A 71,643-nucleotide genomic window follows, 5' to 3' on the forward strand; every position below is an offset into this window, starting at 1 on the left:
ACAAGGGAAGACTCTACATATGGACATCACCAGATGGTCAACACCAAAATCAGACTGATTATATTCTTTGAAGCCAAAGATGGAGAAGCTCTATACAGTCAGCAAAAACAAGACCAGGAGCTGACTGTGGCTCAGATCATGAACTCCTTATTGCCAAATTCAGACTTAAATTGAAGAAAATGGAGAAAACCACTAGACCATTCAGGTATGACCTAAATCAAATCCCTTATGATTATACAGTGGAAATGAGAAATAGATTTAAGGGACTAGATCTGATAGACAGAGTGCCTGATGAACTATGGATGGAGGTTCATGATATTGTACAGGAGACAGGGATCAAGACCATCCCCAAGAAAAAGAATTGCAAAAAAGCAAAATGGCTGTCTGAGGAGGTCTTACAAATAGCTGTGAAAAGAAGAGAAGCAAAAAGCAAAGGAGAAAAGGAAAGATAGTCCCATTTGAATGCAGAGGTCCAAAGAATAGCAAGGAGAGATAAGAAAGCCTTCCTCAGTGATCAATGCAAAGAAGTAGAGGAAAACAATAGAATGGGAAAGACTAGAGACCTCTTCAAGAAAATTAGAGATACTAAGGGAACATTTTATGCAAAGATGGGCTTGATAAAGGACAGAAATGCTATGGACCTAACAGAAGCAGAAGATATTAAGAAGAGGTGACAAGAATACACAGAAGAACTATACAAAAAAGATCTTCACAATCCAGATAATCATGATGGTGTGATCACTCACCTAGAGCCAGACATCCTGGAATCTGAAGTCAAGTGGGCCTTAGGAAGCATCACTATGAACAAAGCTAGTGGAGATGATGGAATTCCTGTTGAGCTCTATCAAATCCTAAAAGATGATGCTGTGAAAGTGCTGCACTCAATATGCCAGCAAATTTGGAAAACTCAGCAGTGGCCACAGGACTGGAAAAGGTCAGTTTTCATTTCAATCCCAAAGAAAGGCAATGCCAAAGAATGCTCAAACTACTGCACACTTGCACTCATCTCACACACTAGTAAAGTAATGCTCAAAATTCTCCAAGCCAGGCTTCATCAGTATGTGAACCATGAACTTCCAGATGTTCAAACCGGTTTTAGAAAAAGTAAAGGAACCAGAGATCAAATTGCCAACATCCGTTGGATCATTGAAAAAGCAAGAGAGTTCCAGAAAAACATCTATTTCTGCTTTATTGACTATGCCAAAGTCTTTGACTGTGTGAATCACAATAAACTGTGGAAAATTCTGAAAGAGATGGGAATACCAGACCACCTGACCTGCCTCTTGAGAAACCTGTATGCAGGTCAGGAAGCAACAGTTAGAACTGGACATGCAACAACAGACTGGTTCCAAATAGGAAAAGGAGTATGTAAAGGCTGTATATTGTCACCCTCCTTATTTAACTTCTATGCAGAGTACATCATGAGGAACACTGGGCCACATGAAGCACAAGCGGAATCCAGATGGCTGGGAGAAATATCAATACCCTCAGATATGCAGATGACACCACCCTTATGGCGGTGAAGAAGAACTAAAGAACCTCCTGATGAAAGTGAAAGAGGAGAGTGAAAAAGTTGGCTTAAACCTTAACATTCAGAAAATAAAGATCATAGCAGCCGGTTCCACCACTTCATGGCAAATAGATGGGGAAACAGTGGAAACAGTAACTGACCTTATTTTTCTGGTCTCCAAAATCACTGCAGATAGTGACTGCAACCATGAAGTTAAAAGACACTTTCTCCTTGGAAGAAAAGCTATGACCAACCTAGACAGCATATTATAAAGCAGAGGCATTACTTTGTCAACAAAGGTCCATCTAGTCAAAGATATGGTTTTTCCTGTAGTCATATATGGATGTGAGAGTTGGACTATAAAGAAAGCTGAGTGCTGAAGAATTGATGCTTTTGAACTGTGGTGTTGGAGAAGACTCCTGAGAGTCCCTTGGACTGCAAGGAGACCCAACCAGTCCATCCTAAAGGAGATCAGTCCTAGGTGTTCATTGGAAGGACTGATGTTGAAGCTGAAACTCCAATACTTTGGCCACCTGATGCGAAGAGCTGACTCATTGGAAAAGACCCTGATGCTGGGAAAGATTGAGGGAGGGAGGAGAAGGGGACAACAGAGGATAAGATGTTTGGATGCATCACCAACTCAATGGACATGAATTTGGGTAAACTCCAGGAACTGGTGATGGACAGGGAGGCCTGCGGTTCATGGGGTCACAAAGAGTCGGACACCACTGAACGACTGAACTGAACTGAACTGAGGCACTATCTGATATCAACATCATCACTATCACCACCATCATCATCATCATCACCATCACCACCCTCAACATCCAGACCATCATCACCACCATCATAATCATCACCATCACCACCACCATCACATTTATCACCACCATCATCACCACCATCATGACCGTCATCAACATCCACATCACTGTTATTAGTAGCCTCAAATCGTCATCACCACTGTTATTCCCAGAAGCAGCACCTTAAGACTGTAAGTCAGTCTCTGCCCATGCATTCTTCTGATTTCTGTCCTTAGGTGGAATGTCTTTGGACCAGAAAAATCTCAGGGAAGGACACAGTTCAGTGCCCTTCACTCCCTTCCTGCTATATGGGCAAGGACAGACTTTGGAGACTCCTGGGGCCAAGTTAACAGTGTGGACCTCCCAAGTTCCTTATAAAAATCCACACTATGGTCAAATAGATAACCTAGTAGACAAACAGGAACCCTTATTTTAAAACACACAGAAGCACGCAATGGTTCCTACAAATGGAATTTGGCCCAGGGCTCTCCCACCCTGCATATTTCAGTGTTAGCTCAGCCAGAGCCCTTAGCAGACCACATCCTCTCAGAAGCTGCATCTTTGACCAGAAGCTCAGTGCTATAACTGTGCTGCTCTGGAAATTGCCAGGGCAGCAGAAGTGCCCTGGAGATCTGGTAGTTCATCACAGATGACTTGAAAGGGGAGAGGATCACCCAGGGAAAGCGAAAGTGCTGTGAAAATTAGAAATTACTCCCCACGTTCTCTTGCTGCAGTGCCACAGACTTCAGCGGCCCTTATGAGAAAGTCCCCAGCTTACTGGCCCCTCCCTACCTGGCTCATTTTAAAACAAAGGTTGGAGAAGAGGAGTTCCTTCACCTTGTATTCAGGCCATCTGCACATCTGAAGGACCACCGAGGAGAATGTGACAGAGCAGGAGATGGACAATAGGAAGCTTGTCTGCTGGGGAGGAGAACATTCTAGACTAGCACCAATGGCAGCATCAGTGGGGAAGAGAGGAGGCATTTGGTTCTGAGTGTTACTCAGCTCACCCAGCTCCCAGGACCTGTATCTGAATCCTGGCTGGGGGCTGGGGAGAAGCGAGGGGGGTGGATTTGATAAGCAGTAAATACTGAGAGTTTTTTCCCCTAAAATCTGTGACGTATGGACTACACAGAGCAGCCTGGGGTGGTGAAGCTGCTCTTCTGTTCAGGCTCTTGTAGGGAATATTTCAAGGCGGGAGCTGCAGCAGATGATGGAGGAGAATGAGGGATAATCATGGCATGAGAGGAAAACAATGATGGGACCTCACACTTGCTGCCGGAACAGTCTTAGAGCATGTGAGGTGCTTTGGGAACATTCAAAACCATGTGGGAGGAATCTTCAAGGAACAGAGTTTCCTCTTAGAATGGACAAAGGAAATATAGGCGTTTGTCTCTAACTGTGATCTGACATGTAACCAGGTTGGTCCCGAGTCCTAGAGAAATACGACCATGCTCATCTCCACATGGGGCTTCCACATGGGTGACTCAGTGGTAAAGAAATCGCCTGCCAATGCAGAAGACACAAGTTTGATCGATCCCTGAGTCAAGAAGATCCTTTGGAGGAGGAAAAGGCAACCCATTCCAGTATTCTTTCCTGGGAAATCCCATGGACAGAAGAACCTGGCAGACTATAGTCCATGGGATTGCAGAGTCAGACACGACTTAGTGACTAAACAGCAACAATTCCACATTGTCCTGTTCTACAAATCCTGCTTCACTCTTTACTGCCTGCAGGCAGCTTGCAATTTACCCAAGTGAATGTCCCCACTCCTTCCTCTACAATAGAAACTATCTCCAGGGCAGTTGGGAGGGTTAAATGGATTAATACATGTAAAGTGCTTTAAGTGGGATTGGCTTCCGAGGTGGCACTAGTGGTTAAGAACCCCCTGCCAGTGCAGGTAAGACGTAAGACACGCCGGTTTGATCCCTGGATCAGAAAGATCTCCTGGAGAAGGAAACGGCAACCCACTCCAGTGTTCTTGCCTGGAGAATCCCATGGACAGAGGAGCCTGGCAGGCTACAGTCCATGGGGTCGCAAAGAGTTGGACATGACTGAAGTGACTTGGCACAGCACGGCACACAAGTAAGTGCTCTCTAAGAGCAGCATCCACCACTCCATCAACATCAAAGAGAAGAAGGCTGGCATGAAGGTCTTCTTGAGTCAGGGTTGGACTCCCAGCCCCACCCCCCTTATCAACAGTGAGATGTTGCAGACTTTAAATCCTCTGTGCCTCTTTAAGTGAAGTGAAGGTGAAAGTGTAAGTCACTCAGTCACGTCCAACTCTTTGAGACCCCATGGACTGTAGCCCACCAGACTCCTCTGTCCATAGCAAGTATATTGGAGGGGGTTGCCATTCCCTTCTCCAGGGGATCTTCCCAACCCAGGGATTGAACCCAGGTCTCCTGCATTGCAGGTAGATTCTTTATCATCTGAGCCATCACTAATACCCACCCATAAGGTTGTCCCAGTGTTTCAGGGGCCTGTGTCAATAACGGGGATCTAGCTCACAGGGAGCCCCAGGCACACGATTGCGGTGTCCGCATTCACAGCATTGGTTCAGCGTCTGGCAGTCCTGCAACTGTGTCCCAGCAGCTTTCCCCCGTGACCCGTACCCCAGTTCAGTGAGCTCACCCAGTTCAGTGCTCAGCTCACTACAGCGCCCCTCTGCATGGAACACTCCCCTTGCCTGTTTCTCCAGGGTAACTGGCTGTTCAGTGCAGGTGGGAGTTAGGGTCACTGATGCTCTGGCTGCGGGACCGCTGTCCCCAGACCAGGGTCCTTCAGACTCTGTGACATCCACACAGGCCCCCCCGAGTGTGATGAAATCACGTAGATCAGTCCTCCTGCCGATGAGCCCTGGTGAGGACTTTGGCTTCACTGGCAGTGAGAGGATGCAGCCGTCGATCGCCTCCTGGAGATGCAAAGTGTCTCTTTTTGTCAAGTGGGTTCTTTACTGCTCCTGGTCTGGGTCCTGCTGAGAGCCAACGTCTTCACAGCCTGTGAGCCCTCCAGCTGGCCGGGAGCCTGGGACGTTGCTTTGCTGATCTGTCCACCCCGAGTTTGGGGGAAATCTTCCCTGGTAGCTCAGATTGTAAAGAATCTGCCTGCAGTGCAGGAGACCCGGGTTCGATCCCTGGGTTGGGACGATCCCCTGGAGGAGGAAATGGCAACCCACTCTAGTATTCTTGCCTGGAGAATCCCAGGGATAGAGGAGCCTGGGGAGCTAAAGTCCACTGGATCGCAAAGAGCTGGGCATGACTGAGAGACTAACACTTACCCCTCAGGGTCAGGAAAGCACTTGCTCCCTAGCCTGGGAATGAATATAATGCTTTCCTTTCACTTTGAGGCAGAGCAAATAGATGGACTCTGGTACCCCCAGAATCATAACCCTGGAGGAGGGGACCCAGGTTCTGCTGTCTGTCTCTCACAGGCTGTGTGACCCTGGGCAGGTGACCTCACCTCTCTGGGCTTCGATTCCCTCTTCTGCACAAATGTGGGACTTAGGTCTGAGGACCTCTTCAGTCCATTCCTCCTGAGCTTCTGAACCGCTTGTTATTCTGGGGCCAAAACTGATCTCGTCTGTGTGTGCTGGGAAGGGAGGTGTCCCCATTTGGTCACCTTCCTGAATGCTCTGCTCGGGGGAGAGGGAGTCAGAGAGAAAGCCTCCCTAGGGTGCCACCACCAAGGCACATTTTTTTTTTTTTTTATTAATTCATTCGGCAGATACACATTTAGTGCTTAAAATATGCCAGTGCTGCCCTGGGCATTGAGGGACTTGTCATAAACAGAAGAAAGAAAATTCCTGTCCTGATGGGACTTCTGTTACTGGAGGCAGATAATGAACAGGAGACGGGAGGATGTGTGCGTGTCTGATGGTGACAAACCTCAGCTGGGGGGCACACAGGTGAAGGGGAGGGGATGACGATCTCACATGGAAGTGGGCAGGGGAGCCCCACTGACGCAGTCAGACTGATGGAACAGACACTCCAGAAAGAGGGGGTTCTGGGCTCTGTGGAGCCTGACCCCGACGTACCAGGTGAGGAGGGCACACTGATATTGTCCTGATTCCAGGTGGGTCACAGTAGGGAAGCTGCAGAGTGTGGGCATCTCTTTGGGACACCCAGGGCTGGGCCCCTTGCCCTCCAGCAGCAGAGAGGCCAGACCATCCTGGATGGTCTGCAGTGCTGGCAGAGTCCAGGGAGGGTAGTGCTGCCAACCCCGGTGGACCCATAGCAGCATCCTCAGTGCACTTGGCCAACTGGCCGGGTGATGCTCGGCTAATGAGCTGGAATTCAGGACTCCCTCCATCCCTGCCTCCAGCCTCCTCTCCTCTGGGTGCAACCGGAGGTGGTGGGGAAGGGCAGGGGGTGGGACCAGGGGGCCCAGCGCCCTGGTCGTCTTCATAGCAGCCCGGTGGATTCAGTTCCAGGAGAAGGGAGAAAGCAGAGGTGTGGAAGGACCTGGACCTCCTGCGAGGTGTCTGCTGTCCTTCCCAAGGTGCAGAGCAGAGAGAGAGAGAGAGGAGACTTCGTTTCAGCTGCAGAAGGTGTTCACCAACTCTCTGGAATTTTCCAGCCCAGCTCCTCTCCCCACCTGCCCCATCCAGGCCCACAGGCTGGTGGTGGGAAAGCCTAAGGGAGCTGGAGGGCAGGTCTGTTGGCCCCTCAGCACCTCCACCCCTCAGCGCCTCTGTCCAGGCGGCTCGGAATGGAGCCTGAGTTTTCCTAGAAGCAGCCTTGCTCTGGGTCCCCGGTTCCTCCTCTTTCTGCCCCTTCTGTGGAGCCTGCAGTCAACAGACCCCTGCCCGGCCACTTCACCTCGGGCCACCGCCTGGGGCCCCCTCAGCCCTTCTCCTCCCCCAGGCCTGGCCTCCTGCTGGACTCATTGCCCAACACCTTCCACGACCCAGCTCTCCTCTGCCAGGGGGGGCTGTGGAAGGAGGGGATGGGGAGAGACGTGAGTGTAAAAATCCACTCATACGTTAAACCAATGATACATGTGAAGGCCGTGTCGTTGCAGCTGCCAGAGCGGGCTATCCTGGCTCTCAGGCTGCTCGATTGGAGAGAGAAGCAGGGTGGGGTCTCCACAGACCCCCACCACTGCCTGGGGCCCAGAGTCTGCCAGCCCTCCCTAGGCCTTCCCGGACCACCCTCTCATCTTCAGGAAGGCCTCTCCCACCTAACTCCAAAAATTCTCTTGGGGGACACTGGATGCTTTAGCCTCCGTAAGGGCTTTAAAAATAGACTGTGGATCCCCTGCAAAAAAAAAAAAAAAAATCTGTGACTAAAAATAGCTCTCAGCATCTAAGGAAGGGAAAAAAAAAAGAAACTGCAGCAAAATTCAACTGGAGCAGCGACTTTCCTGCCTCTGACGTTCCGGGTCAGTTACAGCGCTGGGGACGGCGAAGCGGGAGGGGGCGGGGCGGGGTCCTTCAAGGACCGGCATCAGCCTCTCCCTCCGCGGAGAAGGGCCCTGGACCACGCATGCTCCCTGACTGTGGGTCGCCGGACCCCTGCCTGGTCCCAGCGGGCAGGCTGCACCGTAGCAGCAGCGGCTGGAGTCCGCCGTGGAGGTGGGCAGGTGCCAGAGGGGACAGGCCCTGCAGTGTCCCCGAAGATGCAAGTTCAGGGGCAGCTGGAGGGCAGCCTCGGATCCCATGCTGAGTCCCTGCCATCCTAAGAGCTGCAGGAGCAATGAGGCCGATGCTCCGTCTTGGAGAGCAACTGCCTCCGCAGTCAACAAGGGGAAGAAGCCCTTTGGGACAGTCACTAGGAAAGGCAGAATTTATATCCCAGACATCAGTGCAGGGGAAGGGGGACCCCATCTTTGGTTTAACACGATCTGGGCGGCTGGAAGTAGAGCTATCTAGGGAGTGAGCCGACAGCGCAGGGACGTGGCTCTGCTCACTAAGGATGCTCTGTGTGTGTGTGTGCGTGTGTGTGTGTGTGTGTGTGTGCGTGTGCGCGCGCGCGAGCTCAGTCACGTCCGACTCTTTGCGATCCCACGGACTGTAGCCCGAAATTTTCCAGGCAAGAATACTGGAGTGGGCTGCCATGCCCTCCTCCAGGGGCTCTTTCTCAACCCAGGGATCGAACCCGCGTCTCTTGCATCTCCTGCCTCGCAGGTGGGTTCTTTACCAGGTGAGCCACATCTCTTACCCAAAGACACTTTAAGAGGTGTATGTGGGGTGGGAGCTTGTAGTCTACACACACACACACACACACACACACACACACCTTTTTGTTTCTATCCACAAAAAAGGGGAGTCTGCTCATCTGCGCAGGCCTTAATGCTATCACAGGGAGCTGGAGAAAATTTCAGGCCCCAGCCAGAGAAGAGAGGCTTCTGGTCCCTCCATTCATTACATTCTGGTCCCTCTCCTCCTCCTGTCATTCCATCTTTGGTACAGGAGGAGCCATCTCCGTTTCATCTCAAGCCAGTCACTGAGACTGCACAGGGGATGAACGAGGATGCACTTGGGCGACAACAGGAGGAGAGACAAGCAACTTGAAAAGCCAACAGCCCCCGCTCCCCGCCACACCCTAGATGTGGATGGAGTAGGTTCACACGGAGATGGCAGCAGTCCTGCGGAGGCCGGCACACACAGAGGGCTGCCTGAAAGTCTCCGTTCCCATCTCCGCAGTACTTTTCCTCTTGTCAGCCCCTCAGGCCTGGAAAGAAATCACCCTGCCCCACCTGGTGGCCAGCAGGGGTCAGAAGCTCAGAGCACGGACCTGGGATGCTTCCTGGCAGCATGGTAATTAGCCAAGAGTTTTGGCCTTCCCTGCTGGCTCAGACAGTAAAGAATCTGCCTGCAATGCAGGAGACCCAGGTTGGATCCCTGGGTCAAGAAGATGCTCTGGAGGAGGGCATGGCAACCCACTCCAGTATTCTTGCCTAGAGAATCCCATGGACGGAAGCGCCTGGAGGGCTACAGTCCCTGGGGCCGCAAAGAGTCGAACACTGTGCGACGGGCACTTTCACGTCTGCTTAGTTAGCACCTGAGTGTTGTGAATAACAGTGGGGGGGGGGGGCCCTTCCGTTTCCTTGGAGACGCAGCTGTGCGAGCATCCATGGCAGTGACTGTTCCCTGTGAGTGCGACAATCCCTGGTGAGGATCTTCACAGGGCTCGTGGCCCTGGGTGTAGACGCATCATTGTGTCCTAGGTCAGTGCCGCCCCCCAGCCTGGTGTCCTGACCTGCAGCCTTGGTGTTGCCCAGAGCTTGATAGAAATGCAGGTTCCTGGGCCCCTTCTCAGACCTACTGTTTCAGTAACTCCAGGGGTTGAAGCCCAGGAATCTGCACTTTAACAAAGTCTCCAGATCTGAATCCACAGTGAAGGGTGAGAAGGCCTACCCTGGATCACACAGGCCCCTGGTATCCTGCCCCCATTAATATCCGGAGACTTTCTTGACTATTAAGGCAGTAGACAGGGACGTCCCTGGTGGTCCGGTGGTTGAGAATCCACCTTCCAATGCAGGAGGTGCAGGTTTGATCCCTAGTTGGGGAACTAAGATCCCCTATACCTCAGGGCAAGTAAGCTCTTGTATTGCAACTACTGAGCCTGTGCCCTGTAACAAAGACCCAATGCAGCCAAATAAATAGATTAAAATTTTTTAAAAAATTTCTAAAACACCAGACAAAAGGAAAACTGAAAAAGCACATTTTCCTGATTCCAATCAATCATGCATTGCCCAGAACAATGTATTAATTGGAAGGAATTTCTTCTCCTTGCCTCTAAGGAAACCTCTTCACTCCCTTGCATTGTCATCCACTTTTCCACCACAATCAAGTCTGGGATGGAGTCTTAGTCAGTGAGTTATCTTTAAGAGACAAAGCAGGGCCTGGAAATTCAGAGAAACGAGGACCCTGTCACCAAGCCATGAGGCAGCCTCACAGAACCCAGACGAGCTGGTCCCAGTCCCTCAGAAATCAGCAGGACCAGGGAAGAAACTAGACAGCAAGCAAGTGATAGTTGACACAGAAAATGGAAACCCCAGCCCCTGCTGTTCAGCTTTTCCAGCCTATTGCCGTGAAATGATCAATTACTGTTGACACCTAAGCACAGAGGGCTCAGAATCATTTTTGATGAGTTCACCGGTTCTAAGAGGTCAGTCTAATTTTATTTTTCGTGGGAGTTTTAAAAGAAGCTCACGTGGGGAAGGACAGTGACTCTTAACAGCCTTTAAGCCGCGGAAAGCAGAGAGTTGGTGACAAATGAGCCACAATGCAAGAGGACAAACTGGACAGACCGCTGTCCCTTGCAAGAGGGGCCTTATAAAGCATCGAAATACAAACCCAACAACCTAAACTTACACCTAACACAGCTAGAGAAAGAAATACAAACCCCTGTTTGACCGAGATGGAAACTGAGGCCCAGAGGTGAAGACCTGCCCTGGAGGATACAAGGTTATGCACAAGGTCACTTATCCGTCCTTCCGCTCCTAACCCTGATGGTAGGTAGGCGTTCTGGATAATTCAGCCTGACTCTTAGCCTGGTGGGATTCCAGAGAATCTCTGTGACCGAGTGGTATCTGAACTAGAAAATCACTTTTCCAAAAGACAACTGATCTCTTTGCCACGTCATCTCCTGGCCCCTGTGGATAATTTCCCATCACTGACAGCAACTCAGGCAGAAGTCCCCGGGATGTCAAGCCTCTGAATGCAGTTTTCAGGGCAGTTTCTGGCTGCTCTGTTGCCTCTTCCAGGAGGTAGGGGACCCCTCAAGTTGCCCACTGGACTTCCCAGGCCAGGGGTCCGGGAGCCTTTGGAACCTCGGCTCTCCCTGTATCTACCCTGGCTCTCTGAGAAGCACCTCCTGGGGCTCCTGCACGGATGGACAAAGGGGCGGTGGGGAGGGGGGTCATCCCTACTCCCTGGACATCCAGCTACATCAGGACAGCTGAGTAGAGACCCCAGCGGCCCCAGGAAAGCAGATGTGGCTTTCATCCACACCTCATCCCTGAACGGACTCAATCAGCAGGTGTGGCTAGACATGCAGGGACCCCTCGGAGTGACCGAGAGCCAGGAGGTGTCCGGCTCCCAGGGCAGCCCCAGGGTGTCCCATCCCACCGATGGGAGAAACAGAAGCAGTGGTGGCGCCCTCTAGTGGCGCTGTCTGCAATGGCAGGTGACTGGGGACCAGAAACGGAGCCGCAAGGACCCGCGGGGAAGGAATGGAGCTGATGAGAGCAGTCCAGATTCTCACAAGTCATCTCAAGTAGTAGGTTTTGGAGGAAGTTGTTTTCACCTCCAGAACAGGAGGCTGTGACTGCAGGCCTCAGAATCAGCAACAAGCCCAAGGGCCCTGAGCCCTAACCTCCCACCCAGGACATCTCTTCCAGCCACTCACTTCCCACTGTGGACAAACCCCTGTCACTTTTCTGGGGGTTGTCTTCCTCCACATGTTTGTGGGGGGCAGTGCGTGCAAGTCAACCAGCTGATCGCCCATCCCTGAGATGCTCTGAGACGCCCCGACTGTCTGATGAGCCCACGGTCTACCACTCACCTACGAGGAAGCACAGCATTGCTCATAACCTCCTACGCTTGGAGGGAGCCTGACAGTCAGCCAGCACTTCCAGGAAGAGCATGATGACAGTCTGATGCACCTCGGCCTCACCTCTCCCACCATCAGGCCAGCATCATAGTCTGAGGTTGAGCGGAGAGCTGGAGGAGGCCCTTCTGCCACCCGCAGGGACAAGGATTCTGGGCCAAGGGGCCAATCAGGGTTTGCATTTGGAAGCCTGAGGAAACAAGACCCAGGAATTCTCCTCCTTAAGAGATCAAACCAGTCAATCCAAAAGGAAATCAGACCTGGATATTCATTGGAAGGACTGATGCTGAAGCTGAAGCTCCAATACTTTGGCCACCTGATGCGAAGAACTGACTCATTGGAAAAGACCCTGTTGCTGGGAAAGATTGAAGGCAGGAGGAGAAGGGAATGACAGAGGATGAGATGGTTGGATGGCATCACCAACTCGATGGACATGAGTTTGAGCAATTTCTGGAAGTTGGTGACGGACAGGGAAGCCTGGCATGCTGCAGTCCAGGGGGTCACAGAGTCAGACACGACTGAGCGACTGAACTGAACTGAGCAGGAAAAGATGTCTGTGCGGCCAGCCCACAATGGTCATGTCAGTGACTACTGTCGCTAACAAGCACACGTGCTGATGGCAGCCGGGCTCTGCTTCTGCATTAAACTCATGTAATCAGAACAACCCTGTGTTGCGGGCGATCCATTAAGTCATTCCTGCCTGGATCCCAGAACAGACACAGCCCATAACCTGGTCGTTATAATGCCTGTGGGTATTTGTTGTCATTCTGTCACTAAGTAGTGTTCTAGTCTTTGTGACGCCATGGACCGCAGCACACCAGGCTTCCCTGTCCATCACCAACTCCCGGAGTCCACCCAAACCCATGTCCATTAAGTCAGTGATGCCATCCAACCATCTTATCCTCTGTTGTTCCCTTCTCCTCCTGCCCTCAATCTTTCTCAGCATCAGGGTCTTTTCCAATGAGTCGGCTCTTCACATCAGATGGCCATAGTATTACAGCTTCAGCATCAGTCCTTCCAATGAATATTCAGAGATGATTTCCTTGCAGTCCAAAGGACTCTCAAGAGTCTTCTCCAGCGCCACAATTTGAAAGCATCGATTCTTTGGTGCTCAGCCTTCTTTACAGTCCAGCTCTCACATCCGTACATGACTATTGGAAAATCCATAGCTTTGACTATATGGACTTTGCAGGTATAGATGCTTAATAAGAATTGAATCCATATGATCTCCCTAAGCAAGACGAGAAGGTTTTCGTCTGCCATCAGGGATCTGGAAATCAACTCGCTCTCAGTTATCCAGGGGTATATCCTGGGGTCCCAGGTCTCCGGACTCTCAGCCCACGGCACCTGCTACTCTGCTGTTGGAGAGGCTGATCTGAGCTAGAGGGTGGCCCTGAGACCACCCCCCAACCTTGGATGACCCACTGGGCTCCCCGGACACCAGCCAGCACAGCTGAGCTCGGGAAGCAGCGTTCCTCCTGACACCAGCCCTCAGCACCTGCGAGTGGCCTCGTAAATCAGATTCCTGCTATCTCACCTGGGAACAAAGACGAGAGTTTGATGTATGATGCTGGGCACCCAAAGCTGGTGCTCTGTGACAACCTGAAGGGATGGGGTGGGGAGGGAAGTGGGAGGGATTCAGGATGGAGGGGACACATGTATGCCTGTGGCCAGTTCACGTTGATGTATGTCAAAAAACCATCACAACGTGGTAATTATCCTCCAATTAAAATAAATAAATTTTTTAAAAAATGAAGACAAGAGCCACCCCTGGAAATGGTGCATACCAAATGCAGACCAATGGCAGAGAGCAGGGCAGTCTGAGGATGGCCTGCAACAACAGGCTTCCTGCTGTCCATTTGTCCACTCTGGACAAGACTTCCATGGCCCTTCCAGGAGCCAGGAGGGAGGTGTTCTCAGCCTCCCGCTGCTGTTTCTTCTTCTCTCAGATCGATTTCGGGTTCTCCTACTGGAGCGCTCCAACCATCCCACCATTTCCTTCCCCAAGATCTAAGCCTCAGGCAATTCTGGTCTCCCGTGTACCCACTCCAGCTTGGCTGCCCTGCGAGGCGACAATACCTTGACTGCCAAGGCCAAGGCCAGCCAGGTCCCCTACCTCCCCAGGAGGGAGAGACTAGAATGAATCACAGAAACGCAGACGCAGTCTGACCTGGACATGGGGTCAGGGAGACAGACGGCGGGGGCAGAAGCAGCTGACCCTCATCTGTCCACCAGAGAGGGCAGTGGGGCTGGGGGCAGAGTCAGGCTATGATGGGGGCGGAGTCTGGAGGGTAAGGTCACCCCTCATCCTGGCTTCTGGGAGGGGGTTGCGGGGTCTCCAGCACAGCCACGGAATCCGCCAGCACTGTCCAGCCTCTGGTGTTCCGTCTCTCCCCCACAGGCTGGAAGCCATCCTTGCCTTCACTCTTTCTCTTAACCCCACACCCAATCCCTCCTGTTGGTTCTTTTCTCAAAGTTACGCAGAATCTGTGCTTCTCATCACTCCCCCAACTGCGGACAGCAGGGTTCAACCACCAGCCGCTCTCACCTAGGTTATCCCACCAGCTTCCCAACTGGAAAGTCTGTTCAATTTTAAGTCCTATCACATCCCTTCTCCACTCAGAACCCTGGAGGAATGGCTTCCCCTCCAATTCCAAGTGCAGGCAGAGTCCTTTCAGTGCCTCCAAGGCCCTGCCTGGCTGGACCACCCTCGGCACTCAGCTCACCTTGTCCTTGTGCCCTGCGGGCTCACTGGCTTCCAACCATGCTGGCCCCCTTGTGCTCCTAGAACACGCCAGCAAGGCTCCCACCCCGGGCCTTTTCATCCAGAACACCTCCCTCATTCCTTGACCCCTTCTGCTCTCCACTCGAACATCCCCTTCCAGGTCAGCCTTCTCCTGTCCCCCTGCGATAATCTGGTCTCCACTCCCCCACTCTGGCTTCCTAGGTGGCTCAGTGATAAAGAATCTGCCTGCCAATGCAGGAGACACAGATTCGATCTCCGGGTCGGGAAGATCCTCGGAGAAGGGAATGGCAAAGCACTCCAGTATTCGTGCCTGGGAAATCCCATGGACAGAGGAGCCTGGTGGGTTACAGTCCATGGAGTTGCAAAGAGTCAGATACGACTTAGCAACTAAACAAGTGTTAACTGTGTATATTAACCAGAGCCTACATTCATTCATTCACGACCTTACTCGTTCACCGGATACTTTGTGAGTGACAAGTCCACATCTGGGGCTTTTACTAGACATTAGGTGGGCATGTGGCTGAGAAGATGGTCCCTGTTGCCAAGGCACCTGCAGTTTGGTGACCCAGCACTCAGATCTGGAAGGGTCCAGCATTAAAGCAGACAGTAACTCTGGCAACACCTGATTAGAAAAGTAAGCGCAAGGCAAGAAAATAAACCTCATGTGTTTCGTCACCAAGAGGACAGACACTTGGATGAGTGGGCACTTGTGGGAATGCGCCCCCTAGAGCACCCTGGACGGATGCTGCCGGGACGGAGGGAGGTAAGGAGGAGGGACATCCCAGAAGTGGAGCTGCTCTCCTTCCCCAGGGGACAGGCCAGGAGTGGAGTGGGTCACACACCAGAAAGAAGCCCCCACTGTCCTGGGAGACCCATGCATGGCTTCATCATCTGGCCTTGGCATCTGCCCGCAGGCAGACCACTCCTTGACCACCGGTGACACATCTGGTGGAGAATGTCCCTGTCCGGGGGGGTCACCGTGGAGGGGACTCAACCACTTTTTCTGATGCCATCTGTGGGTGGGCCCTGGGATGCTGGCCAAGTGTCCAGGCATCTCGGGTACCTACCTGCCTTTGTCATGACTACTTGACACATCTGCTCAACTTAGCTGTTGGTGTTTGCACACAGTGAAACGTACAGCCTCCGAGACTCTGAGTGTATTTATTGTGAGTCCTCCATGGCCACCCTGTCCTGGGCGGTCCTGCAGCACAGCCATGCGCTTGCCGGCATCACTCGACCCCTGACCCCTCCACACCTGGTTTCTTCTGTCTGCACCCTCAGTTCTTCTGTCTCTCCTCCCTGCCCCAGCCTCAACCCAGTATCCCAAGTCCCATCTTTAAATGCCTGTGGGTCCCATCCCAGTTTTCTCCAGCTTGGTCATGGCTCATGGGAGGCCACTGGAGGATCGTCAGGCCCGTCCACCCAAGGAGGGGGGGTGTCTCGTCTTCTGGAGAAGTTGAGGGTCCCGGTCCTCTTTGTCCAGACGCTATCAGAAATACAGGTGTAGGTCTCCTGGTTTGGAACTCTGGGCCAGCCTCTTCCTTTCTTCCCTGCTGGGGACAAATCAGAAGAAAAGGAGGTAAGTTGGTGATGGGAGGTTGGGCTGCGTAAGGAGCGGCCCCAGGAGACCTGGGACGGAGCTCCAGCCTCTTCCTTGGTTCCTCTGCATGCTGGTCCCCCACCTGCCCTGTCCCTGGGCTCTCTGGTTCATCCAAACCACACCTCCCACCCCACAGGCCCCACAGAGTCCCCAAAGCCCATCAGTAGCTGCTGAGCGCTGAAGGGCTCCGGCAGAAGCTGCCTTTATACACGGCCACAAGTACTCCACTTGTAATGGCCCCTCAGTCTCCAAAATCAAGTCCGAGCAATTCATTCAACTCCCAGGCCCAGGAAGACAAAGCTCCGTACAATTTATCAGCTGAGCGCCCTTCTTTTGGACGCTGACACCGTTCTCCTGGGTCCCACGGCTCGTCTTAACCCTCAGCATCCATCAGACACACCCTCCTTCCATGAAAGCGTTTTTGCCTCAGCCTGGCTACCCACCCCCGGCCCCCCAGAACCTCCTGCCTCTCGGCCCAACCTCCCTCCATCCCCTCCCATCCCTCCTGGGCCAGCCAAGCCCCAGAGCTTCCCAGAGCCTCCCTGGCCACATCAACACGATGGATCTCTCTCTCCTCTGATTCCTGAAGCCTTTGCAGTCTGTCGCATGTGATACCACACGTCACTGTCTTCTACTGGAAAGCATGTGAGACTGGGAGCCCAGTGTTCCATGTTCAAGGTTTGTACCTACTGTTCCCTGGGTTGAAAAAGCCACCGGGATGTGCCGGCAGGTCCCCGTAACTCCCACAAAGCCCTTCAAGAACAGGCCAGGGTTGCCTTAGACAAATTCCTCCAGGTATGCTGCCCACTCCCACAAAACCAAGCCCCTACCCCTCTGCCACTCAGTCAGAAGAGGGGAAGTTTATCTGATTTGAAGACGCATTTGCACCCCTATGTTTATAGCAGCACTATTCACATATCCAAGACATGGAAGCAACCTGTGTCCATTGACAGATGAATGGATAAAGATGTGGTACATACATACAATGGAATACTACTCAACCATACAGAAGAATGCAATAATACCTCTTGCATCAAGATGGATGGACCTAGAGATGATCATACTCAGTGAAGAAAGTCAGCCAGAGAAAGACAAATATCATATGATATTACTTAAATATGGAATCTAAAAAAAAATGATGCTGGCAATGCAGGGAATAATATTTGATAGTGATCATGGTATGAACCCTGAAGACTGATTTAACCAAAAAGTACACTGGAAGCAGGGAAAGTGGGAATATGGTTTCCAATCAAGACATGAGGTGCCGTCCCATCACTCAGGGTAGAAGCTGAGGTCATTCCAGCAGCCCACGAAGCCCTACCCAATGGGCTTCCCCACCCCACCAAGCCAATCTCACCCCCAGAGCCCTCCCTACTCGCCCCGCTCCAGCAGCAAGGGTCTCTCTGCTGTTCGGACCCTCAGCGACCCCCAACCTCCTCCAACCTCGGGGCCTCTGCACTCGCTGCTGCCCTGGCCTGGAATGCCCTCTCGCCACACACCCACAGGGCTCTCCCCCAATCCTTCCGGTCTTTGCTCAGATGCTGTTTCTCAGGTGGGTCATCCCTTTCCCCCCTTCCCTTACTGACTGACCTCTACCTTCCTCCCCCGCGGTGCCCACAGGACACCCATGGACGCCTATTCTTCACCATATTACCTAGAACCGTAAGAGCCTGGCAGGCTACAGTCCACGGGGTCACGACTGAGCAACTAACACTGGCATCCCTACAGAGCACTGCCTTTATACAGTGAGAGGCTGACAGCGTGTTTTATTTAAACCTTTACGCATCCTCCACACCCGAGTGATGGCTTCGTGAGGGCGGGGGGTTTTGTCCACCACGTGTTTATTTGTAGGATGTGTGTTTTTGTTTACTATGTATATTTTTGCTTATGATGTGTACTGTGCTCAGGTGCTTTATAAACATTTCCTAGCTGAAAAAACAAATTAGGAGATAACATATTTACAGAGAAAAACGAAGGGAAATGCCAAAAAGTAACTGTTAAAATAATTGAAAGCGCTGGCCTCTGAGGACTTGGATTCATGGGGAGAAGAGACGGTTTCCTTAAAAGCCTTACAGCATTATGTGGCTTTTCAAATTGTGTGTGTGCCTTGAATAAAAATGAAAATGTTTTAAATATGCTGTTTGCACCTCCCCCAGCCCCAATCATAATTCATCGCAATACTAAAGAAGTGAGTACTGGATTTCCTATTCTTTTGTATTATTAATCCTAAAAAATCACCTCCTTCCCCCCATCCACCTCTTTCTCTCTAACCCAGCACCTCTGATCCACCCCAGGGCTGGAAGCACTCGCCTCCTCCATTGCTGCCAAATCCATTCACCTCCTTCTGTCTCCATCACCAGGGCTCTAGTGCCATCATCCACCTGGATGCCAGCAAAAGCTTTGTGACTGGTCCACCTGTATCCATACAGTGCATCCAATCCACTGCACTGTGGTGAGACCACCTTGCTCCGTGGGTACCCTTTCCCTTGTTTCCTTAGCAACTCCATCTCTTGTACTCACTATGTTAATCCCATCACAAGGCCTTTGGACATAGTTTGCTTTGCCTGGAATGCTGTTTCTGGAACCTTTGCCTATTTAATGCTCTTTTCATCACTCAAATAACATTAAGTCAAATCCCCCCATTTCAGGCCCTTATAGCTCAGGTATGTGGATATCTGTGATTTGTAACACTTGTCACAGTTGCAGTTTTATGTTGGGGTTTATAGATTAACATCTGCTTCCATATGCCCCATCGACGCACACACACCTCGTGATTGCCATCAATTCTGTTAAAGGAAGAAATCATTTTTCATGATTTCATTTATCATTTTATTTACCATTCTCATTTCATGTATCATTCTATCACCACTGCCAAGCACACACAGGAGCCAAATGAATAAATACTGAACCTGTTGAACCACTACCATTTGCTATGGCAACAAGCAGTATGTATTGCTTGGGTGCGCATAACATTCATCTCTGCCTTGAAACTCTAGGATATGGAGACTGCGTGCTTTTTTTAAAGCCCTTCCGCTCACACCTCTCTAAACTTGCAGTTCCCATCTTCATGCATAATTTCTGGAAATGCGTATTTATGTAAAATGTGCAAAAGATTATATGTTGTGTGGGGTTTCTATCCTGGAGTGCTAAGGTCTGATGAAATCCTTCCTCACGCTTTGCCGGGCAGATACAATCATCCAGGTCTATTTCCAGCACTTCACACATGATCTTTCAATATGTTTCCTCCCTCATAATCCAACAGATTCAACTGGCTGCATCCCAGTGAACCATTGATTGAAGCTAAAGATACAGCACTTTCGGCAAATCTAATGATTCTTATCTTGTCTCAGCTCTACTAACATCATTGCTTGGTGCTGTTAATTTTTCCGTGTTCCCCTCAATTTTCTAAAATAAAGGCAAACCATGCAATGGAGCAGCTGAATTATTGCATGCACGTGACTATACAGAAAAGACGGTGACACTGGGCAACAGATAGGGCCACCATGAGAATGACTGTTGCAGCTAACGCACAAAATTCCAAATCCAACATAAGATAGGGCATTGAGGGTTCTAAATTTGAACACCTAATGTTGCACACCATTTGTGTACACTTCCTGTGCAATTAGGAACTACCTGGTAATTCAGTATTAATTTAACCCTTTGCTGAGTAAAGCAAGTTTTAATTCATCCATTTCTTCCTACTTATTCAGAGTCATATGAAAAATCAAACATTCTTCAAAGTTCCTTTTAAAGAGTAAGACTGTCAGGTTGTCCCCTTTAACTCCCCTTCAGACACAAGCTAAAATAATCAGGGGGAGTCTTAAATTGTTATGTTTCCAATGCAGTACAGTTGAACAACTAAATTTGAGAATTCTCATGCATGTATTTTTAAAACACACCCCTTCCTTTGCCCCTAAAATCAACTCTTGGCAATTTCTCTCAACAGGGAGGGGGTCACATCTTCAAATGGGCTGCACTCTTGAGAGCACGGACCATGCCACATGGGCAGGGGAAGGCAAGGATCAGAATCCGGACGATTCAGCTTCTTGCTGGGCCCAGTGTGAACCACTGACCACTTGAATCTCGTGTCTACACTCGCTGGTCTTATCACTGTTTTCAGAGGTAGGCTCACCAACTGTTTTCCAAGCATTCAGCCTATCTGTGAGTGATGTGGAATTTGGCATCCCTTGAAACTCTGAGCTTAATCAAAGTTTCTGCTCCTCGGGGGTATGTCTCCACACCCTGTGCATCCCCAGAGAGATGGATGTGGCTTGCAGCAAAGTGAGGACTGTCAGGCTTCAGACACCAACAGGGATACTGCCAGACTCCCCCAGGGCTTAAGGTTCGCCATTATCTTTAAGAGTGTGTGGCCAGGACATGGAAGCAACCTAAATGCCCGTCGACAGAGGAATGGACAAAGAAGATGTGATATATACATCAGCCATGAAAAAGAATGAAAAAATGCCATCTGCAGCAACACAGACAGACCTAGAGATTGCCATACTGAGTGAAGCCAGTCAGACAGAGAAAGAGAAATACCGTATGATAATGCTTGTATGTGGGATCTAAAAGGAAATGATACAAAGGAATTCACTGACAAAACAGAAACAGTCTCACAGCCTTAGAGAACTTGTGGTTATCAGAAGGGAAGGGTAGGGGGAAGGGGTAGTTAGGGAGTTTGGAACTGACATGTGCACACTGGTATATTTAGAATGGACAACCAACAAGGACCTACTGTATATACAACACAAGGAACTCTGTTCAATATTATGAAACAACCTAAGCAGGAAAATCTAAAACTGAATCACTTTGCTGTACATCTGAAACTATCACCACCTTTTAAATCAACAATGCGGACATGCTAAGTCGCTTCAGTCGTGTCCGACTCTTTGCGACCCCATGGTCCTCAGTCCACAGGATGCTCCAGGCAAGAATACTGGAGTGGGTGGCCATGCCCTCCTCCTGGGGATCTTCCCAGGAATCGAACCCACATCTGAGGCTTCTGCGCTGCAGACAGATTCTTTACAGCTGAACCACTGGGGAAGCCCTAAATCAAGTATACTCCAATATAAAAAGTTAAAAGTTTAAAATTAAAAAAAGCATGCTGCTGCTAAGTCGCTTCAGTCATTTCCGACTCTGTGCGACCCCATAGATGGCAGCCCACTAGGCTCCTCTGTCCCTGGGATTCTCCAAGCAAGAATATTGGAGTGGGTTGCTATTTCCTTCTCCAATGCATGAAAGTGAAAAGTGAAAGTGAAGTCGCTCAGTCGTGCCCGACTCTTAGAGACCCCATGGACTGCAGCCTACCAGGCTCCTCCATCCATGGGATTTTCCAGGCAAGAGTCCTGGAGTGGGGTGCCATTGCCTTCTCCAAAAAGAGCATGTGAACATTATAATTAGCAACAAAACACAAACTACACAAGATACCATTTAATGCCCATCTGGTTAACAGCCACCCTCCCCAACTCAAAGCTGGTTGGTGACATAAACAGTCTCATATAGAGCTGACAATTCCTTCTGTTTGTCTCAGTTTCTATCCATTGACCATGCACCATAATTTTTCAAGGTGGAAATAACCTTTCTGATCCTAAAACGTACATACTCATTTTAAACAATGGAGGAACTATAAAGGAAAATTATAAAAGGAAACTGAACTTCACACACATCCCTTCCACTCAGACAGAATCATTTTGCCTTTGGAGTCACACAGATCCAGTTTGAGCCCAGTTACTTACGTGGCGGCCTCATCTGATAGGTGGCACTAATAATAACTGAGGCTGCCTTACGGTGTGAGGATTTACAATAATAGTTTTGTACAGCACAGTGTTCAGTAACTGGTAGCTGTGACTATTATTGTTGTCAATACACCTTCAGTCTGTTTTCTATGCATATGTACATGTGTATAAATGTCAACATGCACACTTTATGTCCCCACAAGGTGCTTTTGTGTGCCAAAAAGATGATTTAGGAGACCTATTGCTTTGATAGATAAGTATTCAATTTATGAAGGGCATATATCTTTAAATTGATTTTTTTTCTGAAGCTTTTGAGCTCAGCAGACAAACTGTACTATCCTACTCATAAGCAGAGGCTGACTGTGTTGTTTTTCAAAAGCCTGAACTCCTTCAGATTTTTTAAAGCAGTAAGAGGAAAGCATCTTTTAAAATATATGTTATAGAGGACTTTCCTGGTGGTCCAGTGGTTAAGACTTCACCCTTCCCTGTCAGGGGGCGCTGGTTCCATCCCTGGTTGGGGAACTAAGATCCCACATGCTGTGCAGCATGGCCAAAAATTTTTTTTTAATTTTTTAAAAAGATACATGAATGTTTTGCTGTTGTTTAGTCGCTAAGTCACATCCAACTCTTTGTGACCCCATGGACTGTAGCCCACCAGGCTCCTCTATCCATGGGATTTCCCAGGCAAGAATACTGGAGTGGGTTGCCATTTCCTTCTCCAGGGGGTCTTTGCAATCCAGGGATTGAACCCAGGTCTCCCGTATTGACTGGCAGAGTCTTTACCATCTGAGCCACCAGGGAAGCCCAGAATATATAATTGAATTTAAAAGGTAACAAAGTATTAATAAGTTTATGTTTGATTTTATTTTTAGCTAAGTGTTTTATATGTACAAGACACATATAAACACACACACATGAATCATCTGGAATAATTAATTATACCACGATGACAGGAATTACCTCTGGACTGTGGGATTATTGGTGACCTTTATTTTGCAATATACACCTTTATGCATATACAGTTGAACTTTGCACAACGAAGGAATCTGGGATGTCCACTCTCCACGCAATCAAAAATCTGACTATAACATTACAGTCAGCCCTCTGTATTCTCAAATTCAACCAGCTTCGGACTGTGTACTGTAGTACACATATTTATTGAAAAAAAGTCTGCATAAAAGGGGGACCCACTTCATTCAAGTCCATTGCTCAAGAGTCAACTATATTATCTTAATAATCAGAATAAAATAATAAAGCTATTACAAGTTGGGAGGAAATGTACCAGTAACTTTAAAAAAAGAATTATACAAAAGCATTCTTTGATAATCTTAAAAGCTAAAGCAGAAAGCCCATGTGTGGTTTTAGAAACACCTTACTTAAAGTCAGAGCCATGTTCCTTGTCTTATTTTGGTGTTGATTTACCTAAGCTATGATATTTTTCTCTTGCTAAAAGAGGCACAGAGGAACCTGGATGTAGTAGATAGTCACTATTTTTGTTTGTTTGGGGAGGGTGGTTGCTATATTTTTGGTTACCCCACATCTATGTTATTCCTCTCTTCCTCATGGAGCACCGACTCTCCTCTGGAAAAACAGTCTCCACACTCCACACTCAGTCTATGTGCTTTGGATGAAACTGACTCCAACCTTGCCTCCAAGAGTGTGCATATGACCCAGATATGTCCAATCAGATAAGAAAATGAGGTGAAATTCTGCCAATGAAAATCAGATCATGGATTTTGTCAGGTCAATGAAAGACTCTGTTCATGGGACTGTAACCTGGGAGGATATATGCCTAGAGCTACTGGCCATCACATCACCATCTGCAGTCCACATGGACAGCAGAATTGCATTAAGAGGAATGAAAAAAAAAAATCTATCTCCTGGATCACACTGTACCTGAAGCCCAATTTTTCAAAAGAATTGTATTATTTTCAAGTAACATACTATGGACCTTAGACTTATTTTGAATGTTCCAGCACAGGCTCTGGTTAATTTAATGGATATGAGAATGAAATTAATTGAGTCCAACAGCACTAACTGAAAAACACTATTTATAGGTACAGATAGAATTTCATGGGTAGATATAACCTAAGCCTAAAGAGGAGGTTGATGTGCATCCAGCACACATAGGATGTGTCCTGTATTTAATAATTTTGTCCTGCTTCTTGCATTGACCTCCTCAGGACAGCCTAAATATCTCATCATCAGCTTTTTTCAATACATTACAAAACTTCAGCAGTTAGAGCTATTCATTACATTATCTAGGCATACTGGTACTTTCATTTTGTTAAAATTTGGGCCTTACTAAGGAAGGCCTCTCTAAGCCTCACATTCAGGCTTCCCTGGAGGCTCAGTGGTAAAGAATCTGCCTGCAAAGAAGGAGATGCAAGAGTCGATCTTGCATGAGATGCAAGAGATGCAGGTTCGATCCCTGAGTTGGGAATGGGAACCCACTCCTTGCCTAGGAGGTCCCATGAACACAAGTGGAAATCCCACGAACATAAGTATTCTTGCTTGGCAAATCCCATCAACTGCAGAACCTGGGAGGCTACAGTCCATGTGGTCACAAGAGTCGGACAGGACTTAGCGACTAAACCACCAACAGAGTCATTCAACCCCTACAGCTGCCCATGCTCTGGCCTATTCTATGGTATCTCTGCTAACCAAAGCCCAGTTTCAAAGGAATTATGAGTAGTAGATTTCCCTTTTGGAATAAATTAGTTTGAGCCAGACATTTGAGTCTTTTATAACCCAAAGAAAGCTAACTGGACCCATTTAATTATAGAATCACTAACACCTACGTTCTGTAGCCCAATTAAAATAATAGCTATACTTTACTCATCACTTGGTGTGTTCAAGATATTTTAAATACATTATCTCATGAATAAGCCCACTCGTCCTTTGAGATAGACATTATTTTCTCTGTTTCACAGATGAAGAATCTGAGGCACCATGAGGCTAAATAATTACCCTCAAATCACCCCGCTAGATGGACAGAACAGGAAACCAAGACACCAGCCCTACATTCCACCACTATGCCACGCTACCATACCGTCTAGACTTAGAACTCTAAATTCCAGTCTCGCACTACAGATAGAATTCTTTTATTGGGCTTGGGTGTACTACCAGTTGAGTTAGGAAAAAAAAAAAAAAAAACCAGAACGCTTACCTTCCCACAAATAGCCCTGATAGAAGCCAAGCATAGGAAAAGCACACAAACAGAGCCCTGTTTAAAGTGGGAGGGGAGGCTTCACTAGTGTCCAGCAGTTAAGAATCTGCCGTGCAATGTATGTGGGTTGCATCCCTGGTCTGGGAAGACTCTGCATTACCTTGAGACAACTAAGCTCGTCGGCTACAAATACTGAGCCTGCACTCAGCAGGTTTTGCAACTTGTGAAGCCTGCATATGTAGGGCCCATGCTCTTCAACAAGAGAAGCCACCGCAATGAGAAGCCTGCAGACTCAACAGAGCGCAGACCCCGCTCTCTGCAACTAGAGAACGCAGCGCACAGCAGTGACGACCCAGCACAGCCAAAAATAAAATAAATGTTTAAAAAGTTAAAAACTACAGTGGATGGTGGAAGTCCCCTCAGTGCTACCATGTTCCTCTGATTTAAAAGCAACGATCAAGATCTGAGAGCAGGTTCGGGGCTCACTTAAGTCATGCCAAATGCCCACGAGCCTTGTGTAACCTCCGAAGCATTCGTTAAAGCCGACTCCATTGGGGAAATTAGCTGGAAAGCTGCAGATTTTCCACTTTATAAGGACACTGTCTAAGCTGGATGTGAACTATCACCAGATTTTCAATAAGTCACTTCTGTTTCTTATAATTATATGAAAATGTAGCAAAATGGTTTGTGTGCATTTACCCGAGAGACGGCATCCAATATACAATGCATCTAGTTTGTTATTTCTCACAGTAATCCAACTTCACTCCCAAGAAATCGAGGTACAACAGATCCATACAGATAGACTGTCCAAAGTCAAGCAGGCCAGGAGCAAACAGATAGAAGTGTCCTGCTTTTCATAGTGTTAGCTGTTAAATTGTGTCCAACTCTTTGTGACCCCATGGATTATAGACTGCCAGGCTCCTCTGTCCATGGAATTCTCCAGGCAAGAACACTGGAGTGGGTTGCCATGCCTTTCTCCAGGGGATCTTCCCAACCCAGGGATCGAACCTAGGTCTCCTGCATTGCAGGGAGATTTCTTCACTTTTCAGAGGCAACTAAGTCACCTGGTCTATTGAATCACATTTTATTTAGGCTACAGAGTCATCGAGGTCAAGGGAAGCAGTCTTGCTTTCCTCAGTTTCAGTTCCCCACTGAGAGCACCCACATTAATCCCTGCTTCCCACCCCCTACCCCGGGCATGGGTGGCATGATGCTACAGCTCCCCAGGCAGCAAAGGTGGGAGATGGAGGCGCCTATGGAAGCCTGGGCGGATGGAGGTTTGGCAGGCAAAGCTTTTCCTTCTGAATAACCCTGCTTGTCAAACACCTCCCCTTGATGATTTCCTGGCAGCCCTGACTCTTTTACAGAGAAAGTTCCAGGGACAAAAGAGTGGCTGTTTCTTCCCACCAGCTCTCAGCAGTGGAGGGAGGGCTTCTCTGGCTCCCAGAGAGGGTCCAGGGGAGCCAGGGTGGCCAGAGGAGATGGGGTTTGTGAGACCTGTGCCCCTGAGGTCAGCAGGATGCTGACAACTCCCCCCCCCACCCCACTCCCACTCCACACCCTCCAAGTGCACACACGTGGGCAGCTTCCACTTTCAAGAAACTCTTGGAGGCAGACAGCTTCTGCAGCCTGGCGCCGCAGTACCCAAGTACAAAGGCTCTTTTCAAATCCACCTCCGAACCGCAGAGCCAGTGCTCAGCCTGTCCATCCAAGAGCTCCTGGCACACATGACCAGAACCTTCTCTATCTACCTGGATTCCTGTAGGAGCCTTCCTTCGGGGGGCACCAGGAGCAGTGCATTAAGACAAGTCTGCCCTTGCACGGGCAATAAAGGACTGCCCTGTCCACAATAATAAACCTGGCCAGAGGTCACCTGTGCCAGCAATGATGAACAATGTCAGTGATGAAACCTCGGCGGACCACTCCTACCACCCTTCCCCCCAACGTGCCATGCCAGCCACTGCGCAGTATTGAGTCTCGAGCCTCATTTCCCCTCCGGTCCTCACTTCAGCCAGAGGGTCCATTCCCAAAAGGCATCTCAGCAGGTCCTGTCTCTGATTCACAGCTCCTGCTGCTCCCACGGGTGTCAGAATGAATCCAGCCCCTAACAGCTTCACGGCTCTTCACCACCTGAGTCCAGCCTCTCTCTCCAGCCTCTACTGCACACTCTGTCCCACCCTATGTGTCCGCAGCTCCCAGTTCCTTGAACACATCCTCCTCTTCTTGGGTCCCTGAACCTTTTTTTTTTTTTTTTTTTTTTTTGCAACATGTGAGATCTTAGTTTCCAGCTCAGGGATCAAACCCGTGCAGAGTCTTAACAACTGCACCTCCAGGGAAGTCCCAAGTCCCGGTGCCTTTGCTCAAGTTATTCCTTCTATTGAGAATTTTTAATCCTGAAAACTCCTATTCATCTTGCAAGGCCCAGCTGATATACTGACTTCTTTGGGAAACCTCCCCTGACTCCCTCCAGCCTCCAGAATTCTCTGCCTTTCTTACCAGAAGCATCTTCCATATGATTTCCAAGGAAGGATTAAACCAGCTGGGAATGTAGACTTACTGCAATTTTCAGAGTCTTGCTCTCTCTCCTCCTTCTGCAAGTCACCTCTAAGAGAGCTGGTCAGATTCTGGTTTCCTCATTCTTCTCTTCCTGCCTTTGGACATGGTGGTATGAGAACTTGATTTCTGGAACCACTGCAGCCTTCTGTGGACATCAGGTAAGGTCGGGGGGCCAAGTGAGCCCCAGAGAGCAGGACCCCCTGAGCCTTGCATCATGAAATGAAAGTGAAAGTTACTCAGTTGTGTCCAACTCTTTGCAATCCCATGGACTACACAATCTATGGAATTCTCCAGGCCAGAATCCTGGAGTGGGTAGCCATTCCTTTCTCCAAGGGGTCTTCCCAACCCAGGGATAGAACCCAGGTCTCCCACACTGCAGGCAGATTCTTTACCAGCTGAGCCACCAGGGAAGGACAAGAATACTGGAGTGGGTAGCTTATCCCTTCTCCAGCAGATCTTCCCAACCCAGGAATCAAACCAGGATCTCCTGCATTGCAGGTAGATTCTTTACCAGCTGAATTACAAGGGAAGCCCTCCATCATGGTCATGGGCAAAAATGGTTCAAACTTATTGCTCTGTCCTTTGCAATGTGATCTTGAAGCTCCTTCCAAGGTAGAAAGGAGTAAGGGTGCCTCCCCACTTTGCCTGCAGGCCCAGCTGCATGTTTCAACTCAGCCTTTTACCCCAGAACCCCGAGCTGGAGGATCTGAGTGCTGCTTTGATGCTAATAAAGTTGTCTCTTGATTCCTGCATCTGTGTTTGCCTGTGCATCACTGACTCAGTGGATGTCTATTGAGTCTGAGCAAGCTCCAGGAGATGGTGAAGGACAGGGAAGCCTGGTGTGCTGCAGTCCATGGGGCCACAGAGTCAGACACGACCGAGCGACTGAACAGCAACAACCCACAATCAGAGCTCAGAGGTGATGAGGGGGCATGACAGGGCAGGATGTGGGCTGCATGGAAAGCCGGTCCCCCCAGGCTCCACCACTGGGCACACTGTGCACGGTCAGCTATGTACTCATGTCTGCCATGTACCTCCTTCCTCAAGAGAGCAAAGCCCTGCTCACCTCTGATTCTCCAGGGTTTGGCTCATGTGGGCCCATTATACATGTCTGTTAAAAAAGAATGAGTGGGTACCAGACACTGAATAAGGCGCTTCCTCCATCCTACCGACTCCCAGAACTGCTGCCATCCCCTGCCCTGCTTCTCCGTGCCATGCCCGGAAAGTCAGTTTTGTTCAAGTTTTTAAGCACGATGCTCTCCACGTTACAGCCGAGGAACACAGAGCATCAAAGAAGAAAGAAGGTCTCGAGGCTAGCGAGTCAGAGAGGCAGGGTCGGAACCTGCTCTGATGCTGCAGCCGCTGCTGGTATCTGCCAGGGGGTGCCGTCACCTGTCACAAGGATGCTGAGCAAGTAAAGGGAAGCAGGGCCTCCGCACCTGCACCTCCTCCGGGACAGCTCTGCAGCCTGCAGCGCAAAACCCCGCCTCCTCCCCACCCCCGCCCCCCTCTCAGCATCCCAGGGCCCAAGGCTGCAGGCTTCTGACACGGAGCCTGCAGTCCCTGGGAGCTGGTCCAGGATCCCGCCCGCGCGAGGGGAAAGGTTTGAACAAGGGAAGAAAGAGGAAAGAGAAGCAGAAGTCATCGCTTTGAGTCCGGGGAGAGTGTGAGCCAGTAGCTGGTTCCTGGGCGGAGGATGGCTAGAGGAGAACGTATACAGGTACCTGCTTCTGTCCTCCTCAATCTGGTCCACGTTGTTAAGCACCAGTCTGTCCCAGATGTCCAGAGAGGAGACCCGCCACTGCAGGGGCTCACAGGAAAGACTCAGGTGGGCTTGAAGGCTATCCTGGGGGCGGGGTGGGAGGGGAGTGGGTGAAGCTTTGGTGGTGGAGGGAGAATTCAGATAGGAGGTGACAGCAGGGGAAAAGCAGAGGGAGTCCCGGGCAGCTGCTGCCAGACGCAGATCTGCTGACTCCTGCCAGGCGCTAATGCGGAGGATCAGCCATGAAGGGCTAGGTCTGGGGCTGGGGGTCAGACCCCTCTGTCCTTGGGGCCATCATCTGTTACATGGGGGTGGAGCTTGGAGAAAAGAGGTGACTGGCACATTTCACGAGGAGCTCTCTGAGGAGGAGACGGGGCTGCGGTAGAAGGGATGTGGGTGAGAAGGCAAAGAAGCAAGCTCCACGAGAAGGGGGCTGAGATGATTCCATCCTGCAAGATCTTTGGGGAGGGGAGGCTGCCCCTTCCCAAAGGGTCAGGCGGGAACAGTCGGGGCTGGGCAGGGGACCTCTGCTGTGACTGGTGGGGAAGCTGTGCCACCTCGGGCAACACAGTCAACCTCTCTGGGCCAAGGAAAGTCATAAACATGCCTGCTCTACTGGTCTCAGTGAACTGTTGTGATGTCCCGTTGTGAGTGAGCTTTGTAAAATGTGAAGGGCACTTAAAGGTGAAGGTATAAAAGCATGAGCGCTAGAACCTCCTAAACCAGTGGTCCCCAAATACGGCTGTACCCTATAATCTCTGGAGAAGCTTTTATTTTTTAAGGGTTGCTCCTGGACTCCATCCTAGATCAGTGGTTCAAACTGGAGAAGCGAGGAGTTAAGACAGCAAAGGGGGCAGAAAGCTTTTTAAAATAAAGCTCCTGGGGTGATTCTGGCTTCCCTGGTGGCTCAGAAGGTAAAGAATCTGCCTGCAATGTGGGAGACCTGGGTTCGATCCCTGGGTTGGGAAGATCCCCTGGAGGAGGGCATGGCAACCCACTCCAGTATTCTTGCCTGGAGAATCCCCATGGACAGAGGAGCCTGGCAGGCTACAGTCCATAGGGTCACAAAGGGTTGGCCATCACTGAAGTGACTAACACTTCAGGGTGATTCTGAAGTGCTGAAAAGGTGGAGACCCGCCACCTCAGATCTCCTCAGGTTTCCTGAAGACAGCCACGTGGCACGCACGTCTTAGAGAAGCAGACCCTTGGCTTCTCGCAGACCTCCTGCATTAGGGTTTCTGGGAGGCTGAGCGGTCTCTGCATTGAACACCATGATGAGGCAGCCTGGACCGTCATTCTGTGATGAGTCTCTGATCCCCTCTCCCTTGCAGGATGAACAGTCACACCTGCGGGCATCACCTTGCTCTGGGCAGAGCGACTCAGGGAGGGGACGTGCCCTCTTCAGGGAATACATAGAGACATGTGCTTTGGGGACAGGGTCGCATTAGACAGCACTTCCCACCCTATTCCTGCTCCACTGGACTGACAGTCCAATTCTAACGTGACCAATTTCCCAGCCATAGAAGCTGAGATGAGTTATCCTTAATGAATAACACCAAATAACCATGTTTCATTGTTTTGTCAACAGATACCCAGGCTTTTCTGCCCCATACTCTGTTGGCTCTGCTCCATTCCTAAGATTACATAAGTGTGTGTACGTGCACGCGTGCACACACACACACACACACACACACACACACACACACACCAATCCCACTAAATACACAAATGCCAGGGTGAAGAGGATTCACGGATTTAAGGAGCCAGGAACTCACATCAGGCAACCAAGTCACTTGGGAACATGGCCAGTGTAGAAACAAACGATGTAGATGACCTTGGACCAGATAGAGACCTGGGGACCGTTCCCCATCTCACGGGGAAGTTAAGAGCAAGGATGCTACAGCTAGAATGCCTGGACCATGAGACTTGGACCAGCAGCTCCTCTGGGGTGGAGATTCTCACAGTGCTGCTGGGAAAGCAAACAAGTCACTGCAGGCGAAGCTCTTAGAAACGTGGCCACACCCGCCACGCTGGCGAAGGGTCTCCTGCTCTTAATCACTGTTGTTTCTTTATGATCGATGAGGAAGCTGAGGTATAGAAAATAATTTGCCAATTTATCTATGCTACTTGACTCTTGGAGGAACACAACCTAGGGAGAGAGTCATAAATGTGAACACTTATGTGGAGGAAAATGTCCACTATAGCATTATTTAGAACAAAAAGCTAGAAAACAACCAGAATGACCCACAGTAAGCGGTAGGTTACCAAAATGATGGTGCATCTATGTAATAATTGCATGAGAAAATTAGAGACAAAATATGGAGCTTTTTTTTTTTAATGAAATACAAAATGGGTCTCAACAGAGAGAGATGCAGAAATAGAGCTAGTCTGGAAGAAAAACCAGCAAAATACCAACACTGAAAGTCTCCAGCTATGGGACTGTGGGAACTTTTATTTTCTTCCTTGTGCTTTTCTGAATTGCACTAGTTTCCCATGATGAGCAAATATGACTTTTAAAGTCAGTAAATAAAACTGTTTATTTCAAGCCGTTTGCTCAAACCGTGCACTCGGAGTCCACATGTGCTTTCTCTGTCTCTGGCAAGACCTCTGCTGCTTGTCAGGCTGCACCAGCAGTAGGAAGCGAGGCAAAATGGGATAAGGATGATGCACAAACACCAAAAAGCACCAGGACCTGGGAGCCAGCTCAACAGGGACCCTGGTCCCGAAGTGCAGCCCCAGCTCCCGGGACCGAGCTGAAAGGGCAGAGCTGGACAGACCTTCCGATCAGAGAAACCGCACAGCTCAGTGGGAACATCCCAGCAAACAGTCCGACACCCGCCCTCAGGGTCACCCAGAAAGAGTCAGCTCCTACTTGGAAGATACCAAAGAGCTATAACTACTAGGCTTTGTCTTTTCTACAGGTTCCCTCTGCAAGTGGGGAGCCAGAGACCCTAGAGGATACTAGATCAGCATCTCTGCTGGTCTGCATTCCCTGCTTCTCCCTAACATAGAAGCGTCCGTCCACACCCCTTGTCTTTCCAGGCAGAAAGCCAAGGTTCTGACAGAGACAACACCGAGGAACGCTTATTTTGCTACTCTGAGATTTAAAAGATCTGGAAATCACTCAGTGACTAAGAAAGACTTCATCTAAGAAAACAGGAAGGAAGGAAAGGAGGGAGGGAGGAAAGAAGAAAGGAGGGGAGGAGGGATGGAGAGTAACTGAGAAGCAGGGGGAAGAGATTTATCATACTTGGTATCAAATAAAAAACTATGGCCTCCTTCAAAACTTTGCTATAACCTGCTCAGTATATTTTTTAAGTGTTAAGTTCTGATCTTTGTAAAATAAGAGACTGGAGTAGATAACCTCTGAAACTGAATGATTCTATGTAAAGCTGAAATTGTAAGTTAACACCCACTTTCTCTTTAAACGATCACTCTAGTGGCAAAAGTCAAGCAATAAAGTTGGCCAAGTGATCAAGGGAACCAGCTGTACATTTAGTGAATAGGCTTGAGCGCCCACAGAATTTTCCAGCAAAAGCTCAAAAATTGTCTAACGTAACCACCTCACTATACAGATGAAGACACTGGGACAGAATCATACTGCTAGTTAATACCCACCCAGTGCCAAGTAGGAGATTTGCTCAGGATCACAGCAAGCCAGTGACAGACCCAGAATTAAATGTGATTCCCACTTTCCCCACAGTCCACTTGTTCTGACTCTTGGTGGATTTAAAGATGAAACCATCAGTTATCAGAAGCTCCTCCTCATGGTCCAGGATGTCCAGAAGAGGAGCTGAGACAAAGGCAAGAGCAGGTCAAGAGCAACCACATCCTCTCCTTTTGCCTCTAAGCGTATAAGGGACATCCCCAGTGGCTCAGCGGTAAAGAATCTGCCTGCAATTCAGGAGACCCAGGAGGCCTGGGTTCGATCCCTGGGTTGGGAAGATTCCCTGGAGAAGGAAAGGACAACCCACTCATTCCAGTATTCTTGCCTGGAGAATCCCATGGACAGAGAAGCCTTGCGGGCTATAGTCCATGGGGTCGAACAGAATCAGGCACGACTGAAGCCACTTAGCACACATGTGTGCAATCTCTGATTTGGTTAACAATGTGCATGGAAATCAAACTGCTAGCATCGTAAGGCAACCCTGAAATCAGCCATCCATTGGTGAAGTGTATCTGAAGTGTGGCCACTTGTAAGCAAAGCAGAACATAAACTTCACCTCTAATGAAGAACAATGCTTGCAGTTCTTTTCTCAAGGACTTCTACTTAAGAGAAAGCTCACCAGGGGAGGGAATGTCTCCTTGCACATTATTCAGAGCCTTTATCAACTCACTGATCCTGTAAGCGTCTGCACAGTCTTAAGAGGAGTGTGGAAAACTTGAAGAGGGTTGCTAAGGAGGTCCACAATGATTCATTTGAGAAGACCTTTATATAAGGGCTGAGGTTTCACGGACTCAAATCCATCACCGGGAATTTCAGATCTCTTTGAGCTTCTCAAAATATATTAATATTCCTTGGATTACAGGGTGTTTTTTTTTTTTTTTTTTTGTGGGACATGAATAGAAGTTCCCTCCAAAAAGAGGTGGAGCTTCTGCGGTTAAAAAAAAAATACTTTGAACAGCACTGACTTGAGAAGTGAAATAGCTGACTTGTTGCAGGACTTCTCAGAGGCTTTAAGTCTTCTGCGCATATGCCTTCTGTATCTCTCAGAGGCAGTGCTTGTTTGCTTTTTTATTTTTTTTTAAATTTATTTGGCTGAGTCGGGTCTTAGTTGCAGCATTGGGATCTCCCTTGTTTTGTGCAGGATCTTTTGTTGCGGCCCACAAACTCTCCAGTTGCTGCTTAGGGGTGCTGGATCACGTGGGCTCAGTAGTCGTGGTAGCAGGCTTAGCTGTCCCTCGGTAAGTGGAATCTTAGTTCTCTGACCAGGGATCGAACTTGCATTCCCTGCATCACAAGACAGATTCTTAACCACTAGGACCGTCATTTCTGAAACGGGCATCATGCCCAGAGATTCTGTTCCCATGGGAATGTTGGACTGGTGCTCTGCAGATCACCTTGAGGAACTGACAGAAGGAGCTATTCTAGGTAATATAGTCAGCTGAATATACACTGCAGCAGCAGCAAAAATATGAGGAAGTTAAAGTACCGCAGGCGATGTATAACTGACACAGGAAGAAAAAGTTCCGACAACAAAGGCTGTGAAGCCCAAACACATGTCCTTGAAAGGGTGTAGGATACGGATTCTCATTGGGGAAGTCTCAGAAGAGGCCTGGGGGACTTTTCTGGTGGTCCAGTGGCTAAGACTCTGGGCTCCCAATACAGGGGGCCCGGGTTCGATCCCTGGTCAAGGAACCAGATCCCACATGCCACAGCTAAGACCAAGTGCAACCAAATAAATAAATAAACACTAAAAAGAAGAAGAATAGGCCTGGGATAATTAGGAACTTACTCAAGTGCAAGGCAGAGTACCGGACTCCCTGACTTCTGGAAGTCTCTTCTTGTTCAATTATTCCATTTCATTTTGTCTTATTGTCTACATATTTACCATTAAGTGAGTTCAACCAACTTCCATGCAAATGAAACATGTTCCTGAAATGCTGTGTATAAACAAATACGTTCTCTGTAAATTGAATCATATTTTCCACCGGTTTGTGTTGTAATTTCGAAGGAACGTCAACCCCAAACACATAACGAAAGGGATGTCAATGAGCTTCTGGGCACCCCAGGTAGCACCCCACCTGGGCCCAGAAGCCAGGCAGGTAACCAGCTGAGCCCCAGATCTGTCTCCACGCACTTACTCACATGCTCAGTTAATTCCTAAGTGAGCTGGAAGCTCTCACTGCTCCCAGGGATATGCTGGGAGCATTGCTTACGTCCTTTTTAAAGGGATTTACTAGACTCCTTGGATACTCTCTTCTGCTGGCATTTTTAGCCTGGAAGTAGTTTTCAAGTCAAAAAGGGCATTAAACCCCTTTCCATGAGTCTCCTCTGTGACAGCCAAGAATCTGATGATTGAATAGCTGGATCATGGTCAGCAAATCTAAATCTGCGAATCAAGAGAAACTATTATGTATACTTATATCTCCCAAAAGACTAATTTATGAGAGCTCCGAGTGGTTACCACCATTCTGAAAGGTTGGACAGTTTTCAGACACTTGCCAATTGAAGCCTCAACATCCCACTGAACCAGGGAAAGAAAAGAGAAACCATGGAAATAATACTGCTGTATTGGATGTACTAGAGGCTTGCCAGGCCGTGTGACATACCTGAATCAGCTCTGCCTCATTACATCCCACTGGCCACCATGAGGGATGTTTTTACAGGGAAGAAAAGGCTCAGAGAGGTTCCCAACACCCCTAAGGCTACACAGCGGCAGAGCCAGAGGGTGGCAGGACTGCGTGCCAACTCCTAGGTTGGCTGGGATCGCCTCTCCCGACTCGGCTTACAGAGAAACTAGGGGCTCAGAACTGTGTCCTCAAATCTCCCACCCTGCCTTCTCTGACATGGCCACAGGGATGGAAAATGCAATACTGCCAAGTGGCACAGTGGTAAAGAATCCGCCTGCCAATGCAGGATACCCAAGAGATGTGGGTTCGATCCCTGAATCAGGAAGGTTCTCTGGAGGAGGAAATGGCAACCCACCAGGGGCCTGGCGGGCTATAGCTCATGGGGTCACAAACAGTCGGACAAGATTGAGTGACCGAACTCATACACATCAGAATACTGGCAGATTCAGCACCTAGAGTCAAAATGCAGTAAGAAAGACATGAAAATGGTAAGTCACTTCAAGTTCCCATTTTTGAAGATGCATTTTGAAAAATATCCCCTCCTTTTGCCAACAGATAGAAAGGCTCTTTCTTTCTCAAATCTAATATGAGAGTATTCCTTTACCCACCATTGGAGAAAGGAAATTAGGATGGTATTCATAGGAAGTGTGCCACGAACAAGGCAAGGTTCCTTTTTCTATAGACCAGGTATCCTCATGTAAGTTTAGCTATATTGTGATTTTTTTAAATGTGAAAAGGTTCCCTACTATTGAAAACACCTCTGACAGAAAGTGAATCTATTATTTTTATACACACGCACGCACACACACTCACACTACAAAAACAGCAACTTTTTAGAAGTGCACCTATTGGAAAAAGTGAGGCAGAGAAGCATTAAGATGGAAGGCCCATGATGGATTTCCTTTAAGTCCAACCTGATTTCATTCTTTCCATACTCCTGGAAACAGCAGATATTTTAGGGGGAGTGGAAGGAAGGGTTATAGAAATCTGTTCAACTTAGGTTTTCTGCAGTGAAAGCTGTCCCTGGTAAGGGATGACCTCACCTCTCTTGGAATCCGGGAGGATTTTGAGCTGATTGCAGCTCAAATTGCTTTTGAGACTTTCCATTTGAATTCTAGCCCTGAAATATCGCAATGAAATTACCCGTAAAGCACTGGAAAAAGGGAGACTTTCTTATCTGCCTCCCAAGGCGATATGTTGGACATGAATCCAATTCTACAATGATTTAACTTTCGGCCAGTAAATCTCACAAGCACAAGAGTTCCCCTGGGAGCCGAAACTCACTGAGAATAATCTCAGAAGGACAAGAAGGGGTCTGGGGCTGACAGCGGGGTCATGATGTCCCAGACAGCCGACAAATACAGAGCCCAGGCTGCGAGTCAGTGATGACCCAGGAAAGCCATATGGTCCCACTTTAGGAACGCCCTCTCTCAATTCTCTCCCACTCCCAGCCGGCAGGCATGGGGGACACCTAGTTACCTGACATCAGAGATGCAGGAGGCCATCCTCAAATGGGAAATATCCCAACACCACAGTTTGCTTTTTTCTCCTTCTAGTCATTTTAGATGGAAATCCTTTATTGCTTCACACCCGCCTGTCTCCCTGCCCACATAACTGAACAGAGCATGTAACTTAGGGTGTTCATTTTTCCCCAAATTGAATGGCCTAACATTCAATTTGGGACCAATTTCCCCGAACTGAAATAATTCTAGGCTTCCCTGGTGGCTCAGATGGTAAAGAATCTGCCTGCAATACAGGAGACCTGGGTTTGATCCCTAAGTAGGGAAGATTCCCTGGGGAAGGAAATAGCTACCCACTCCAGTACTCTGGCCTAGAGAATTCCATGGACGGAGGAGCCTGGTGGACTACAGTCCATGGAGTCACAAAGAATCAGACACGACTGAGCGACTAACATTGCAGTAATTCTAACACTGGGTGCCGAGAACCTACACAAGGGTGATGGCAGAGAGCCCCAGGTGTTATATTTGTGCAGTGTGTGTGGGAGGTCCCTGCTTCTTTGCAACCACACCACTCGTCTGCAGTTGTGACTGTCTCCTCCCCAGCTGCCAGCCCTCACCTCTGCTCCCTCCCACTGCCTGTGTCTGATAACTACCCTCCTCCCACCCCCATCCAACAGTCCACTGTGACTCAGTCCAACACGATCCCACAGGAAGGCTTCCAAGAGCGCCCACACAAGCTAGTGTCCACAGGTCACTAGATGGAGGAGGCCAGGGCACCCTGGTTCAGTCTCTGATGTCTGAGCGCGGGGTGCAATGAACACATAGGGAGGAGCCTCCTCCCGTGAGAAGCCCACGCTACAGGCACAGGGTCTCCATGGACAGCAGGGGCCTCCCCGGTGGTCCAGGGCCTGAGACTCCACACTCCCAATGCAGGGGGCCTGGGTTCAACCCCTGGTCAGGGAACTAGCTCCCACCTGCCTCAACTCAAGACCCTGCATGCTGCAACTGAAGATCCCACGAGCCATAACTAAGACTCAGTGCTGCCAAATAAATAATAAATATTTTTTTTTAAAGGATCACTCTGCCCTTCTGAAGCACCGGCTGTGTTCAGTGCTTCTGACCAATGTTAGAAAACTGAAACACAAGTCCAAGAGACCAGACCTATTGCTTTTCAGAAGAAAACAAAAATCCAAGTCTGCATGCGAACGCTTCCAACATTTCTTCTGTTTTATTTTTTCTATTCTTTCCACCTTTACTGAGACGTAACTGTCGTGTCCAGTGTTTCTTAGTGTCCCATCATCTCTGATTTAGGACATGTGGTCAGGATTAGCTGTGAAATCTCAGGTGAGGCACTTTGGGATAGATGTTTGGAATTCTGCACATATGTAAAACCATGTACCAGGGCAGTGCAGACGGAGAAAGAAAAAATAAAGAGTAAAGTAAAATACAAAAAAGATCTTCATGATCCAGATAACCACGATGGTGTGATCACTCACCTAGAGCCAGACAGCCTGGAATGCAAAGTCAAGTAGGCCTTAGGAAGCATCACTACGAACAAAGCTAGTGGAGGTAATGGAATTCCAGTTGAGCTATTTCAAATCCTGAAAGATGATGCTGTGATAGTGCTGCACTCAATATGCCAGAAAATTTTGAAAACTCAGCAGTGACCACAGGACTGGAAAAGGTCAGTTTTCATTCCAATCCCAAAGAAAGGCAGTGCCAAAGAATACTCAAACTACTGCACAATTGCACTCATCTCACATGCTAATAAAGTAATGTTTAAAATTCTCCAAGTCAGGCTTCAACAGTACGTAAACCGTGAACTTCCAGATGTTTAAGCTGGATTTAGAAAAGACAGAAGAACCAGAGATCAAATTGCCAACATTCACTGGATCATAAAAAAAGCAAGAGAGTTCCAGAAAAACATGTACTTCTGCTTTATTGACTAGGCCAAAGCCTTTGACTGTGTGGATCACAACTGTGGAAAATGCTTAAAGAGATGGGAACATCAGACCATCTTACCTGCCTCCTGAGAAATCTGTATGCAGGTTAAGAAGCAACAGAACTGGACATGGAACAACAGACTGGTTCCAAATTGGGAAAGGAGTACATCAAGGCTGTGTATTGTCACCCTGCTATTTAACTTCTATGCAGAGTACATCATGTGAAATCCCAGGCTGGAAGAGGCACAAGCTGGAATCAAGATTGCTGGGAGAAATATCAATAACCTCAGATATGCAGATGACACCATCTTTATGGCAGAAGGCAAAGAACTAAAGAGCCACATGATGAAAGTGAAAGAGGAGAGTAAAATAGCTGGCTTAAAACTCAACATTCAATAAACAAAGATTGTGGCATCTGGTCCCATCACTTCATGGCACAACAGATGGGGAAACAACGGAAACAGTGAGAGACTTTATTTTGGGGGGCTCCAAAATCACTGCAGATGGTGACTGCAGCCATGAAATTAAAAGACACTTGCTCTTTGGATGAAAAGCTATGACCAACCTAGACAGCATAGCAGAGACATTACTTTGCCGACAAAGGTCCGTCTAGTTAAAGCTATGGTTTTTCCAGTAGTCACGTATGGATGTGAGTGTTGGACTGTAAAGAAATCTGAGTGCCAAAGAATTGATGCTTTTGAACTGTGGTGTTGGAGAAGACTCTTGAGAGTCCCTTGGACAGCAAGGAGATCCAACCAGTCCATCCTAAAGGAAATCAGTACTGAATATTGCAGGATTGATGCTGAAGCTGAAACTCCAATTCTTTGGCCACTTGATGCGAAGAATTGACTCATTGGAAAAGACCTTGATGCTGGGAAAGACTGAGGGCAGGAGGAGAAGGGAGTGACAGAGGATGAGATGGTTGGATGGCACCACCAACTTGATGGACATGAATTACAGCAAGCTCCAGGAATTGGTGATGGACAGGGAAGCCTGGCGTACTGCAGTCCATGAGGTTGCAAAGAGTCAGACACACAGTGACTGAACTGAACTGAAAGTAAAATAAAAAGTGTGTACGTGGGGAGCCCAGGTCTCATTCACTCCCAGACTTCAGACCGGGACTTCCTGGTAGTTAAGTGGTTAAGATTTCACCGTCCAGTGCAGCAGGACGTGTATTCAATCTATGGTCGGGGAACTAAGATCTCATATTCCATGAAGGCAAAATACCAAAACATAAAACAGAAGGAATATTGTAACAAATTCAGCAAAGACTTTAAAAATGGTCTACATCCAAAAAAAAAAAAAATCTTTTAAAAAGCAAAATAAAACAGAAAACGAACACCCTTCCAGATGAGTAGAGGGCAACTGCCTGAGGTCTGGGGGTGAATGAGCACCTGGGCTCACCACACACAAATGTATGTAGCTCCTGAAAAGCCTGACACATCCCCTACAGCAGAGAGCAAACCTCACAGGCCACACGATTTTTCCCAAGCACACCAGACTTTTCTCTCTTCCCAGGGATGCCAAATTGCCTTAAAGCAGCCGATGAGTGTCTGTCTGATTTATGACTCAGCTACCACGGCCTCTGGAAACTTCACTCTGTCTGACTCTGGTCCTGTGATTCTTGTTGTTTGCTCAGTCACTAAGCTGTGTCTGACCCTTTGTGACCCCATGGACTGCAGCACACCAGGCTTCTCTGTCCTTCACTATCTCCAAGTTTGCTCAAACTCATGTCCTTTGAATGGGTGACGCTATTCAACCATCTCATCCTCTGTCACTCCCTTCTCCTCCTGCCCTCAGTCTTTCCCAGCATCAGGGTCTTTTCCACTGAGTTGGCTCTTCCCATCAGGTGGCCAAAGTATTGGAGCTTCAGCTTCAGCATCAGTCCTTCCATTGAATATTCAGGGTTGATCTCCTTTAGGATTGGCTGCTTTGATCACCTTCCTGCCCAAAGGACTCTCAAGAGTCTTCTCCAGCACTACAGTTCAAAAGCAACAATTCTTTGGTGCTCAGTCTTCTTTATGGTCCGATTCTCACATCCGTACATGACTACTGGAAAAACCATGGCTTTGACTATGAGGACCTTTGTTGGCAAGGTGATATCTCTGCTCTTTGATACACTGTCTAGGTTTGTCACAGCTTTTCTTCCAAGGAGCAAGCATCTTTTAGTTTCTCTACATTAAATCATGTCTTACAATTTATTTAAAGATATTCTGCAATGAATCCTTTAGGAAAAGAGCTTTCTAGCTTAAAAGTTTCTATCTTGAGTCTGTTTTTTATGCTATATTTCATTTCAACGTTGGGTTGAGAGAACGAAACTGCAATCAACTGGGACGCCCTTTCTTTGAGATGCAGGTGGCTGGTGACTGCGGGTGGATGATCAGTGTCGCTGAAGCCCCCTCGGCTGCCTGGCAGAGTGGGGAGCCAGGCTCTCCTGAGAGTGTGTGGCCTGGGAAATGCTTTCGCTTGCAACCTTGTAACCACCAGGTGGGGTGAGTGGAATTCGCTTCCTTATTTTGCAGATGGTAAACGGAAACATGGAGAGATTTAAACAAGGTGCAGCTAACAGGTGATTCAGACCTACGTTCTCTGACTCTGAAAGCAAGCAAGCCGGGAAGTTCTGAATGCAGGAAGGGGAGGGCAGTCCCATTTCCTGCCTGCGGCCAAGTCCCCCACGGGACACTGCGGGGGCCTCGGGAATGAGCTCCGGATGTGTACAGCTGTCGGCCCCGAACGGAGACCCCCGAGCCAGCAGCTGTCCTCAGTCACAGTGGAAGCAGCCCAGAAAACCAAAGCAGTTGGGGGAGCAGCTTCTTTCGACACCAGGGTCTTCTGTACCCGCTGAAAGGAGGAAGTTGCTCAGACACTCCATAGTGTCTAACTCTTTGTGACCCCCATGGACTGTGACCCGCCAGGCTCCTCTGCCCATGGGATTCTCCAGACAAGAATACTGGCGTGGGAAGCCATGCCCTTCTCCAGGGGATCTCCCCGACCCAGGGATCGAACCCATGTCTCCTGCATCTCTAGCACTGGCAGGCAGATTCCTGCATCTCTAGCACTGGCAGGCAGATTCTTTACCACTAGCACCACCTGGGAAGCCTCTGAAAGGAGGAAAAAACAGTGGGAAACAACCAAGGAATGTCAGCAGGTACCCCACTGCAAAGGGGAAAGGACACAGTGGGACAAAAAAGGATGCTGAGGGTAAGGACCAGGGGAGTGGGATTTTGAAAGCCAGTAGAACTGTAGACGAAAACGCTGAGCCAGGGTCCAGCTTATGGGTTCTGTCCCGAGGGTCACCTGTGAGACCCTGCATTTGTCCCAAAGAAGAGGATTCAAAGGAAGTGTGTGAGGAAGGCTCTAGAAGAGAGCCACCCCCACCCTCCCAGGCTGCTAACGCATGAGGGGAGGAGAACAGTGATGGGGTGAGGAAAGACCCTCTAAAAAGATGAGCAGTTCTGTTCCTTTGGAGCCCCAGAAGGAAAAGAGCATAGGAAGCCTGTGGATTTTCCGTCAAAAAGACAAACTGGCAAGTAACTAAAAGCCTATCGGGGACTCCCCTGGTGGTCCAGTGGTTAAGAATCTGCCTTGCAATGCAGGGGGCTCAGTTTCGATCCCTGGTCAGAGACCTGGGATCCTGCATACTGCACAGTGGGGCCAAAAATTTTTGTTAAAAAACAAAACTTAGGACTTCCCTGGTGATCCAGTGGTTAAGACTCCGTGCTTGCAATGCAGGAGGAGCAGGTTTGATCCCTGGTTGGGGAACTAGGGATGCTTGGAGACATGGCCAAACAAAAAGCTATGTGCACATTCAGGAAGCACAATTCATTCTCTCTTCTTGATGAATATCCATCGGGCTTTTCCTGGTTCTGCTCATCACGTCTCCCCTGAGGGCGGTGGACCACTCGGTAGCCAGGTGCCCTTGAACTTGCCCACTGAACCTCAACTGTCTTGTCTGCCAAAGAGGAAAACAATGCCTAGCATTCCCATTGCATTTGGTTGTTGAGGGATAACAGCACTGATGATAATATCAACCTCTGTGTTGTGCTTGCTTACACCACACCGTGTACATGGTGCTACTTCGTGTTATATAAACAAGGTGCCCACATTAACTCATCTAATCTTTGAAACAGCCCTGTGAGATTGGCCCCATTATGCCCCCATTTCATAGAGAAGGAAACTGAGGCACAGAAGGTTCCAGAACTTGGTTTACATCACCCAGCCGGTGAGCGGCAGAGGTGGGATCTGAACCCAGACAACTGGCTCCAGAGTCCAGGCTCCTAACCTCTGTTATAAGACATGATGTCTGAAAGCACTCAACTGAGATGCTTTCTTAAATGAAAGATTCCATTCTCACTCCTGTTAGGACCACTCCCATGGGGCAGGATGGATTCCCAGATGGGGGTGCCACCCCAGCTTCAGACCCACCACCCCACTGGCGGGGTGCCAGCCTCCTGGAGGAGCGGGAAGGCATGGCCCTGGTCCCTCCCAGCTGCAGGACTGTCTTCCTATATTTTTTTTCCAAAGCAAAATGTCTGCTGCCAAGAGCGGGGTTTGTCTGTCTCCTGGAGACAGCGGTTGTCAAGTCCTGGGAGCAAGCAAGCATGTCAAAAATAGCAGCGCCGTAGACAGCTCGGCTGCAGGCTCCTTGGAGATGTTGGTTTCGCTCTCGCCAAAGAGACAGAGTCTGTCTGCATTCCCTGCACCTGTGATGAAGGCCACTTAAGGCTCCAAGACGTTTCCTAGGGCCGGGAAAATAGTGTTTGCCAGGCGCGTGACAGACGAAAGGAAAACCCTCTCCATAGCAACAAGGATGAGGTCAGAGCTGTGCTCAAAAAAAAAAAAAAAAACAAGTCATAGATAAACCATGATGAAAAAGAATATGAAAAAGGATGTCTATATATGTATAACTGAATCACTTTGCTGTACAGTAGAAATTAACACATTGTAAATCAACTATACTTCAATAAGATAATTTTTTTTAATTGTCATAAATTCCACCAGGGCTAGGCCCCCGACGGCTAATGCTGATGGCCACGGTGAGACCAGTATGGATAGCCAAGGTGAGGTACCAGTGTTGAGGTGTCTGCCTCTTTTTCTTTCTTGTTCTGAAAGAAGCAGTCCCTCGTTCTGGAAAACCTTTCCAAGGTGCTCACTGATAGGTTTTCATCTCCTTTTTAGGGACAAGCACCAGAATAACTCACAAGGACCTACTCATAGCACAGGGAACTCTGCTCAATCCTCCATAATGACCTATATGGGGAAAGAATCTTTAGAAATGAATAGATATGCATATAGGCATAGCTGAATCACTTTGCTATACACCTGAAATTAACACAACATTGTAAATCAAGTAGTCTCCAATAAAAAGGTTTTTTTTTTAATATATGGAACAAAGAGGTGGTGAGAACTCTCTAGGAGTTCAGAGCAAAGGGAGGGGAAAGAAATGACCGTCTACAGCCCCACAGGGACCTTAGGCCCAGATCAGGAAAGTGGTTCATCACGAGACATGATAACACAGGAACTAGGAGCCCATCTGTCTTCATTCCCAACAGCTTGCATCTAGAGGCTCTCTCTCGGGAGAAGCCCCAAGCTCCAGCCCGATTCTGCCCCAAGAGAGCCTCGCACCCCAGGGCAGCCCGGCGTCAAGTGGGAGTGAGAGAGGAAATCCTTCAGTTTAAAGAATGGGTTTCTTTTCCTTCCCTAAGTGACCCTGACAAGCTAGAATTAGACCAAACTTTGCTTCCCCGGGCAATAACTCACAGTCAGAACCAATCAGAGCCGGCACGGCAGGTTCCAGCCAGATTGTCCCGGGAGGACCGCGTTCCTTGGAAATCTATCTTGGCATTTATGGAAAGACGCCGGGGGACAAAACATTGCCAAAAGCATGGGCTCAGCCAGCCGAGAGAAGGCATGACAAATAGCAGGACTGGAAGGTGTCACGTAAGGAAGAGCACCGAGGGTGGGGAGGGGAAGGAAGGGATCAGTGAGGGGAAGGCAAGTGAGAGCAGAGAGCAAGGACATCTGGTGTGCACGCCAAAGGAGGACCAGCTGAGGGAAGACCCTCACCCCTGCTTCTCCTGTTTCCTGAATGCGCCATGACCTGCGACACCCAATCAGCGGCTGGAGGGTGGGGAGCGGACCAAGAGAATAACACCTTGGCTCCATTGTAATTTCTCAAGGAACTCTGAGTTTCCAGGGAAACAGAGATGAGGTGGAACTTTCTGCATTTGTTTGTGAGGTTTCGCCAGCAAAGTATAAACCCCTTAGCTTTGGGTGGGCGGTGGGCAGGGGCGGGGGGCAAGTTGTCTTTGTGCTGTCACGAGTCATCTCCAACGTGCTTATCCTAGTTCAGGACAAGCTGACCAGACTCCGCCTGGACCAGAAAGGGCCTCGCCTGTCTTCAGAGCCAAAAGAAAGGGGCATGTCAATCCCACAATGGTCTCATTGTCAAAATTCAAAACAAAACAAATGGTTCCTAGCACTGGACGGGAGCCGCACGAAAGCTCTAAAGTGTCCCCATGTGGCAGAGAAAAAAACTGTCATTCCTTCTTGAATATGCAATCCGGTACATCTTTAGAGAGGCTTAACTTCTAGATTTATAAAACCAAACCATCTCCCAGACAAGACATGAAACTCTGAGGTTATTAGCCTCACGTCACTTTAAAAAAAAAAAAATTCAGTGACTTTTGTGAGTTAACTTATCAAGGACAACTGTCACTGCAATCCTCTTTTAGAAAATGCCCACTACCCTCATTGGAAAAGACCCTGATGCTGGGAAAGACTGAAGGCAGAAGGAGAAGGGGGCAGCAGAGGATGAGATGGTTGGATGGCATCACCGACTCCATGGGCATGAGTCTGAGCATATTCCAGGAGACAGTGAAGGACAGGGAGGCCTGGCGTGCTGCAGTTCATGGGGTTGCAAAGGGTCAGACACAACTGAGCAACTGAACAACAACCCTCCAAAAACCTATTATCCTGATACATGTGGGACTCAGTCTACATGACCTCCAGCAAAGAGATGCACAAAGAAAAAGCCTCCCTATAGACCGGTTGGTGAATCTTAAGCCATCTTTCTAAAGAGAGTCGTCCCCTGCACTTCACACCACTGGGATTTATGAACTCTGCTTTTGTTCTGCTTTCAGGATATGAGAGAGTCAGCTCTGAGAACCTTCAAGTGAATTCAGGGCATTCAGAAGGCCAGCCTCTTGAATTAAGGCTTTTTCTAGGTTAATTCCACTCTATGGCTTCCTTCTACATCCTCTTTTCTGTGTTTATTTCACTCTATCTATAGTGCATTGTCTGGAACTCTTCTGCAAGCTTCTCAAGGTTGGGGACCCGGAGTGAGCAGAGTCTAGTGCTACACAAGCAAAATATTTATCTGAAATATATGAGGTTCTCTTTCTTCTCTCCAACCCGCCTTCTCTATTTTCTCCTTGCAGATTCAGGAAGTATCATCAGAGATGTTTTCTAAACCCACAGCAACCTCATCTTGCTCCAGAAACTCAGGACTCCGCCCCCAGAGGTGAGCATGCTAGGACAGGATGCTGTACTGGCAGGAAAAAGGAGAGTCCTCCAGCTGGAGAACAACCTTCTGAGCAAACACCCTAGGTCACAGCCATCCTCGAATCCAAAGAGTGAGCCCAACTGAAATGCCCCAAGGTGCTCCCAGCCCCCAAGAAAGAGAGAGAAAGATGCACAAAGAAGGAAGAAGAGGTTCAAATGGCAGATGAGGGAAAACCAGGAAGGTGAGAAGAAAGAAAGGCAGAGAAAGTGAGACTGCAGGGAAGAAAGAAGGGGGCAATGCAGAGGAAAAAGGGGGGTGGTTTAGAAGGGGGAGTGAAGGGAGATAGCAGTGTGCAAGCAGAAACAGAGGAGAGTAATATAGATGGAGACAGAAACACACGGAAAGAGAGTGAGCGAGGAAGCTGCTGAGCAGCCAAAGGCTTCATTCTCCCCAAATGCATGCTCTCCCGCCCCCTCTCTACCCCTCCCCATTCCTGTTCTCATTTGACCTGAAAGACTGAGCCAGAACGAAATTCCCCAGCAGCAGAACCTACCTCGGGTGCAAAGACGGCCAGCTGTCCCCTTCTCTCCTGGGGCTTCTCAGGCAGGAGGAATCCCCCCACATCTCAGTCGAGCCTGACAGATCCAGGAAGACCTCTGGGAGCTCCTGCCGGCCCAAGTCAGGTGTAACAACAACCTGAACTCCTCTGCTGACAGCTGTGAAATCGCCACCCCAGCAGTCATGGCGACACGGGGCACAGATTCCCTCGGTGCTCAGGGAACAAAATCCACATCGAGAGGCTCAGGGTCAAAGGGGGTCACTTGGCGAAATCCATCAGAGGAAGTAGGTCAGGTCACAGTCTCCCAGTTTGTCTTGGATGTCTTTAAGAAGAACCATGTATGAAGTCCCTCCCAGGAGCTAGACATTTTCTTGGGAAGAAGAAGCATCATCTCTCTGTCTTAGAGCTGGGAGGGGCCGACGTGAATGCTCCGTGGTGCTATTATGGACTAAAACTAGTAGCAGCTGCCTCTTGAGAAGCTAGTCCCCTCCAAGGCCATTTCGAAAGAGAGAATACGGTCTAACTGGCAGTTGCCTAGCATTCAAGTTTCTGAAGACTCGTGAGTGAGATGAGATGGCTCCAGTGATGGGGTGGGGAAACCAGGAAGAAAGGCCCAGATAGGAAGCTTTGGGGACCTGCTTCCCCCTCGTTTTCCAAAGGCCACACATCCCTGTCCCAGCCCTGCCAGCCCCTAAACAACGTTATGTGAGAGGCGTCCCCATTTCAGAAGCTGGGAATACGTCGTCTCTCATTCTCCCTGGCTGCCCAACTCAGAAGACAGAACAGTCTGGAAGGTTGCTACGGCAACCAGAATCCCCAGAGAGCCCAGCTCTTCATAAACCCTTTCCACTCGGGCATGCTCTGACTTGAAATGGTGAGGATGATGAAAACTCACACACACCCCCATTCTGAGAAGGATACATCCGTGTTTCAACATTCACTCTCGACGTGAGCATTCCTTTTGCCTCTGGGTGGGCCTTCTCTTCCCCACCTCTCCCCCTGGACTGTCAGGAGTAATATTCCAGAACAGATGTAGAAAACTGGCACTTCATAGCCTCAGAGCAGGTATCTGAATCATGAGTACTTTATATTGCATTTCAGATTTGGAGAAGTCAAGCTCCCAATCAAGATGGTGGTGCCTGGCCCTAAAAGGATGCCACTGAATCACTCCAAAGAGCATCTTCCCTGCTAAAGGGGAAGAAGTAAAGAATGAGGCCCAGTTCAAGAGGTGAGGGAGGGATTTAAAAAGCTAAGGACCCAGAATGGCCTGGATGTGGGCTTTGGACCCAAAGCAGGAACCCTGGGAGGAGGCTTTGCCTATGGGAGAGGGGGAAGCAGGGTAATGAAATAGAAATCATTATGGAAGTTCACGCATTTGCATAGCATCACCCACAGAATCCCAGCTGAGTTCCTGGGCCATTCCCCACGAAGCGGGGGGGACAGACATCAATATTCCCATCAAACGGGTGGGGACACAGAGGCACAAAGAGGAACTGCGGCCCCCAAGTTACCCTGTAAAGTGCGGCAACATCCAGACACAGTGTCTCTCAAGAAAACCCTCAAGAGGCTGTACCTCCTAAGTCAGCTCTTAGAGAAAAGCTTAAAAAAAAATCTCATCAAGGAGTCTTAAAGCCTAGATTATAAAACTAAAAACACGTTAACAGTCCTTTCGGTTTCTGAACTGTACCCAGGAGAGTGCAGAACAGGTCATCACAGTTTATCAAGGCAGCAAATGAATGGCAGTGCAAAGAGGAGAAAGAGGGGACGTGGGCAGGTGGCACAGGAAGAGCAGCTCAGTTCACGATGGAAGAAGATGGCTCAGACCAGGTAGGGGCACCTCCGGGCATCTCCCTGGTGACAGCCAGCGGCTGTGGCTCCAGGGCTAGAGCAGGAGAATGTTTACCTGACTCAGCAAAAAAAAAAAAAACAACCCTCTACCAGTGAGGCTGTCGGCAAAAGAACAATGCTTCTTCCTTACTCTAAACCGCCTATCTCATTGCCAGCAAAATGCAAACAGAAACCCACGCTAGCATCCAATGTGTGCTTTTACCTGGCGGCAGATTTAAGCTGGAGTCTGCGTTAGCAAGCCTTCAGCTGCAAACCTAAGTCAGATTCCCAGGAAGCAGGATGGAGGGCTAGAGAGGGCTGGGGGAAGTGAGGGAGAGGAATTTGCTGTCAGCAACAAGACTCCTCCACCGCTCCGAGATGGCACTGTCTAAGGGACACCGCTTCCCTAAGAAGCGGTCAGGCCAGGTGCTTGGTTCCATTCAGCCATTTCTCGCAGCTCCGTGGTTCCCCTTTGTCAGTTCCTCCGCACAGGAAGGCACCTGAACAGAGTATTTGGCTCTGAGAAGGAGGAGCCTTCCTGGAAGCAAGGGAGAGTCAAGGGAATCAGAGTCGAGAGAGCTAAGTGGAGACCAGAGACTAACATCTACCGTGCCAGGTCAGGCTAGAAGAATCCATTGGCCCTTTAGGTCCAGGACTGACCTCTCACGTCCTCCAAATGGCCAAGAGGCATCGTAGTTTCTCTAGTTGCATCCAAGGTTAGAGACAGATAACATATGTCCAGGCTGTGCAACTGAAGGCTCTCCTAAGGCTTCTCTGCAGAATGACCAGCTGACCTTACAGGGCACTGGAGGAAAACAACAGGATGAGTACTGTTTCTGCCCACCAGCTTCGGCTAGTTAGCACGTGGCCAGAAGCTACAACGGGAGGGTGCATGCCCCAAAGCCAAGGATGCTAAGGAGAAACAAGACCCTGGTATGCCTGGTTTCCAGCCTGTTGACGTCACTCTTCCTAGAGACATCACAAGTCCCAAATGTGAAAAATCAGAGTCTCGAGGGAAGGTCAGATGGAAATCTTGTCCACGTGACATAAGATGGGCACGAATGGGTGGCACCATTAGAATTTCAAAAATGTCACTTAGATGGAGAAACCTGGGATGCTGCAGGGGTCAAGTAACAAGGCTGGCAGTCCAGGTGTGTGGCCCTGGCGCCAACCACTGGGTGTGAGGAAGAGAGTCAGGAGGTCACCTGGAGCTGGGATGCGAGTAGTGGAGGATGAGAAGGGTCCCTAAGGAAGGGTGTGTTCGGTGTCTTCCTTCCATGCAGGTGCTGCCTGCATCTGTCAAACCTCAGTGAGCATCCTTTTCTCTGCATACCCTCGATGTGGAGTGGGAAGGTAGCTGGGTCTCCGCTCCCGAGTGGCCTCCGAGAATTCAGGTTTGCCAAGTCCACTGTCGGCTGCCTTCAGGTCCGGGGCAGGCTGCCCACAAGTGACGTGGGTATACTGGCCTTGCTCCTCCTGCTCCGTCTCTCGGTGGTAGAAGTAGTTGAAGTTGGAGACAATGACAGGCACGGGTAGGGCGATGGTGAGAACCCCGGCGATGGCACACAGCGAGCCCACAATCTTGCCCCCCACTGTCATGGGGTACATGTCCCCATAACCTACGGTGGTCATGGTGACCACCGCCCACCAGAAGGCATCCGGGATACTGGGGAAGAGCGAATCATCGTCATCGGCCTCCGCAAAGTAGACAGCACTGGAGAAGAGGATGACCCCGATGAAGAGGAAGAAGATGAGCAGGCCCAGCTCCCGCATGGAGGCCTGCAGCGTCTTGCCCAGTATCTGCAGCCCCTTGGAGTGGCGGGACAGCTTGAAGATGCGGAACACGCGGACCAGGCGGATCACTCTGAGGATGGCCAGGGACATGGCCTGCTGCCCGTTCTGGCCGCCCCCGCCACTGGCCGACTGCTGCTCCTGCTGCTGCACCAGCTCCGTGCCCAGGGTGATGAAGTAGGGGAAGATGGCCACCAGGTCGATGATGTTCATGATGTTCCGGAAGAAGGCTGGCTTGCTGGGGCAGGCAGAGAAACGTACCAGTAGCTCAAAGGTGAACCAGACGATGCACAGCGTCTCCACCAGAAAGAAGGGGTCCGTGAAGAAGGAGCCCCCAAGAGTACTTAGTGAGGATGAGCCCCCTGCCACCATTCCCCCGGGGGCGATGCCAGGATGGAAGGTATAGGAGTCACCTTCATCCTCCTCTTCCTCCTGACTGCCCCTGGACACTGGGGAGACACCGCCACCGTTGCTTCCGCCTCGACCGTCTGCACGGAACTGGGGCAGCGTTTCCAGGCAGAAGATGACGATGGAGATGAGAATGACCAGGACTGAGACGATGGCGATGCCCCGGGCGGGCCCCGAGCTCTCCGGGTACTCGAAGAGCAGCCACACCTGGCGCTGGAAGGGCTGCGAGGGCAGCGGCTTCTCGTCCACTCCACCCTCGGGCAGGCAGCCCTCGTCCTCGCGGAAGGCGGCCAGGGCCTCGTCCCCCAGCTGGTAGAAGCGGATCTCCTCCAGGAAGATGTCCAGCGGCACGTTGACCGGCCGGCGCAGCCGGCCCCCAGACTGGTAGTAGTAGAGGATGGCGTCGAAGCTGGGCCGGTTGCGGTCGAAGAAGTACTCGTTCCTCAGCGGGTCGAAGAAGCGGACGCGGCGGCCGGGGTCCCCCAGGAGCGTGTCCGGGAACAGCGACAGGGTGCGCAGCTGCGTCTCGAAGCGCAGCCCCGAGATGTTGATGACCAGCCGCTCGCTACTACAGCAGCCGCCGCCACCGCCACCGGCCTCCGGGAAGTCTCCCGCATCCTGTTGCTCGCCCTCCGGCCCGCGGACCTCCCCCGGCGCCGCCAGCGTCAGGGATTTCTCCGATCGCATGTCCCCTCCGCGCTGCGCTCCCCGCCGCTAGGACGGCGCCCACGACACGACCACTACCCGGTCGCCGCGGCGCCTCCCAGCTCTCGGCGGCGCCCTCTTTGCAGGGTGGGGCTCGCGGTCCGAGCCGGCGGCGGGTCCCTGAGTCCCGAAGCCCTGGTCTCTGCCGGGCTAGGTCTGAGGAAGTGACCGGGGCGCGGAGGGTTCGGCCCCGCGCCTCCAGCTATCCGCGCCGGATGCCAGATGGAGCTTGGAGTACCTGGAACCGCAGCCGGGCGCGTGTGCACGCCCGAAAAAGATGCGTGGCTTGGCCCCTCTCGCCGCACCTCAGACTGGGCTCCGCGACGGGGGGGTCCGCCCTGGGTGTCAGCACGTCCCAGACCCCCTGCCGCCGCCGGGACCCGTGCCCCAGATGCGCCTCCCTCCGACTCGGCCAAGACGCCCGGCGGGGCTCGGCCTCCGCCCAACGGCCACCGCGCGTTCCGCTGGCCAAGGTCGCCGTTCCCGCCGCCACGGCCGCCACCGCCTCCCTCCGAGCCGCGCCGCCGGCCTGCGAGAGGGGCCCTGGGGCCGCCCCGGGAGTCGGGGCGCGCGGACCCACCTCCCCAGCGCTCAAGCCTTCGCTGCAGCCGCCGCAGCTGCAGCGGCTCGGCTCTCCGCTCTGCCCTTCCTTCCCAACACACTCTCTCCAAGTGACGTGGCAGGCCCCGCCTGCTGCCCCCTCCCACCCCACTCCCGCATGACACCCCTCGCCCGGCCAGGGGCCGCGCGAGCCCGGGCGCGGCGCGCAGAAGCACCCTAGCCTCTCCGGCAGCCTTTCCCGCGCTCTCCTGGCACGCCTCTCCCTTAAGCGCGTCCGCATCCGCCGCCCTCTGAACAGGCGCTTACCCCCCTGCCACACCCCCCCGCCCCCGCAACCGCTTCTCCCTTTTCGGTTTGCGGAGTTGACCTGCGCAGTGCATTTCATCAATAAGAAAACACCCCGCCCCGCCACCTGGCACAGAGGTCCGTGCCTCCACTCACCCCGAAACTGAATGACAAAAAAAAAAAAATCAAATCATCTTTTCTCCTTCTGAATTTACAAAGATCCATTTGCCAGTTTCTCCAATCTCCACTTACAAAATAAAGGAAGCACGTTTTGACGTCCAGAGAGCTCCCGATTTAAACTGTACTTGAGTGTCACTCCCCAGAGAATCCCATGGGTCTTTTTGCAAACCTAGGCAGGCGGGTGAGGCTGCCCTTCTTCTAGAATTGCAAAGTGAGAGCCCAGAAAAGGGTGGGAGGTCGCCTGTTGCCTTTCCCAACAGAGGTTTTCCAAGGGAGCTTGGGCAGCAGTCCCAGGGAAAAAAGAACCAGAAGATGGTGGCATCTCACAGGTAACATAATCTAAGGAAGTATTATACATCTTGAAATTTATAAGCTCCCAGCTTCCCTGGGAACGAATCTGGAGTGTCTGAGAACGGCATGTTGATTAAACTAATGGCTGTGCTTCCTGGGCACCTAATATGTGCCAACCACCTTCTGGGTGCCGCACCTGCACCATCTCATTCACTCCCCCACGATCTTCTGAGAAAGATGGCCTCTGCTCCTAGGCAATGTTACAAGGAAGACCCACCTGGCAGTATTTGGGGAGGGACCAGATTTGGTTGTAGGGAGTTTCCAGGAGGGAGGCGGTAAGAATGGTTTTCCACCCATTTCGGCCAGAGACCATCACTAGTTCAGATAGGTTAGGGTCTGATCATTTCACACTACCTACCTACACAGTAGGGTTGATGCTGGCTTCTCGTTGCCTCAGTTTCCCCTTTTGGGGTGGCTATGGACAAACATAAGTTGGCTGACAACCAGAACAAGAAGGTGTTCTTAGAGCATTGGTACGAGTTCATGGACGATCATGATGGGAAGGATACATAGAGCTACTCTCAAACCACAAGACTCCTGTGAGAGTTCTTTGCATAAAGCGCGGTGTTGTAAAACCACAGTGGTCCATTCCCAGCAGGGTGCTGGGGAGGAAGGTGAGTAGGGAACCAAGTGGGCTGGATGTGTAGGGCAGAGGCCAAGTGCTGAGACAGTAGGAGACAGATGGCCGCACCACCACGTTTTCATTCTCTAGTCTGGTCCCTCACCATGTCTTCTAGGTGGTCGTTTGCATTTCATTCCTGGTCGTTGCTGCTCCCTTCTCCCAACTTGCCTGTTTCAGTGAACGTCGAGAGCGCAAGTATATCATCCAGTCAGTATCTTTCTTTTTCACAAGCTATTGTCATCAATCAACTTAAACTTTGCACTAGTAGGTTGCTCCATTCAATTTTTTTTTTTTCTTTCAGGAAAGAAAAGGAAACCTACAAGTATAACCCAGAAAGTACTGGAGTTTCTTGGTTTGTCTTTACCCCTGTCCAATTATCTGTAATTCTTTTCTGAGTGGTAAAATGACTTACTCATGATTCTCTTTATTTTTGGTGAGCAGTTTTTACCATGAAATAGTCATGGGCATGCTTGTTTTCATCACTGCCATTTTTATGCACAAGGTTGTCCACTAGGTCAGTCACTCTTCCAAGCAAACCTTGGAGAAACGTGGGGAGGAACCTGAATTCTGTCTAAGATGGTGATGGGAACAGCCCTTTGAGTGTCACTTGGGTTAAGGCTGCCAACCTACAGTCAGATAGAAGCTCCATATTTGCCTTGACATGGGGCATAAGGCTCTGCCCCAAGAGAGGTTTCACTGGGCACAGAAAGGTTCCCCCCAAGGGAAAACCCATTAGCAAGTTCATGAATCAGAATTCTGTTTTTAGTTCTTGTGTAAAAGAGACTCATTTCTTAGCCACAGAAAAGCCCTTTTCTCTAGATCATTCCTCTCAAGCAGAAATTAAAGGGTGAGTAAAATCACACCTTTAGACGTGCCAGTTCCCACGTGAAGGAAGACAAGAGGAATAACCCCATCCTCAGACTGCAATGCCACCTCCAGTGACAAGTGAACATTTCTCCAGAATTCACGGAGTCCCAGTTTCATGACAGCATAGGCTTTCCTAATTCTATCTAAAGCCAGACGTTTTCACTGATGGTCACTATCATTCATTTATTTAATAAGCTTGCACTGAGAAGTTATTGGATGCCCACCATGTGCCAGGTGGTGGGGTTTTAGGAGTAACCTGGACAGACCATCTGCTTTTATTTCTTGCAATAAATATATGACATTCTAGATAGAAAATTTTCACAGTAAACAATAAAGAAGATATTTACATATTGTACTGAAGGCTCTGAAGAAAATAAACTGGATGCTGAGTTAGGCACGAACCTGGGAATTCTGCTTTGAAGCATCAGGTGGTTGGGAAAGTTCCTTCTGAAGAGGTACTAATTTAACTGAGAATTCAAAGAGAATGAGCCAGACTTGCTACAAGCAGGGAAGATCATTCTGGGCAGATAAGTTCCAAAGCCATGAGCTAGACAGGTCATGGGTATATGTGTGTGTGTGTGTGTGGGTGTGGGTGTGTGTGTGTGTGTGTGTGTGTGTGTGTGTACGAGCATGTGTGCTTGTCATTACCCCAGCAGTGGGATCTTCATGGTTTTCCTCTGGGGAGACTTAGCCTTGCTTCTCTGAGTCATCTCTGTGAATGGTCCTTTCCACTGCCCTTTCAGCCACAGACCTCCATGGAAGGAAAGAGTTGTAAGGGGTCAGCTCCCTCAGTTCCTACCTGTCTACAGGTGTGTATACACATACCCTCCCTAAGAAGAATCACCTCTGTCTCTAGCTTTTCACCATAGATTGTTGAGGGCAGGAATAAAAAGTCTAACACTGTGTCCCATGACCATTTCCCTCCCTCTGGGCTTTCCCTGGGACCAAAGTGACAAGTGAAAGGACAAATGCAAATACATCTTATAGATAAGGATCATTTATAATTAGCTGCTTAGCTGGAGTTTTTGACGATGATGGTGATGATATCAGCTACAGACTGGTGAAGGAGATAATGATGCTCCAGAATCCACCAGAGAAAAATCTTACAGTTTTCAGTTGAGTGAAGCTATATATTGGAAAAGGAATGCATTAGACATCTGAGTCGTGCAAATCAACAGCCCTAGGAGATGACTAACCCTGCCAAGAAATAAATCTATAAAGAGCATTTTATCATTCAGGGAGGATCCCAAGAGCACTTGTTAGTTCTTCAAGTTTGCAGCCTGCTTCTTCATCCCATTTCCCTACTGTGGCATCATCAGTGATATTTTCCAAATATCTCCAACTCTCTCCATTTCAGGAAGGTGGGGAATTGTACACTCTACCTCACTTATGGTTGGACCAGGCCAGTAGTTCTAACCAATGAGATGTAAGCAGAAGTGATGTATGTCATTTCTGAACCAAAATATTTAATTAAAGCCTCCAGAACTTTCTTTATCATAGCCACAATGGTCAGCATCATCCATGATGGTGACTGCTCTGGCAGAGTGAGATGAGTCCCAGAGTGAAGTGACCTGGGACAGGGCCCCCAGACAAAACAACAGGGATGAAGCATAAGTAAGAAAAAAAATCTTTTGTTCTAATTTTCTGATATCTGGGGATGGACTTGTTTCCGTGGCCTGATCTAGTCTACCCACACTGACTCACTATAATACCCAGAATTGAGAAGCTACTATAAGCAAAACCTAAAATTTATGACCTGGTACATTGCCTGGAAAATCCCATGGACGGAGGAGCCTAGTAGGTTGCAGTCCATGGGGTCACGAAGGGTCAGACACAACTGAGCAACTTCACTTTCACTTTTCACTTTCATGCATTGGAGAAGGAAATGGCAACCCACTCCAGTGTTCTTGCCTGGAGAATCCCAGGTACAGGGGAGCCTGGTGGGCTGCCATCTATGGGGTCACACAGAGTTGGACACGACTGAAGTGACTTAGCAGCAGCAGCATGTGGTTTAGACAATAAAGAAATTGTCTGCAATCCAGGAGACCCAGGTTTGATCCCTGGGTCAGGAAGATCCCCTGGAAAACAGAATGACTATCCACTCCAGTATTCTTGCATGGAGAATCCCATGGACAGAGGAGCCCAGTGGGCTATAATTCATGGTATCACAAAGAACTGGACACAACTGAACAACTACGACAACAACAATCAGGGGCCAAGTTATGGGTAATAAAGACATTTTATTTGAGGCTGTTATGGGCCATTCATGTTATGAGTGGCAAAATATTTGAAAAATTGTTTGTGGTGATAACTTAGAAGGCAGATAATGTACCTAAAAACTCGTACATCTGTGAAGAAGTTGGAAACCAGATGGTTAGTATCACATGGTGGCTACTATTGGCAGAAGAGAGGAGATGGACAAGAGAAAGTCCAGAAACATGGGGATTTTCAGGGTTGGCAGAGGCAACTGCTTGTCAATCAGAAATAAATAAAATTTAAAAGACTTCTGTGCCAGAAGGGCTGACTAGGATTCAGGCTTGCTTCATGGAACAAGTCAAGGATAGGACAATTATGCCCCTTGCTAATACCTCTGAAGAAAATAAGGTGTTTTACAGAAGCCTAATTAAAGTTGTAGCTTTCAAAAAATAAGTATTTGTATTAGACAAAGTGACTTGTGGGGGTAGAGAGAAGAAGCTACAGGGTATAAGTTCCCACTGAAAATGAATAGTCTTGGGACTTCCCTGCTGGTCCAGTGGTTAACACTTTGCATTCCAATGCAGAGGGTGCAGGTTCAATCCCTGATCGGGGAGCAAAGATCCCATATGCCCCATGGCCAAGAAACCAGGACATAAACAACATAAGCAATATTGTAACAAATTCAATAAAGACTTAAGTTTTTTTTTAATTGTTAAAAAAAAAAAGAAAACTAATAGGCTCAAATTATCCACTGTTAGGTTGATCTCAAGAAGAACTGTGGATATGGTTATTGGCTCCAGGATGTATGGCTATATTTCCAGAGAGCTGCCTGGACAGATAGGAGAAAATCTAAGATGATTTACACCAGTCGCGTCACCAAGGGAAGTGACATCTGGACTAACCCATGCAGGACTGTTCAAGACTTGCAACAACCTTCTTTTTTTAATTATATGCATTTCTTTTTAATTGCTTGATGTGCAACAATCTTTAGGGTCCTAAATCTTTATGGTCAAGAAGCAGGCAGAGAAAGCTGCTCTGTCTCCAAGGAGCATATCACTTGCAACACCCATCTCAGGTAGGACCAAGGAAGATGACAGAGAAGAGGGGGGGAGAAGTCAGGGACAAAGAACAGTGACCTGGGAATCCCTCCCAAGCAGCCACATGAGGACCTCATTCTGCAAAGAGGTGTTCAGAACCGTCACGACCACAGTCCAGGGATGGCTGCACTGATTCCATCTCTCCCCTTTCTGAATGGGAATATTTATTAAGGTTGTGTGTGTGTGTGTGTGTGTGTGTTAGTCACTCAGTCGTGTCCGACTCCTTGTGACCCCCTTGGCTATAGCTCACCAGGCTCCTCTGACCATAGGATTTCCCTGATAAAATACTGGAGTGGGTTGCCATTTCCTTCTCCAGGGGATCTTCCCGACCCAGGGAATCTAACCCAAGTCTCCTGCACGACAGGCAGATTCTTTACCATCTGAGCCACCAGGGAAGCCCCAAATCAACCTTTGTCTGTTGTGCTGTAGACGAGGGAAAGATAATCTATCTTTCTGTTTCCCTGAGGTTTTGAACTAGGAGGAGCCACCTCTATAACTGATTTCGAGACCAGAACATGTCCCTTTTCTAAATGCATTTATTTTTAATTGGAGGATAATTGCTTTACAATATTGTCTTGGTCTCTGCCATACATCAACATGAATCAGACACAGGTAAACATATGTCCCCTCCCTATTGAACCTCCCTCCCACCTCCCACCCCATCTACCACCCCTCTAGGTTGTCACAGGGCACCTACTTCCAGCGCCCTGCATCAGGCAGCAAATTCCCGCTGGCTATCTATTTTACATATGGTAATGTATATAGTTTATGCTTCTCTCTCATTTCATCCCTCTTTCTCCTTCTCCGCTGTGTTCACAAATCTGTTCTCTATGTCTGCATCTCCATTGCTGCCCTGAAAATAGGTTCAGCAGTATTATCTTTCTAGATTTCATATATATGTGCTAATATCAAACATGTCCCTTTGAACACAAAGACTACTGCCCATCACTGGAGGTCCTATACTTGGAGCTTGATATCTGGACTGGATAGGACTTTTGGGTTGTCTCTCTTAGGGAGTATGTGCATTTTGCCTGTGATGGTCAAACATTTTTGATCAGAAGTGCAGACAATGGTAGCCACTGCTACCACCAAATATTTCCATCTTCCTACCTTCTGGGTAGGTGATAGGATTGTGTCCTTCCTGGTCCATGTTCAGCGGAGTGGGGTCACGTGGCTAGTTCCAGCTGATTCGCTGTGACTTGTGTCCCATCTATGGCATCACTGACTCAATGATCTCTGGGAGTAAACTCCGGGAGTTGGTGATGGACAGGGAGGCCTGGCATGCTGCAGTCCATTGGATCGCAGAGTCAGACACGACTGAGCGACTGAACTGACTGACTGTGTCCTATCTGGCCTGCAGCACTGAAATACCCTGCATCTTCTCCTCTGCCATAACAATCCTGAGTGCTTGAGAAGGTGGCCATTCCATCAACCTGGGCCCCAAGAATGCCAATGAAGTATGCAGAGTCTGAGAAATAAATAATCCTTCAATGGAACCCACTGAGAGGTGTGGGATGTTTACAGCTTAACCTAGCCTCTCCTGACTAATTCAGCTACTTGTTTTCCTGCTTGGAGATACATACAACAGACATCATTTTTATTTTTTGGCTGTGCTGGGTCTTCATTGCTATGCAGGCTTTTCTCTAGCCATGGTTCACCGGCTTCTCATCGTGGTGGTGTCTCTTGTTGCAAAGCAGAGGATCTAGGGCAAGCAGACTTCAGTAGTTGTGGCTCATGGGCTCAGTCGTTCTGTTTCCCGAGCTCCAGAGCACAGGCTTGATAGTTGGAGCATCTGGGCTCAGTTGTTCTGTGGCATGTGAAATTTTCTTGGACCAGGGACCAAATCTATGTCCCCTGCATTGGCAGGTAGATTCTTCACCACTGAGCCACCAGGGAAGCCCAGCAGAGATCATTAATGTTCTATTTTCTATGGCCACAGGAAAAAAATCTAACATAAATCATGATATTCATTTCAAAAGCTTAATTTTGGCCAACTCTTTTGTTCTTGGTGTTCTTGTTGTTAGTTATTTCTTCCACCACCGTATCATCCTGCAGAGGGGATGCTCGGAAAAGACGGAGAAAACGTTTCCCTGATTCTTCCTCTACTGGAGTGAAGTGCAAGTTCATGAAGAGATGGATCTGGAAGCTTTGACACAGTTAAAGGAGATGTTTCTCTAGTTGATTTTGCTAACTAGTGTAAAAAGTTATTTTCGTTCTGATGACAAATGAAAGGATTTTTATAATTAAGGGTGGTGAAACAGCAGGTTTGTGATGGGAGCTTAAGGCAAAGGAAGTTCTATTGCTTTGCCTCAAAACAGAAGTAAAATGCTTTTTGATTGTCTTCCCAGGGTCAGGAACTTGCAGGAAACTAAAAAGGAACAAATTGGGACTTCCCGGTCAGTCTAGTAGTTAGAATTTGGCATTTTCATTGCCCAGGGAGTGGGTTTGATCCTTGGTTGGGGAACTAAGATCCCACAAGCTATGCAACACCACCACCAAAAAAAAAAAAAAAAAAAAAAAAAAATTTAAAGGAAGAAGGAAAGAGAATAAAATAAAGAAAATAAAAAGAAAGAAATTAGAGAAGGCTGCCTATCGAGGACAGGTCCCCAGAACAGAGTGGTGAGACAAGATCACAAAGACCTTGAGAGGTAGCCTGTCAGATGCAGAAACTGAAACAGAGATGTCTGGTGTGCACTTTTAGCTTCTGGACTTGGTTTCCCCTTGGATAATGACAGAGCTGCTTTAGAGAAAGAGACAGAGGAAGTTAGGGAGGACTCCAAAGAAAGAGGAGACCCCACCTGAATCCACCACTCCCCTCTCTCTCTTTCAGATACAAATGGACACATGGGAGCTGTAAGGGGAGGCCAGACAGCTGGTGTCTGGTTCCTTCCAAAGCATATATGCTTCCTACCCCCAAGTGTAAGGAGGTATGGGTGTGAGAGCTGGACCATAAAGAAGGCTGAGCACCAAAGAGCGCCAAAGCATTGATGCTTTCAGATTGTGCTGGAAAAGACTTGAGCATCCCTTGGACTGCAAGGAAATCAAGCCAGTCAATCCTAAAGGAAATCAACTCTAAATATTCACTGGAAGGACTGATGCTGAAGCTGCAGCTCCAATACTTTGGCCACCTGATGCAAAGAGCTGACTCATTGGAAAAGACCTTGATGCCGGGAAAGATTGAGGGCAGGAGGAGAAGGGGGTGGCAGAGGATGAGATGGTTGGATGGCACCTCCGATGCAATGGACATGAATTTGAGCAAACTCTGGGAGATGGTAAAGGACAGGGAAGCCCGGCGTGCTGCAGTCCGTGGGGTCACAAAGAGTTGGATGAGGCTTAGTGACTGAACAACAACAAAGCCCCCAAGCACCCCGCAGGCAGAGAGCCACTGTCCCTTGCCCAGTGAGTCTAAGTTAGATGTGGTTGGGCCTCCAAGGTGCTGCTTCCTTTCCTGAGGAGCTAAGAGTTTGATTTTCATGTTCTGGCTCGTCTGCTTTCCCGAGGGAATGAAATAGCTGGGGCTGAATAATGCAACACTCCCGGTCCACCGATGGTAGCCTCTCTCTTTTTTTAACTACAGCCTCTAATTCACTCCCAGGAACAAATTATATTTGATGGCCTTTTACTAAATTATTCATCCCTCCTCCCACTGCTCTCGGTGGTTCAGGAAGCCTGGAGATGGCCTGGGGTAGGGAGGGCCTCATTTCCACCCAGATACAGTTCCCAGAGCAGCCAGGCTCTGACCACAGTGGAGGCAGGATGCTGGCTGCCAGGCTGGGAGCAGGGAATCCAGAATCCCGCTCCATAGAGCTGGACTTCCAGGACACCTGGAGGTTGGGGACCTTGGGGGCCTCGGAGGCCGTACGGGAGGAGAGTGAAGGGGAGTCATGCTGCTCTCCTGGTTTCCCCACATTTCGTGAGTTTCTTCTGAAGACCTGGAAGCCTCACCAAGCAGCCTTCACACACGTCCCTCTTCCTCCACACCCACTTTTCTAAAATGTATGTGTTGTTCCCACCCAGGCCCAAGGCCAGGACACCAGCAAGGGGGTCAGAGTCCAGAGAAGGGGTGGGGGTGGAGGGGTGTCGGAGGGAATTTAGGGGAGAAAAGGGAGGGGTGATGGTTGCTTTCTCTCCATGTACGTTTCCCATCCAATGACCAGGGGACACGTGTTCATAATACCATGAATAAGGCCCTCACTTGCCCACAGTGCTTTACAGTTGGCAAAGAACAGTCATGTTCAGATGCTTGAGCCCTGAAGTCGAAGTTGGGGAGCTTGACTTCCAGATCTGGGGTGTCCATGTTCAGCCCACATCATTGCACTTTCCCGGGCCTGTTTCCTCGCTTGCACAGTGAGCGGTTTATACAAGAGGTCTTTGGGGCCTAAGGTAAATTCTAATCCTGGTTCTACAACCCTCACTCTCTGTCTTGTGAGCTCCTAATCCTAGGCTGTTACCATCTCAGAGGGTCTCTGGGCATGTGTTCACTGTAGGTAGAAAGAACTCCATTTTCTTCTAAAACAACAGAATCTGTAGAGAGCAGTTTCCCAATGCAGGTCTCACATCGTGATCCCTGGTAACACCCAACAGGTCCTTCCCTTAGTTGGAGGAGAGGAGGACTTTAGTCACCCCTCCCGGCTGGTCCAGGACCTGATTCTTGGAGGTGGTGCCCAGGAGGATGTGTATCACCAGCTGCAGGGCACAGAGGCAGCAAGAGAGAAGGCAGACACCCCCAACACCCGGAGGCCACTTCCCCCATCTTCCCAAGCAAGCCTGGACCACTCCGCATGGGGACATGCTCATGGGGACAAAATGAAGGATCTGACACTAGTGGCAAATTACAGTGGAGGATGTTTCCCAACTGACTTGTCATCTCGAAATCTCAAAGTACTCTGTGTCTCTCAGTTATTCCCAGAACCTGTTCATGTGAAAAGACTAGATTAGTTAATGTGCACATTTTCAATTATATGAGACAGAGTATGGTAAGAATGTGTGAGTCCTGGACTCCTCAAGCTGGATTAGCTGTCAAACAGAACTCTCCACCTAGTCCAGGGTGACCTGAGCAGTGTTTCTGTGTGTGGAGGGGACAAGTGGCTCCTTGAGAAGGCTGTCACCATGCTCACTTGTCTTGTCATCGCCCACTGTCTTGGTCACACACACTGGTAACCCAAGAGGCAGTCATCCATCTATTCAACAAATAATCATTGAGCGTCTCCTGTATACCAGTACTGTGTTAGATGCTGGGTTGAGAGTGTTGTATGAAATAGTCATAAGCATGACCCTAACCCTCAGGACAATCTACCCACCTGGCGAGGGGGGAGTATATACATACAGGTGTGCAGAGGGGCTTCCCAGGTGGCTCAGCGGGTAAATGAGGAGCAATGCAGCAGGCGCAGGAGTCACCAGTTCGATTCCTGGATCAGGAAGATCCCCTGGAGGAGGGCATGGCAACGCACTCCAGTATTCTTGCCTGGAGAATTCCATGGACAGAGGAGCCTGTCAGGCTATAGTCCTGGCATGCAGAGTTGGGCATGACTTAGCAACTGAGCACGCATGCATATACTGACATAGGCGTACAGACACAGGTGCACACACACACACATTTACAGGGACCGAGAGGCTCCTCAAGCAGCCCTAGCTGTTCTGGGACTCGGGAATTCACATCATCCCAGCTGAGACCCCAGACACCACAGGAGATACAGAACATCCCCACTCTGACTTGTCTGGATTCCTGAGCCCCAGAATCATGAGCTATAATGACAGCAAATCAATATTTGAAGACGCAAGGTGTCAGCTGCCTGGTCATGCAGACAGAGATAACTGAACCCCTCAGAGAAGCCACGTAACCTTCAGAGAGTTGTTCAACTATTAGGTTTTACAGCGGAGGTTCCAACCCAGCTGAGTTGTGACAATAGACTGCCTCCTGGGGAGTGAAGGGGGGGTAGAGTCCAGGGGAGCCCAGAACTTTCCTCAAAGTGGGACTAGCCCTCTGCACTTTCTCTTCACACACACAGTCACACACACGCATGCACACAAACACATACACATGCACATGTGTGCATATGCACGCACACACACACATTCACACACACACATACTCACTCACCCCTAGGCATCACATTTCACCATCTCATCATCAGAAGGCAGTCCATGCAGGAAAAGCACCGGCAGAAAGCCCCTCCTTTAGAGAGAAAGCTGCAGCTCAGCTAAGCCGAGTCAGCAGACCTGTGAAACCCGAGTCTGGCTGGTGCAGGCCACACTCTAGCCCCGCTCTGCAACACATAAGGTTCCAATTTGAATTCCATTTCCATGAAAAACACGTCCAGCCGAATCCTCTGGTCCTTCCCTAAGCCAGGAAGGGGCCCCGCGCTAGGAAAGAGCCCTGCATCCTTACAAAACAGGTTCTTGCTCTCTTGTCAAAAACAAGGAGGTTGAGAATGGGGGATGCAGGGGGGCAGGGGAGGTGGAGGCTGGGCCCCCGCTGTCTGGAAATTCTGCTCTGGGTATTCTGTGCCATCAGCTCAGGAACTGGCCGAGGAAAGGGCAAAGCAACCTTATGGAAACAGGAAAGGGAAGTTGCAACTTTTGATACCTATCACATGCTTTGTTGTTAGCTGCTAAGTCCTTTCTGACTCTACGACCTCATGGACTGAAGCCTGCCGGGCTCCTCTGCCCTTGGGGTTTCCCAGGTAAGAATACTGGGGTTGATTGCTGTTTCCTTCTCCAGGGGATATTCCCAACCCAGGGATCAAACCTGCATCTCCTGCTTGGTAGGTGGATTCTTAACCACTGAGCCGCCAGGGAAGCCCACCTTTCATATGTCCAGATTCTATTCCCACTTGGGGAAATATCAAACCACACAGGCATCCCTGAGTTCCCTTAGAGCCCTGGGTGGGTGGGGACTGAGCATATGGGGCCTGCACCCCGAATTGTAAAGGGGAACCAGGCAAGGTGTGGACAAATTTACAAGGTCAGAGAGAAGCCCTCGTGATCTGACTGCAGCCCCCATACATCACTGTCTAAATAATAGACATTCATACTTTACTGAATGAGTGGAAAAAAGAAATGATCTCCACACAACTGCCCTGAAGTCAAGTCCCTAAAATATTAGGAAGTGGGTGGCCCACTCCACTCCCCGTTCAGATGCCCTCTGATCTTCTGAGAAACGGGGGAAGCTCCTTTGCCCACTGGTAGGGCCCAAGCTCAAGGGAGATGACGAGGAAGGAGCACAGGCCAGATGCCACTCTCCAACTGTGTGAGCTTGGATGCATTTCCCAACCTCTCTAAGCCTCCATGTTACCATCTATATGTGGCACTTATACACAGTGGAATATTACTTGGCCATGAAAAGGAACAAGTTTGAGCCAGTTGAACTGAGATAGATGAAACTAGAGCCTGTTTTACAGAGTGAAGTCAGTCAGAAAGAGAAAAATATCATGCTAATACATATATATGGAAGGGAGATTAGCATTGACATATATACTCTACCATGTTGAAAGTAGATAACTAGTGGAAAGCTGCTGCATAGCACAGGGAGCTAAGCTCAGTACTGAGCTAGAGGGGAGAGATGGGTGGGATGGGAGGGAGGGAATGTATATGTACATCCAGCTGATTCACTTTGTTGTACACCAGAAAGTAGCACAACATTGTAAAGCCATTGTCCTCCAACTAAAGATAAAAAATATTTTTAAAAAAAAACATTGACCAAAGGAAAAAAGAATGAAGCTAAAATCTCTTTTCCCCCCAAATTAATGTGAAGACATATGGGATACTTTTCATCAAGTAGAAACTTAATAACTGTAGTTCCTTGCACCTTAGCTTCTGTTGGCATAAGGAATGAACTTTTGCCATAGAATTCTGGAGCCCTAGTTTCTTCCTCTTCCTTCCACCTCCTTGCCCTTGCAGCCTGGGTACCTTACAGTCCAGGTATGAAGATTCTGTCTGGGGTGTGAGGTTGTACATTGGGTTTAAATCTCGTCTCCCCCACTCCAGGGAAGTTACTCAACTAATACGGACTGAATATTTCTCGTCTATGAGCTGGGGGTCCTGACAGTACCTCTGTCATGACCTGGCAGGCTGCGCCTTATGGGGCTCCCTGCACCCCAGTCTACTCCATTCACCCTGGCCTGGCTGCTCACTTCCAGAGAAAGGGGCATCTTTTTTCTAATTTGCATGATGTTCTCTATGGGCTAAAGCTGACTCTGAGCTGGTGTGAGGATGAAATGAGATAGAGCAAGAATGTCACTCACCCTAGTTCATCACAGGAGGAAGCTTTAAAAATATGCCCCAAATCTGATGATTTTTTCTCACCCCTGTAGAGCTTTAGGAGTTTCTCCATTGACCTCCTGCCAGCAATGTGCTGGTACCCATACAGATTCACAAATGTCAACTGCTAGCAATTCAAGAGGCCATCCACAGATGAATGGAGAAAGATGAGGGACATATATACAATGGAATACTACTCAGCCATAAAAAATATGAAACAATGCCATTCCCAGCAACATGGATGGACCTAGAGACTATCACACTGAAATAAGTCAAACAGAGAAAGACAAATATATGATATCGCTTATATGTGGAGTCTCAAAAATAGGAAAATAGAAACACAGATAGAAAAAACAATCCTTTTTTTTAATTTGCCTTTTTTAAAAACAATTTACAATGTTGCGTTGGTTTCTGCCATACAAAAAAAGGGTGTCAGTCACTCAGTTGTGTCCGACTCTTTGCAACTCTATGGACTGTAGCCCACCAGGTTCTTCTGTCCATGAGATTCTCCAGGCAAGAATCCTGGAGTGGGTTGCCATTTCCTTCTTCAATAAAATAAGGGAAGCAGCCATAATTATACATACATGCCTTCCCTCTGGAACCCCTCTCCCCTCCCTGCATCCTATCCTTCCAGGTCATGCAGAATGCCAGACTGGGCTCCCTGCGCTCACAGCAACTTCTCACTAGCTATCCATCTTAAACCTGAGAGTGTATCTTTGTTGATCCTATTTTCTCCATTCATCCCACTCTCTCCCTCCCCTACTGTGTCCACAAGTCTCTTCTCCACATCTGTGCCTCCATTCCTTCCCTGTAAATAAGTTTGTCAATACCATTTTTCTAGATTCTATATATATGTGTGTGTTAATATCCCATATTTGATTTTCTCTTTCTGACTTACTTCACTCTGTATAACAGGCTCTAGGTTCCTCCCCCTCACTAGGACTGACTCAAAACAATCTTATGGTCACCAGGGCTTCTAGGACACTCTCTCTATCCTCCTCCATCTCTCACTCCCTAGTCATCTTGTCTCTGCTCCCAGCTCACCCACCTGGGACCCCTCATGTTTGCCTAGACTCTTGCCTTTCATGAGCTGTCTCCAGTTTTTCTGATGACCCCCAGGGAACCCCACGCAGCCAAGCAAGCGCTCAGTGTCTTCCTGATTTCTGACAAGAGGGCCTGCTCTTGAAAGGCTCCAGGTCACAGAGCTTGTCAGTGGTGGCACCACAACTAGAACCCAGGTCTCTGAACTCCAAATGGGGCAAACCTCATGAAAAAGACCTTCAGATTTCTATTTGCATGAGGACAGCTCTATCATTGTCTGGGATGTCTTCCCCATATTCCTATTAATCTCCTTGATCAAACTAAGAATTTTTCACAGCATTGGTAACTTTGACAAGTGATTGCTATGAACCATACACTGTCGGGGTTTTACATATATTATTCTTTTAATCCTCACTGTTCTTTGAAGCTCAGAGAGTTTAACAAACTTCTGCAAGTTCACCAAGTTGACAAATGGTTGAGCTGGAATTCCAACCTAGGTTTTTTTGTTAAGAAAAAAAAGTTTTAATATTTATTTTATTTATTTGGCTGCACCAGGCCTTTGTTGCAGGATTTTTTTTTTTAAGTCAGAGCATGAGGGATCTTTTAGCTGCAGCATGTAGGATCTAGTTCCCTGACTAGGCATCGAACCCAGACCCCCTGCACTGGGTGTGTGGAGTCTTAGCCATTGGACCACCAGTGTGTAATACATGTGTGCATGCTCAGTCATGCCTGACTCTTTGCGACCCCATGAACAGTAGCCCATCTGGCCCCTCTTGTCCATGGGATTCTCCGACCGAGAATTCTGAAATGGGTTGCCATTTCCTCCTCCAGGGTATCTTCCCGACCCGGGGATCGAACCCGTGTCTCCCACGTCTCCTGCCTTGCAGGTAGATTCTTTATCACTGAGCCGCCATCAAAACCCCACTGGACCACCAAAGAAGTCCCCGAATCCAGGTTTTTAACAACACACATGGGGACCCCCTTTTCAGAGGAGATCCACCACCAGGAAAAGAGTCAAGGGAAGGGCAGACAGAGATCTTTCACCCAGTGTCTTCACCCACCAACTCTCTCTGGTCCTCACCCCTAGAACAGGGACCCTGGGGGCTCTAGGACAGGGATCCTGAGTCCTGGGTTCCCTACTCACCACCAGGCTCCTTCTTCAGCTCCTCCTCCTCTGCTCTCCTCTGGCTCCCGGGAGGAGCGAGCCTTAACCTCCAGTCTGCCCCCTGAGTTCCAGCCCAGCACCCTCTCTTCTCTTTCACATCCTCCCTCTAAAGCAGAAGCAGCCTCCAGCCCTCCCCCCACCTTCAGCAGAGCAAGAATAGCTCGTGGCTGGATGAAAGCTCTGAGTCCTGAGCCACAAGCATCATTTCACTGTAACTCATTTTGTCCTTCTTTCAAACGACCTGCGTTCATCACTCTCTACAGACTGCCCCGCAGCCCTCACACATACAGCTCAGCAGTGCTCTCTGGATGGCATCTTCTTGGGCATCTTCAGAGATGGACTTGCTTCCCAAGCCATCCTTAGAAGGCCCCTCCCAGCCAGCCCCCAGCCTTCAGATCACAGAGTTCATTACCCAGCTCGCTGCAGCTCTCAACAACCAGACACTTGGTGGAGACACATCTGTCCCCTGGGATGGCTGTAAAAGCAGAACGCGCATTTGGTAGTTGCTTCCTGCTGCTTTTTCCAAGGTAGGGCTTGAACTGGCAAAAGGGAGAAGAAATAATCTCCGCATTATGTCTTAAGAAAATAAATCCTTGCCCTAATAAAATCAGCAGTTCTGAAATATGCAGGAATGGAGATGGAAGGTCCTCCATTCCTAATTAAGTTTCCATCCTAACATGGGAGCTGAGCGGGATGGGGGATTGGAAAGGCACTAGGGCCCTAACGCTTGGAAGAAGCAGTCTTACTTCGTTATAAGACGTTACATGAGCGGTCCCTCTGCTTTCTGTTCAAGTGATGTGCATATTCCCTTGCACAAGCGTCTGAATTAGTCTGGACCTTTCTCTTAGGCCAAATGCCACTTCATTCTCCTTTTGATGACTGTGTGTTAGTCACTCAGTCATATCCAGCTCTTTGTGACCCCATGGACTGTAGCCCGCCAGGCTCCTCTGTCCATGAGGTTTTTCAGGCAAGAATACTGGAGTGCGTTGCCCTTTCCTTCTCCAGGATATCTTCCCGATCCAGGGACTGAACCCATGTCTCCTGTTTTTCCTGCATTGCAAGCAGATTCCTTACCTTCTGAGCCATTGATGACTGAGGTTGCCTTATTTATTCCTCTAAATTATTTGGTCCAGTGTAACCCACCCATCTCCTGTGTATCACTCCTGAGTCAGCCCCTATTAATCCTCCATGAGGGGAAGTACTGTGGGTGTGGAGGGGGGCAGTCTGAGGATGGGGAAGGGGGCAAGTCATTGAAGAAGCAGCAAAGGAAGCTGAAGAAGCCTAGGGACCCTGACCCCATCAGAGCAGACAGGAAGAAGCATCTCCTGGCAGACAGCATCTCTGTCCTAAGGGTGCCAAGGCTAATGCAGTTTTCCTTTGAAGGATGTTTTACTGCTGCTAATGGACTGTTTCTTACTGAATCTTGTTTCCTGGTACATTTAAAGAAACCATGAAGGAGGAGAGCTCTCACAACCCACAATTTACATTTCCTTCCTGGGGTGTTTGTTTTCTTCAGAGACACGCTTTCCCGGGCACAAAAACCACATTCAGAAAAACAAATAGCATACATTAATGCATATGTGTGGAATCTAGAAAAATGGTACAGATGATCTTATTTGCAAAGCAGAAATAGAGACACAGACGTAGAGAGAAAATGTATGGGCAGCCAGGAGGTAAGAGTCTGGAGGAGTAGGATGACTTGGGAGTTTGGGATTGACGTATATACACTACTTATGCATGCATGCATGCTAAGTCGCTTCAGTTGTGTCCGACTCTGTGCAACCCTGTGGATTGTAGCCCACCAGGCTCCTCTGTCCATGGGTTTCCCAGGCAGGAATACTGGAGTGGGTTGCCATTTCCTTCTCCAGGGGAACTTCCCGACCCAGGAATTGAACCTGTGTCTTCTGCATTGGCAGGTGGATTCTTTACTACTGAGCCACCAAGGAAGCCCCAATGTATGTATATATAGAGCTAATTCGCTATACAGTAGTGTATACTATAGCACAAACTAACACAACATTGTAAAGCAACTATACTCCAATAAAAATTCATTTTAAAAAAACATCCACATTCAACCCTTACCTGTCCAAGGCACTGCTAGAGGCACTGATCTATCAGCAATTTAACTCTGGAAAACATCTGCCCATATAGTCAAATAGTGGGAAAGACCGACCCAGTGTGCAGTGAACCATTTCCTTCTCATCCTGGACACACAACTGGACTACATTTCCCAGCTTCCTTTGCAATTATGTGGATACAGTCATGTGACTGGGTTCTGCGCAGTGGAATGTAGACAAAAAGGATGTGGGTCACTTCCCAGACTGACCCTGAAACCACACAAACCTGAACACTCTCTCTCCTTCCCCCATCTGTTGACCAGATAAGGAGGCGCCAAGGACTACGGGGTGGAGGGGCTGAGGGAGTCATAAGGTGGAGGCTGGCTGAGTCCCTGAGTCACAAGGTGGAGGAGAGCTAAGCAAAACACCTGCATGGCTATTGTGTGTTAAACTACTAGGTAAACGCTGGTTACAGCAGTTAGCCCACCCTGGCTAATACAGGGCTTCACTGCTGGCTCAGACAGTAAAGAGTCTGCCCGCAACGCAGGAGATGTGGGTTCGATCCCTGGGTCGGGAAGATCCCCTGGAGAAGGAAATGGCTACCCACTCCAGTATTCTTGCCTGGAGAATTCCATTGACAGAGGGGCCTGACCTCTGTCAGGAAGGCTAATACCTGACAGAGGGGGCTAATACCTCCCCCATTCTAAAGATTATGGAATTGAATTACAGCTGAATTTCTGTGACTTGCTCACTGTCAGATGCTGTTCAGTGGCAGGGCTGGGATTCACAGCAGATTTTTTGCCTGACACCGGTGCTTTCACCCCATCCCACAGCTGCTCCATTGTTGCTTCTGCTCCTGCTCTCAAAGAAACAACAGATCTGCTGAGACAAGCGATCATCTCCTACAGCTGCATTTACAGCTCATTGCTGCTGTCCTAATTAGGACCTTAATGAAGATGGCCCCTGGGGGGGTGGTGGGAGGTGGGGGAAGACAGTGGAAGCAGGGAGGTAATCAGAGCCTCGTCCTGGACAT

General features: G+C 49.1%; 1 protein-coding gene and 1 long non-coding RNA gene across 8 annotated transcripts; one reads left to right on the top strand and one right to left on the bottom strand.

Annotated features, from left to right (window-relative positions):
• Positions 1-15,761: 15,761 nt before the first annotated feature.
• KCNA6 (potassium voltage-gated channel subfamily A member 6) lies at positions 15,762-51,911 on the bottom strand. Of its 7 annotated transcripts, none has more exons than XM_070453142.1 (3): positions 47,193-51,911; positions 27,678-27,821; positions 15,762-16,169 (listed from the first exon to the last, which is right to left on the bottom strand). In XM_070453142.1, exon 1 carries the CDS (start codon positions 51,909-51,911, stop codon positions 50,325-50,327), a length of 1,587 nt encoding a protein of 528 aa, XP_070309243.1. In that variant the 3' UTR covers positions 15,762-16,169; positions 27,678-27,821; positions 47,193-50,324. The 7 variants fall into 7 exon arrangements, with proteins under 7 accessions (XP_070309243.1, XP_070309244.1, XP_070309242.1 ...); XM_070453143.1 differs by having other exon boundaries at positions 15,762-16,166; positions 27,678-27,882; XM_070453141.1 differs by having other exon boundaries at positions 27,678-27,882.
• Positions 48,337-55,150, top strand: LOC139030541 (uncharacterized). Its single transcript, XR_011482878.1, has 3 exons — positions 48,337-48,426; positions 54,044-54,135; positions 54,230-55,150. It is a non-coding gene; the product is annotated as an uncharacterized lncRNA (long non-coding RNA).
• The last annotated feature ends 16,493 nt before the right edge of the window (positions 55,151-71,643 follow it).

This window comes from Odocoileus virginianus, chromosome 23, assembly GCF_023699985.2.
Source record: "Odocoileus virginianus isolate 20LAN1187 ecotype Illinois chromosome 23, Ovbor_1.2, whole genome shotgun sequence".
NCBI lineage: Eukaryota > Metazoa > Chordata > Mammalia > Artiodactyla > Cervidae > Odocoileus > Odocoileus virginianus.

Coding starts and splice junctions, on each gene's coding strand:
- KCNA6 (XM_070453144.1), bottom strand. CDS start 51,911: ATGCGATCGGAGAAATCCCTGACGCTGGCGGCGCCGGGGGAGGTCCGC.